Below are 66,204 nucleotides of genomic sequence, written 5' to 3'. Positions count from 1 at the left end.
TGACACATTCTGCAGTGAGAGTGAAAAGTCTCTTCACTGCTTCACATTTATTAATTGTTTGGTTCGAGATGAATAATGAGTCAGAGAGTAATGACAGGATCTGAAGCTTCTCTCACACCAGCCCTTGAATAACTCAGTGTGAAGTGTCCAATGTGTGAAGCTACTGCCAGGGTTTGTCAATCTGAACAGTTTCAGCTCAGTTACTGGGGGCCTGGAATCCCCGCAGTTTGACTCTGTCTCTGATTGGTCATCCTCTTCTCAATCCAATTCTTAACCAATAGGAGAATCACATATAAGTAAATAGAAGTACTCATTGGCTCAGATTTTCCAATTGGAAAAAGCCTGGCAATTCCAGAGCAGGAAGGAATTGAAGTGATGGAAAATTTCAATTTTCAGGCAACAATTTTAAAACCTCTCATTTTATGTTCTGTTTTACTGTATTTACCGTCACAAAATCCTGACGCGATTTTAGGAATCGTTTTCATTTGTCAATCTGTTAACTGTAAGTGGCGGGAGGAAGGTCCGGTTCAGCAATTTAAAACGGGACAAATATCAGCTTCCACTCTGTAAAAGGAACAAATTAGCGACTAACCGCTTCTCACAGGCTTCTCGGGGACTGACAGAAACGAGCGGTTTCTGATCTTTTCTCCTGAAAGAGGCGGATAATGCTGCAGGGAGCAATGAACTGCCCTTCACTTTCTGGCTGCTAATACATCCCTGACTTTAAACAGTTCAAACAGCGACTGATGCTTCTGCCGGAAAATTAGCAGATTCACCAGAATGATCCCGGTCCATCATGGCCAAAGACATCCAGCTGGCCCACCGCATCCGCGGGGAACGCACCTAAAACCCAGCTTCAGTAACAAGTGTAACAAGGGCTCTTTTCAGAGCCACCAAATCAGCAAAGGAAAGAGCTGCCATCTCTGTTCATCATCAAACCCATTAGATTGGAGGGGCGGCCACATGGTTTCTGTTTTGTCACATCACTTTCCCGAAAGGCCTGTCGGACTGAGAGCTGATCTGGAATTTAGAAAGCAGCATTACCGGAGACTCATTGCTGCTCAGCACAATCTCAACCCCGCTCCTGGGATCCGTTAGCTGGCATTTGGGGAAAAGAAATGGATCCCAGTTTTATTTGGAAGGCATTAATGGAGCCGGGTCCGTTCACATGAGGGTTATTTACAAACATTACCCAATGAGTACACTAATATTTGAATCCATTGGAGATCAGTACACAGGATATGTAAGGCAGCTCGATCACTCTGACTGAAACCGCCAGTTCCCCGGGGTTGCAGACCCTGACACTGCGGGGAGAGAATCCCCGACTCTATCCCGCCGCCGGGGGAAACAGACAGCTCTGTGTCCGCAGAATAGGGAGGGCCGGGGGGAAGGCACACCTGAAAGCGCTGCAATTGACTCAGCTCCTGTGTGTGCACAACTCTCACTGATTCCGTCCTCTGGGAACAGTGCGGTCTAAACAGATCAGGTTAGGAGAGAAACACACAGCCCGAGAATGGCCTCTTCCTTCCTGCATTTACTCTGTTCCGGGAGCAGATTCTCATTGAGAAGCGGCGCTCAGATCACCGGAGAGAAAAAAAAAACACAATTCAAACTGTCCAAATGAAAAACAGAGAATTAACCCGGACACTTCCATTATTAAATTAATTCATCAGCTCCGAACCAGTTCCCGTTAATGTACCGGGATAATCTCGGGATTTATAAAATCGAAGGCAGCGGGATTTATTAAATTGTTGATTCTGACACCCTGTAGTTCACTTCTTCACTTAACTAGAGGGGGAGCTGTGTGAGCAGAGAAACAGAGCGAAATCCAGAGAGGGAACTGAAAACACACCTGGACAGATGTGAAACAGGTCAATCCACTGTTACAATAACTCCATCACTGACTCCCTCCTGACAGTAACCAGTCCTTTCACAGAGACTGTGGGTGGCTCTGAAAAGAGCCTTTGGTTTATTTGATGACATTTTGGCCGCTTTACTTTTTCTGGGAGCTCTGAGCGCTGGTTTTCTTGGGCTGCAGCACGGCCTGGATATTAGGCAGCACCCTGCCCTGAGCGATAGTCACTCCTCCCAGCAGCTTGTTGAGCTCCTCGTCGTTGCGGACGGCCAGCTGCAGGTGTCTGAGGATGTTGCGGGTCTTCTTGTTGTCCCGGGCTGCGTTCCCGGCCAGCTCGAGGATTTCAGCGGTCAGATACTCGAGCACAGCAGCCAGATAGACCGGGGCTCCGGCACCCACATGCTCAGCATAGTTACCCTTTCTCAGGAGCCTGTGAACACGGCCCACCGGGAACTGCAGTCCAGCCCGGGAGGAGCGAGACTTGGCCTTGGCTCGAGCTTTCCCGCTGGTCTTTCCTCTTCCAGACATTTCCACAATCTCACAAATACTTTCACAAAGAATGAATAATTTCCTTAGCATTGATAGCACGTCGCAGGTAGTCAGGATGGCCGAGCGGTCTAAGGCGCTGCGTTCAGGTCGCAGACTCCATTGGAGGCGTGGGTTCGAATCCCACTTCTGACACCTTGTATTTTGACTGCACTGGAGGCGTTTGGGAGCAGCGGTGAAAAGCAAAGAGAAAGCAGGAAAGAACATGGACAAACAAAGGAACAATGGACCCAAAGATGTTGCAACAAAACATGAGATTAAGAGGCAACTAAGCAAACAGCAGGGCACATAAAAGATCAGAAATGTAACCTTTGTATCGGGGTGGAAGATGTTGCCAATATCCTTAATGAATACTTTACTGTTTTCCCGAATGAGAGGGTGATGCAGATATTGTTATGAAGGAGGAGGAGTGTGAAGTATTGGACGTGATAACTTAAGGAGAGAGGAAGTATAAATGGGATGAGCATCCTTGAATGTGGAAAAATCACCAGGACCAGATGAAATGTACCCCAGGCTGTTGAAAGATGCCAGGGAAGAAATAGTGGAAGGTCTGACCATCATTTTCCAATCCCTCACTGGATACAGGTGTGGTGCCAGAGGATTGGAGGTCTTGTAACGTTGCAATAAAAGCAAAATACGAGGCAGATCAAGCATGGCTGATCCTTTCGAGTAGAGAAACAGGGCTGAATTCCCTGAACCAGTGCTACAGCTTTCAGAATAGAAGGAGCCTATACACACCTGATGGGTTCCACTTAAACAAAAGAGCTGGAGGTGTTGACGGTCAGAACAGATAAAATGTGGAGGAGTGTTTGAAGCAGATGCTGTGTGGTTACTGTAGTTGTACTATGGAGTTATTTCAAGGAGGTGATTCTGAATGTAATTGATCAACGTGGACCCGTCCAAGGCAAAGGTTCTAAACTTCCCTGTGGTCCAGCCTGGTTGAATGAAACTGAAGAAAACAAATCACCCAGAAGTGGAAAAGAAATATAAGGCCATGAAAGCACAGAATTCAGATGGATGCAATACCAGATGGTATGGCAAGAGTGTAAAACAGCAACAGACTTGTGAATAAAACTTTCCCATTGAATGAGACAAGAGAAAAGAAGGGTAATAATAGTGTCAGCTGAGTTGTGACACGATTCACATTCCACCTTGATCTGAATAGGACTGTTGAAGGGAGTGATTGAGAAGAATAGAGGAGAAATGAAAAGAAAGGAGAAATAAACAAAAGGTCTTTTGATTTTAGAATGCTTGTTTTTGGAAATGACAGACTGTAAAGTGTGTGTGTCAGAAGATATAGAGCGAAGTTGGGTATGACAAGATCACAGGAAAGTTGTGCCCTGAGACAAGGTGTGTGTTGACAGGAAAGCTGCTTTATTTTGCACAATATGTATTTTATTCATATAATTTGTGCAATTACATTGCAAAGCAGTTCAAATTTAATATTACATAAGGTACAATACAGATCAGTTTCCTTCAATAATGTACATGATGTATCGCACTATCCCTGCCTGCACAGGTTATATTTACAGTATTTACATTACACATCAAACATTCTCTGGTGCAAACAGCCCGAGGGGTTTTACACGGGTTCCAGCCCCTCACTGTACTGTGGCCTACTGGGGCCTTCGACTGCAGCCTTTCCCCATTGAGTCTCCATGGTGGCTTCCCCAAGCTTTAATGCCGTCCCACAGCACATTGTCTTGGACGTTGCAATGTGCCAGTCCGCAACACTCGGTCATGGACAGCTCTTTGCACTGGAATACCTGTCCCACGGCCGGGCTCGTTCTCAATAGAGATCATTTCAAATGAACATTTCCTAAATCCGTGCTGTCTCTCTCACAATAAAGAGAACAGGATGTCTGGCAGATTCAGTGTGAGACAATAACACTGCCGGGTAAAGGCCGCTTTCCAACTCCAATCGTAACACAGGAGATTCCCCAAACAGCTGCAGTAAGGTGCTGTAAACTGCTGGAAGCGGATGTGTGTGGAAATGGTGATGTTACTGAGGAGGTTTCTTAGTATAGAATGGACTATGTTTTGGTGGGAATATTACTGAGTGTTAATTGCATCGGGACCATATTTAAAAGCTCCGGCTTTCTGGAAAGCCTTGACTATGAAGGCCGAGTCTGGAAGGGTTTGTGTGGAGAGCTGGGTTTCGGTTCTACTGTTAATAAAGGGTTTGAAATTGGCAGCCCGGAGGAAACTGGAGGTGGAGCTGAAAGATGAGGGGCCATTCTCTCTCTGTCTGTCACTCTGGGTGTCTCCTCCATCGAGCTCTCTGTTTAATCTTCACTCTTGTCTCTTCCCCTCCCTGCTCTCACTCTGCCTTTCTCAGCCAGGTCCAGGTGGCCTGTATAAAAAGGAGCCTGACAGGATCAGTCTCTTTTATTGTGCACTGATTTGAGGAAAGAATCAACATGTCTGCCAGTAAACAAGAGTATGCACCAGGCTGGCAGCATGTTAGAATCCATGAGGAAAGGCATCATCACCCTCATTGACAAGCAGAAGGGGGAGAGGACAGAAATCAGAAATTGGTGGCCCAATTTCTGCTTAATGCTGACTACAAGATTCTGTCAAAAGACATAGCCAGTCGATTCAAGTCTGCTCTGGAGTTGGTGATTCACCCTGATCAGACCTATACTATACCAGGCAGGACAATCTCTGATATCTTTGCGCTACTCAGGGATATGATCACCTATGTACGGGACAGGAGGGTGGACACCTGCCTCATCAGCCTGGACCAGGAGAAGGCTTTTGACAGGATATCGCACACTTACATGATGGATGTGCATTCCAAAATGGGGTTTGGGGAGGGAATCTGCAATTGGATCAAACTAGTCTACACAAACATCAGTAGTGCAGTCTCAATCAATGGGTGGGAATCAGAAAGTTTCCCGATCCACTCTGGAGTCAGACAGGGCTGTCCTCTCTCCCCTGTCTTGTTTGTTTGCAGTATTGGACCCTTTGCTGAGTCTATTAGGAAGAATGCCAGCATCAGAGGGGTGACAATCCCAGGCAGCGGAGGCACTCAGGTTAAAACCTCCCTGTACATGGATGAGGTCGCCGTTTTATGCTCGGATCCACTGTCTGAGCGCAAAGTGATGAGCATCTGCGACCAGCTCGAAATGGCCTTGGGAGCCAATGTTAAACACGGCAAGAGCGAGGCCATGTTCTTTGGGAACTCGGCTGACCGATCCTTTGTCCCCTTCACCGTTAGGTCAGACTACCTGAAGGTGCTGGGAATATGGTTTGGTAGGGCTGGGACGTGCACCAAAACCTGGAAGGAGCGAGTAGCCAGGGTAAAACATAAGCTGAGCATGTGGGAGCAGCGATCTCTCTCCATTATGGGTAAGAACCTGGTCATCAGGTGCGAGGCGCTCACATTGCTGTCCGTGGTGCAGGTCTGGCCCATACCGCATTCCTGCGCTGTGGCGATCACCTGAGCCATTTTCCGCTTCATCTGGGGATCCAAAATGATCCGAGTCCGGAGGGACACGATGTTCAAACCTCTGGATAAGGGCGGGAAAAATGTACCCAACGTCGCCTTCATCCTTATGGCTACCTTTGTGTGCGGCTGCATCAAGCTGTGTGTAGATCCCCAGTTTGCAAACTTCAAGTGTCACTACGTGCTGAGGTTCTATCTGTCCCCAGTGTTGCAAAGGATGGGCCTGGTCATATTGCCGCGGAATGCTCCATCAAGTTGGACTGTGCCGTACTGCCTATCCTTCATGGAAAAGTTTCTGTGGAAAAACACCTTTGACCACCAATCCATCAGGCAGTGGTCTGCACGGAATATCCTCAAGGCCCTACGGGAAAAGGAGATGGTGGATCCTGTCGGATGGTCCCCTGAGCAGAAGTCCAAAGTCATTTGGCAGAATGACTCATCACCAGAACTTTCAAACAAGCACCAAGATGTAGCCTGGCTGATGGTGAGAAGAGCCCTCCCTGTCAGATCCTTCCTGCACACCCGAAGTCTCGCCCCCTCCGCACAGTGCCCCCGCATTGGCTGTGGTGGGGAAGAGACGGTCGCCCACCTCCTCCTGGAATGTGTCTTTGCAAAGCAGGTGTGGAAGAGATGCAGTGGTTTTTGTCGAGGTTCATCCCAAGCAGCTCTGTAGCACAGGGGTCTGTGCTCTTTGGGCTGTTCCCAGGGACGCACACCGAGATAAACATCAACTGCTGCTGGAGGACTATCAATTCATTGAAAGACGCTCTTTGGTCTGCCCGAAACTTGCTGGTCTTCCAGCGCAAAGAGTTGTCCATGACCGAATGTTGCAGACTGGCACATTCCAAGGTCCAGGACTACGTTCTGAGGGACTCACTAAAACTTGGCGCAGCCGCAGCAAAGGCTCAATGGGGAAAGACCACAGTGTAAGCTCCCCTCACCACGCTGAACTGAGGAGCTGGATCCATGGGAAACCACTCGAACTATAACCAGAAAATATTTGTTTGCTGTAAAATGTACATGGCATGACAATGAAATGGAAGGGTTGTGAGGCAACTCACTCCTGTATTGAAGGAAACTGATCTCCTTTGCACTCTTTGTATTGTTTGACTTGGTGCTTTTTGGAACTGTTTTGTAATGTATTTTTTTTTTACAGATTTTTATGAATAAAGTATATTTTGGAAATTAATAAAAGAAAGTCTGGCAGAGGTAAAGGAGGGAAAGGACGGGGCAAAGACGGAGCAAAGCGGCACCGCAAAGTGCTTCGTGATAATATCCAGGGCATCACCAAACCAGCAATCCGCCGCCTGGCTCGCCGTGGCGGGGTCAAGCGGATCTCGGGTTTGATCTATGAGGAGACTGGCGGGGTGTTGAAGGTTTTCCTGGAGAATGTGATCAGGGATGCGGTCACCTACACTGAACACGCCAAGCGCAAGACGGTCACTGCCATGGATGTGGTGTACGCTCTGAAACGGCAGGGCCGCACTCTCTACGGATTCAGCGCCTGAACAACTCGACCCTTTCCTGCAAACACAACAAAGGCTCTTCTAAGAGCCACCCACCGCCTCACAGAGAGAGCAGTGACCTAGAAACTGGAGCTGGGATAGGCTGTTTAGAACTGTCTGGAATAAATCTGTGCTGTGTTCGAGATACAAAACTAGAATCCCCAAATTTGACATTTCATTTGCAGCAAGGATGTGCAGTGGATTTGATTTTCTAAACGGGCTGTGTAAACAGTGCCCGAGGCTCTACAGTTAGTTATTTCCCCAGTCGACACATGCCCTCAGTGAAAAGCCACATCACTCCTCCAGAATCACTCATTGTTTTCCTAGAATTTCAAAATGATTTCGCTGCAATGAGGGAATCCGGGAGTTTTGCAGCAGCCGTTAAATCGGTCACTGTAACCAGACCCACTTGTGATGTTATTTTCCCCGAGACGGTGTTTCCTGCACTGAAACTGACAGGGTTTGTGAAACTGATCAGTTTCAGCTCATTCATTCAGGGACCTGGAATTCCCGCAGTTTGAGCCCGCGCTATCCAGAGCCCACTTCTGATTGGTCACCCTCTTCCCATTCGCATGTCTTAACCAATTGCCGAGCCTCGAATTAGAAAATACAGCAAATCATTGGCTTAAATTGTCGTCCTGGCAGAAAGGTTGAATTCAAAAAAGCCGCCAATTTCAGTGTTGGGCAGAATCGAATAACTCAACGAATCTCAATAACGAATTGGCAGCACATTCTCTACATTCCCCGATTTTCCTTTCCATCGATTGGGGTGCTAATTCACTCGGGTGCGTTTGCTAATACTAACTGTCATCCTCAGATCCATTTAACATTTCAGTAATCCTATTAAATACAAAAGGAATTTTATGATTGAATTTCCGTTGGAAGATAGTGAATTAGCACCCCGATCGATGGAAAGGAAAATCGGGCAGAGGATAAAATGTGCTGCCAATTCGTTATTGTGATTTGTTTATATAACTGACCAGGATTGACTTCACCCGAACGCAGCTACTAGCTCCCACCCCACTGACCGCACTCCCCCTCTCTGCAACTCGCTTTCTCCCCCTCCTCCCTACTGGTGAAATTCCGCACTCTGGCTGTTCGCTCTCCGCACCCCCACCCCCCACCCTGTCCCAGCCCAGCCCACAGCTGCTAGCTCTGGCCGTGACACTCGCTCCCACATTTCTTCACCAGGCGCCACCTGTAGAAGCAGGAGGGCCGCAAGGAGTGACAGGGCGACGTAGGAGTGAGTGGCTGAGAGGAGGGAAGCGGCACGGCCTGGAGCGAGTGGCCAGAGAGTGGGGTGGTGCGAAGCGAGGAACAACTGGCCAGGGGAGTGGGGGGGGGGGTGGGGGAGCAGCGAGGTCTGGAGCGAGCGGCTGAGGGGGGGAATCGTCGAGGCCTGGAGTGAGTTGCCGAGGGGGGAGAGCTACAGCTTCAAAATCTCCCATTCAGCCACTTCCTCCAGCCACGTGGTGGGTGGATGGGGTGGCTAGATACCCAATGATGCTTTATCACGCATGCACGAAGATGGATTTGTTGCGGAAATGTGATGATGTTGGCGCTGCAAAATGCTCGAGTATCTGACCGCTGAAATCCTCGAGCTGGCCGGTAACGCGGCCCGGGACAACATGAAGACCCGCATCATCCCCAGACACCTGCAGCTGGCCGTCCGCAGCAACGAGGAGCTCATCAAGCTGCTGGGAGACGTGACCATCGCTCAGGGCGGGGTGCTGCCTAATATCCAGGCCTTGCTGCTGCCCAAGAAAACCAGCGCTCAGAGCTCCCAGAAAAAGTAATGCGGCCAAAATGTCATCTAATAAACCAAAGGCTCTTTTCAGAGCCACCCACAGTCTCTGTGAAAGGGCTGGTTACTGTCAGGAGGGAGTCAGTGATGGAGTTATTGTAACAGTGGATTGACCTGTTGCACATCTGTCCAGCTGTGTTTTTTAATTTGCTCTGTTTTTCTGCTCACACATCTCCCCCTCTAGTTAAGTGAAGAACTGAACTACAGGGTGTAGAATCAACAATTCCCAGGATCGGGGGTGAGATTGTGCTGAGCAGCAATGAGCCTCCAGTAATGCTGCTTTCTAAATTCCAGATCAGCTCTCAGTCCAACAGGCCTTTCGTATTTTAAATATCACAACAGAGCTGAGCGGGAGTGAGCGCAGCCTCAGCTGCACCGAGTCTCAGGGGCTCTCACGACCCCAATCAGAGCCGCCAGGCCTGGCGGACGTGCAGCGAGGACCCCGGGGGAGGGAGGGTGCACCATTAAAGTGATGGTGCAGCACCTCCCCCATCCTCGCCGCCACTTCCCGGTTTCTTCTCCCGTTTATCTCAACATTAAGAAGACGCTTTTGCTCTGGACTACACTGGTTATAAAGTAAGACCCAACTTTGTCTCAGAAAGTGATGAATAGCAGCAACAACAGCAGAATCCAACCCCTGCAGTTACATGTGAACTTGCTGATGTTGCAGGAGATTGAATGACTGAGTGAATCCCTTCCCACACACATGGCAGGGGAACGGCCTCTCCCCAGAGTGAATGTGTTGGTGTTTCAGCAGATCATTACTGCTTTTCAAGCTCTTCTCACAGTCAGGACATTGAAAAGGTCTCTGATCAGTGTGAACAAGTTGATGTTCAGTGAGGTTGGATGACTGAGTGAACCCCTTCCCACACACGGAGCAGGTGAATGATCTCTCCCCAGTGTGAACTCACTGGTGTTTCAGCAGGTTGACTCTGGCTGGGTTCAGTTCTACACTCACTGGTTCCTCTCTCTCTCCTACCCTGAAGGTGCTGATTCTGACTGTATGTACATGCTCTCTCCCCCTCCGACCCTCCCTGTCCAATGTAGTATCCCCCAGTTTTGGTGATGTGCTCTCCCTGACCTGTCTCCATTGCTCCTTCTTATACAGACTTGCCCTGACTGTCACTATTTCATAGAATCATACAGCACAGAAGGAGGCCAATCGGTCTTTTGTGCCAGTGCTGAATCTGTGAAAAAAATGATGCATTTAGTCCAACCCCCTGCCTATTTCCCCATAGTCCTGGAGAAATTCACTTTGAAATATTTGTCCAATTCCTTTATGAAAGTTATAATTGAATCTGTTTCCACCACCCTGTCAGACAATTCATTCCAAATCCGAATCAGTTACTGGGTAAAAAGATCTCTCCTCACCTCCCCTTGACATTTTTGGCCAACAATCCCAGCTTCACCACCCTGTCCAGAGAACTGAAACCCCTCATCTCTGGTATCATTCTCGTAAATCTCCTCCGAACTGTCTCAAAAGCTTTGATGTCCTTTCTGAAACCTGGTGCCCAGAACTGGACACATTACTGTAGCTGAGATCGAGCCAGCGACGCCCACATCCCACGAACGGATAAAAAAACGCTCCCTGCCAAATCCCCAATTCTTATCCATTTACAGACGCTCCTTGCCCAGTCCCCAAATCTTATTCATTTAGAGACGCTCCCTGCTCAATCCCCAATTCCTATCCATTTGCAGACGCTCTCTGACCAGTTGACCTTGCTGGCGGGCAGTTTCGGGAAGCCTCACAGGGAAAAGCTTCACCGCCATCCGCAGGGACACAAACGGGATTGTTCCATCCTATTGTGGCCTTGACGCCCTGCTCCAGCTGTGTGCACCCGCTACGGGCGCGGTCTCCCTGCACTTTGTGAATATTCCGCTCCAGCTGCAGATGGAGCTCAGCCACTACCGCGCCTGCTCCTTATCAGAGACAAGGCAAATTCTGGAGTGCAGAGCATTCTGCGTACCACAACTGTCATTAATGCCAATCTCTGACATGATAATCAGGTTTTATTTCCTACATTTCATTTCCTGGTATGTTAGTGCGTGTTTTCTTTTGTACCTGTCAGTGCCTGGGAGGAGAGAGTCAGCTTCACTTTGTAGCCGTGAATTTCTGGTGTGAGAATGTGGGTTTTTACTCTGTATGTTTCAGTTTTTGGTTTGTGACTGTTTCTGCTATTGCTATGTGAGTTAACTTTGTGGAAAGAGATGCAGTGGTTTTTGTTGATCTTCATCCCAAGCAGCTCGGGAACACAGGAGTCTGTGCTCTACGGGCTATTCACAGGGACGCACACCGAGACAAACATCAACTGCTGCTGGAGGACTATCAATTCGGTGAAAGACGCCCTTTGGTCTGCCTGAAACTTGCTGGTCTTCCAGCGAAAAGAGTTGTCCACCACCGAATGTTGCAGACTGGCACATTCCAAGGTCCAGGACTACGTGCTGAGGGACGCACCAAGGCTTGGGGCAGCCGCAGCAAAGGCTCAATGGGGAAAGACCACAGTGTAAGGTCCCCCCACCAAGCTGAACTGAGGGGCTGGATCCATGGGAAATCCCTCGAACTGTATCGGAGAAATTTTGTGCGCTGTAAATGTAAAAATGTATATGGCACTGTTTGTATTTTTTGACTTGATGCTGTTTTAAACTGTTTGGGAATGTAATTTTTACAGATTTTAATGAATAAAGTATATTTTGGAAATAAAAAAAAAATGTGAGTTTCACCACATATCTTTCAACAACTTGTATGTGAACATCAGCTTTTGTCCAGATCTATCAGTTTCTGATATAGAGTCATAGAGTTATACAGTACAGAAACAGGCCCTTCAGCCCACTGTGTCTGTGCTGGCCATCAAGCACCTAACTATTCTAATCCCATTTTCCAGTATTTGGCCCGTAGCCTTGTATGCTATAGCATTTCAAGTGCTCATGTAAATACTTCTTAAATGTTGTGAGGGTTCCGGCTTCTACCACCTCTTCAGGGAGTGCGTTCCAGATTCCAACCACCCTCTGGGTAAAATTTTTTTCCTCAAATCCCATCTAAACCTCCTGCCCCTTACCTTAAATCTATGCCACCTGGTTATTGACCCCTCCGCTAAGGTAAAATGTTTCTTCCTATCTAACCCATCAATGCCCCTCATAATTTTGTAAACCTCAATCTTATCTCCCCTCAGCCTTCTCTGCTCTAAGGAAAACAATGCTAGCCTTTTCAGTCTCTCTTCATAGCTGAAATGCTCCAGCCCAGGCAACATCCTGGTGACTCTCTTCTGTACCCTCTCCAGTGCAATCACATCCTTCCTATAGTGTGGTGCCCAGAACAGTACACAGTACTCCAGCTGTGGCCTAACTAGCATTTTATACAGCTCCGTCATAACCTCCCTGCTCTTATATTCTCTGCCTCGGACGATCTATATTGGCCTGTAATCTAAGGCTTTCCTCCTCACTATTTACGACACCACCAATTTTCGTGTCATGTGTGAGAAAGGGTTTGATTCTATCCCTATCAGTATCCGTTACATGCATGTGTTTTTAATCTGCACCCCCTCTATTTTATTCTCTGTACTTGTCAGCCTCTTGTAGGTGAGTCTGTGTTTTGCTCTTTATCTCTCAGTCTTCGAATTATGAGCCTGGGTTTGTACCTAATTTTCTTTGTACCTTGCAGGATGGATATTGAAGAGAGGTTTTTACACATTAACTGCCAAATCCTGATAAGTGATTTTTGGGTTTCACACAGTATCTGTCAGTTTCTTGTCTAGGACTGTTGGTTTTACTCTGTCCCTGGCATTTGCTGGTTTGTTAGTGTGGGGTTTACACTGTACCTGTCAGTTTCTCATATGTGAGTGTTGGTTTCACTTTGTATAGAATCATAGATCACAGAATACTTACAGCACAAAAGGAGGGATTCAGCTCATCGTGCTTGTGCTGCCTCTCTGCACAAGCAACTCAGCTCATGCCACATCCTCATGTATTCCATGAAAAGCTGATTTTTTTTCCCTTCAGATAATTATCATATATCCTTTTGAAAGCTATGGTTGAATCTTCCTCCGTCACACGCTCAGGCAGTACATATCAGATCTTAACCATTTGCTGCATAAAAAAGGTTTTTCCTCATGTTGCCTTTGGTTCTTTTCCCATTCACCTTAAATCGGTGTCCTCTGCTTACTCAGCCATGAGTAATATTTCCCATTGCTTTCTCAGCACTGATGGATTGTGAGGTGGGAGACAGCCAGAAGTCCCACTGAGCCGCACTGACTCCCAGCTGAAAAAGAAATGAGATAAAGTTCAATCTTTCACAGCGAGATGCTGCAGAGAGTTAAGAGTCCCGAATGAAAGAGAGCGTTTCTCATACTGTTGTTGAATTTCATTTCAAACACTCCTTGTACTCTCTGCTAATGAAGCCTAAAAAATGGAAAAACTAAATGGCGCTCAAACTCACAACCCTGAGATTGAAAGCCCCATGATCGACAGACTGAACTGAATATGTCACTTCTACTGTACCTCTGTTTGGATGGATGCAACTGTATGCTCCAATGCAAGGGCAGCTTTCAAATCCTCCCATGGGTCCACACGTCAGACTAAGTTCCATGTTGTAAACTCAAGCAAAGGAAATCTGCTCACTTCCAAAACTATCAGCAAATTGAAGCTGATTACGATCAACATCATCAGAGGTCAGAACTACCTGGTGAAAGAAGACTCCCTGAAGAAGGATCCACAATTATTCAAAGGCATCGACAAAGTGAAAAACAAGAAAATCGATGAGTCAATCCAAGCTAAACAGAAACACTGAAGAATTCCATTCCAGACCAGAACACAATTAGAGGCATTTTTTGTATTCAAAGCTGGGCATTAGTATTTAATAGTTGATATATAATTTTGAATAAATTTGAATTTCTTTATTCATTTGGCACTGCTGAACATGAAGCAGTCTTAAATCATTTAATTTTTTTTGTAAAATCTGACTTACCAGATTAAAATATTAGATCATGGAGAAATTTCAAAGATTACTGGACCAGTAATCCAGAGGCCTGGACTCAAGATCCAGTGACAGCCAGGACGTCAAGGCGGGAAACAATCCGCACTAGTCTGCAGTGAGCGATTCCATCGAAGGTAGAGCACAATCTCTTTAATATAAGAATGTATATTTTATAATAATTAATCACTCAAGACCTTCCTGGTCTCTGCATCTCAGCTGCTCTCTGGATAAACTTGCAGAAAGTATTTCAACCTGTAAAGCAGGAGTCTAGGGAATGTATAATGATATTTTCTAGCCTTCGGGCAATATTTTAATCAATACAGTGTGGGACAACCTGTCTGGGCACAACTCCATGACTTTCTCTTTAACTAGTGACCTCACAATCACTAACTTCTATGGTAACAATCTTCAGCTCATCACCTCCGGTACGTAGCTCTAATCTTAATGCACATTTAAACAACCTTTCAAGTCCAGTTACATTTTTTGTTGCCTTACCTGCACAAGCTTAAAAAGTGAAAAACGGAAGCAAGTTTAACTGAACATTCTGGTGGTCAGTTCGGGCACGGGAAAAAAATGAAAGGACTCGGACCAGGTCGGATGTGGTGCTGTCAGGCTTGGGTCGGGTTTCATTTGCTGACCAAGGCAGGCCTTTAGTTGCTGTTGCAACCTTATATTCCCACTTGACAATCTGTATATTTTGTTCATTTCAATTTTGTCGACAAGCTCTTTGAATCCAGTTCCCCGGTCCTCAAGCAGGCTCAGTTTGGAAATCGATTCCGCTTTCTGGGAGGCTGAAAGCAATCGATGACCTTAAACTAAAAATGGCAACAGAGAAGGGATCGTCTGGGATTTGAACCTAGGACCTCTCACATAATAATCACTTATACACCCAAAGCGAGAATCATACCCCAAGATCAACGAGCCACCGTTGGCATGGTTTTTATTCGCTCCTGTGGAATTTCACTGGCACCCACAGCCGATCATGCATTTTTTTCAGATCAAAACAATATCCTACAAAGCTGAAATAAAAACAGAAAGTGCTGGAAATACTCAGCACCTCTGACAGCATCTGTGGAGAGAGAAACAGAGTTAACATTTCAGGGTTTTCACCTTTTGTTTGAGCCATCTTTTCAGACTGCTTCTGTCCATCCAATCTCACTTTTTACTCTATCCACATTCTAAGGGTGGTGCTGTGGTGAGCACTGTAGCTTCACAACTTCAATGACCCCGATTCAGTTCTGTATACTGTCTGTGTGGAGTTTGCAAGTTGTTTATGTGGGCTTCCACAAGGTACTCTGGTTTCCTCCCACAACGAAAGACTTGTGGGTTGATAGATAAATTGACTGTTGTAAATTGGCCCCAGGGTAGGTGATAGGAGAAATGTGGGGATGTGGTAGGGAATTCTGGGTTAACATAGGATTAGTATAAATGGGTGGTTGATGGTCAGTGCAGACGCAGTGGGCCAAAGGGCCTATATCAGTGCTGTATATCTCGAAAACCATTCTCTAAGCAAATGCATTTTTCATGAAGTCCTCATTTCTTTTATTAATGACAATTTTATATTTCTGGCCCTTGCTTCATACGATACCACAAGTGGAATCATGTTTCCATCAACCCGATCAAACCCCTTCACTATTTCCTCATATTGCAATGTTTCTTTAACCCTGACAGACTGTGGAGTTTCTGCTGCTTGATTGCAGTTCTTGCTTCCCGCCAGTAGATGTCACCTCACTCCAATATCGTGAAGTTTACAAATGTGAGAGAGACACAACAGGAAATAATTGTTGACATTATAGTGAATGTGTGGGATTTAGAAATACTAGGTGTGGAGACGAGTTATTATTGAATTTGTCAAACCAAACATATGTTATAATGTTGTGTTAAATCTGTCACTCTGTTGTCTTGATTCTGAGAGTGACATAGACTCATCGAGTCATTGGGTCATTTGTGGTATAGAAGGAGGCCATTCGCCCCATCAAGTACAGGCCAGCTCTCCATGGAGCGATCCAGTCAGTCCCACTCGTCTGCTCGATCCCCCCAGCCCTGTAAATTTATTTCCTTCAAATGCCCATCGAAATTCCTTTTGTAACCAACGATTGTCTCCACTTCCTCCGCCCTCGGGGGCAGCGAGTTACAGATCATTACCAATCACTGTGTAAAAAAGCTCTTCCGCACATTCCCCCTGCGTCTCTTGTCCAAAACCTTCAATCTGAATCCCCTAGTCCTTGTACCAATAGTTAATGGGAACAATTTTTCCTTTCCAACTTATCTAAAACTGTCATAGCCTTCGACACCTCTATCAATTCTCCCCTCAATCTTCTTTGATACAGGCAGAAAAAACCCTGTTTTTCTAACCTAACCTTGAAACTAAAACCCTCCATCCCTGGAACTATTCTGGTAAATCTCCTCTGCGCCCTCTCAAGAATCCGCACATCCTTTCTAAAGATTGGTGAGCAGATCTGGATGCAACACTACAATTGGGGCCTAACCAGAGTTCAGCATAACAACCCTGCTTTTGTACTCAATGTCTCTACTTATAAAGCCCAAGATCCCACATGCTTTGCTAACCACTCTCGCAATATGTATTGCCAACTTCAAAGAATGATGGACATGTACTCCAGGTCCCTCTATTCCAGCACACTCTTCAGAACTGTAGCATTGAGTATATATTGCCTCTCCCTATTTCTTCTGCTAAAATGCATCACCTCACACTTGTCACTATTAAATTCCATCTGCCACCTGTCTGCCCATCCTACTAGCCGATAACTATCCTGTTTCAGGCAGTTCATATCATCCTCACTGTTTGCCACTCCTCCAAGTTTGGTGTCATCGGCATATTTTGAGACTCTACTCGATATTCCAAGATCCAAGTCATTAATCTGTAGCAAAAAAAAGCAATGGTTCTAGCACTGACCCTTGGGGGACACCACTGTCGACTATCCTCCGGTCTGACCAAGAACCATTTCATATGACCCGCTGTTTTCTGTCCTTAAACCAATTTCCTATCCAAATGGACACTGACCCTCCTAATCCATGAACCTCAATTTTGTTAACCACCCTTTTATGTGGTACTTTATAAAATGCTTTTGTAAAATCCATATAAACAACATCCACTGCATTCCCTTCATCAAATGTCTCAGATAGTTTATCAAAAAATGCAGTTAGATTCATCAAGCATGAACTTCCATTTATCAATCCATGCCCACTCTCCTTAATTAACTCAAACCTCTCCAAATGACTTGATTTTTTCCCTGACCTGTTGGTCTTGTGCTTATAGCAAGCTCACCACAGAGCATGTATTTGGCAATGTGACTGTCATTCATTTGGCCCAGTCAAAAGAGCCGCCTCTGACTCAAAAGGGCAAACATGCTGCGGATCCCTGCACGCTGGTGTACTTCCTCATTCGGCACTCTGTCCTGCCAGGAGATGCCCAATATCCATCTGAGGCAGTGGAGGTGGAAGCTGCTCAGCTGCTTTTCTCGGCTTGTATAAGTTGTTGATGCTTCTCTACTATAAAGGAGGGTGCTGAGAACACAAGCCTGGTACACATGGAGTTTTGTATTTTCGGTCAGTTTGCTGTCGGTTCACACCCGTCTTCTCAACTTTGACATGACAGCTGCAGCATTGGCAATCCTGGTGCTGATTTCAGCATCAAGGGACAGATTGCTGGTGATTGTTGATCCAAGGTATGTGAACTGTTGACAACCTCCAAAGTGAGGTTGTCAATGTTGATGGAAAGTGGAGTCTCTACGTCCAAGTCTCTACGTCCAAGTGGAGTCTTGCCAAGATGAACAGCTTGTCGTCAGCTCTGATATACAGGTGAACACCCCCATCTGTGTACAATAGCAGCATGGAGAAGAATACACCAATTATAAAGGATGTGATAACTGGACAGTTAGAAAATAATGATATGATTGGGCAGAGTCAACATAGATTTATGAAAAGGAAAACAGGCTTGAAAAAACCCGTTGAGTTTTTTGAGGATGTTACCTGTAGAACAGATAAAGGAGAACCAGTGGATGCTTTGGTAATGTCCCACACAGGCGGTGAGTAAACAAAATTAGAGCACATAGGATTGGGGATAATATACTGGTGTGGATTGAGAATTGGTTAACAGACCGAAAACAGAGAGCAGGAATAACGGGTCCTCCTCAGGATGGCAGGCTGTTACTATTGGGGTACTGCAAGGATCAGTGTTGGAGCCACAGCTGTTAACAACCGAAATAAATGATTTGGATGTGGGGATTAAATGTAATATTTCCAAGTTTGCAGATGACATAAAGCTAGGTGAAGTGTGAGCTGTGAGAAGGATGCAGCTCCGCACCTTTAAGGAAAATACCTACCCAGGAGTCCTCGCTGCCGACCAGCTTCCGGTTCCTCCGGCGCCAAAAGAAACTCAAAGACAAGGAAAACAGTAAGTAAAACAGTAAGTACTTACTTTTAAAACACAGCTCCTGATGCCTTCACTCACCCACCGAAGAGTCGCTACCTTCTCCTGCTGCTCCGCCGGGAAATGAGGCCGAGTCCACGGAGCTCCACACCTTTAAGGAAAATACCTACCCTGGAGTCCTCGCTGCCGACCAGCTTCCGGTTCCTCCGGCGCCAAAAGAAACTCAAAGACAAGGAAAACAGTAAGTAAAACAGTAAGTACTTACTTTTAAAACACAGCTCCTGATGCCTTCACTCACCCACCGAAGAGTCGCTACCTTCTCCTGCTGCTCCGCCGGGAAATGAGCCGCCGGGAGATGATCAGCCATGATCGAATTGAATGGCAGAACAGGCTCGACGGGCTGAATGGCCTACTCCTATGTTCCTCTGTTCCTAAGAGAGTTGGCGCCAGCGCACAGCCCTGCTTTACCCCACTGCTGATCTTGAAAGTGTCTGATGTTGCTCCATTGTAACTGATGGAACTGTGCATGTTCTCGTGGAAAGAAGAGATGATGCCCAAGAGTTCAGGAGGGCAGCCTGTGTTCCATCGCAGTTTCAAGAGTCCGTCTCTGCTGACAAGATCAAAGGCCTTGGTGATGTCATTCAGAATAAGTGCGGCTCTGTGGCGCAATGGATAGCGTGTTGGACTTCTAAATAATGATAAAGAAGGCATTTAAAGGTTGTGGGTTCAAATCCCACTAGAGTCAGATTTTGGACCAGAGACAGAAGAGCACAACGGAACAGCGAGTTAACAAGTGTGTCAAAAGCACCGACTCAGAGACAGAGCGAGAGAGAGAGGAGCACGGCAGGAGCTGAGCAGGGGTAAAAAAATCAAGGAGTGACATCACAATGGAGAGTGAGAGCAGGGAAACAGAGAGCCGCTGGGGTAAGTTTACAGGATTTGGTTCTTGCTTCGGTGCAGTGGAAGGAGCTGTTTGGTGAGGATCTGGTAAGCTGTGACATCACAGGCAAGCAGGTAGCTGATTGGTTTGGAAAAAGCTGCATGTTTGATGAGTATCTGGGAAGTGATTAAGGTCCATTTTAGTCCTAATGTTTAAAATAGTAAACAAACTAGTAGTAAGCTTAATAAAATATACAATAAAATAAACAATTGAATAAAATAATTAAGTAGTTAATTGAAACACGTTAAGGATGACAGGACAGGTGATGTGTCGCAGCTGCAGCATGTGGGAGCTCCTGGATGCCAGTGTGATCCAGAGCAAACACATCTGCAGCAAGTGTAGTATCTGTTCTTATCAGTGCTTATTTGATTGAGAAGAGACCATGATCATTGCCTTTTGATCCTGGGGGAACTTTGAGTAAAATGGCTATAACCAATTTTCGCGTTTCGGGCCAGGGAGTGCGCAACACTGTTCGGGTGGTCGTGAAGGACAAGGAAGGAGATGCACCGGTCGATCGCACCTTCTTCATCAAGAAAATTCTCTTCGATTGCTGCGGATTTCAAGCGATGGACGTCTTCTGCCTGCAGGAATTCCCCAGCAGTGGATACTTCGACGTGACGTTCCGGAACGTGGCGGGATGCATCAAGTTTCTGAAGGCGTTCAAGGAGAAAGGGGACCGGGCGCCACTGTCGATCCTCACAGCGGAGCCGCTCTTCACGCTTCCGTCGCAACGGGACCGGGTGGTGACGATTCACCTCTACAACCCCCATGTTCCGGTGGTGGATGTACTCACCTTTCTCGCCAGGTACGTCGAGGTGGCCGGCAGCAGCACTGATGTCAAGGACCCCTTTGGGATCTGGACCAGCAAGCGGCAGGTCAAGGTGACCTTGAAGGTAGATCCCAGTGGAGCCATCATCCACCCTCCCTCCAGCTTCGCTATCGGGGGAAGTCGAGGCTTCTTGGTCTACGCTGGGCAGCCCAGAGTTTGCCGCACCTGTGGCAAATCTGGTCACATGGCAGCCAACTGCAGCACGGTTGTTTGCAAGAACTGCAAGGAGGAAGGCCACCAGACCAAGGACTGTAAGCAGACTAAGTGTTGCAACTTGTGCGGTGCGGCAGGCCATCTCTACAAGACCTGCCCCAAACGTTGCCTCAGCTATGCTCAGGCGGCAAGGTCCAAGGAAAGGCCGGGAGAAGGTTCGACGAATGCGTCCGCTGTTCGAAAGGAGACCAGCAACCTTCTCCGCAGCGAGGAACTTCAACTTGAGAAGGAAGGGGAGGCAGCTGAAACCAACGACCCAGTACCTATCCAGCGCCCGGAAACCCCTCCTCCACAGACAGAATCAATGTAGGAGGAGGCAGCAGATGGACAAACAGGTCAGTGGCAAGTGGTCCAGAGGAAAACCACAAAGAAAAAACATCCCAAAGCCACCACCCAAACCAGTGGCAAGAGGAGGCTCTCTTCTGAATCAGACTGCAACAACTCCTCTTCACTGGACGGGGAAATGCTGGAGCGACAGCCCCTTCAAAAGAGGCGGCAGAACTCCGAGATGGATGATGGAGCATCCCAGCCCCCGGGCACTGGAAGCTGTGATGCGCCCGGCGTGCCCCAACCCCAATGCCCCACACGTAACGACGTGGCCAACGCATCTCAGCTCCGGGACACCGGGAGCAAAGACACGTCTGGCGCACCTGAGCTCCTGCAGACCGGGAGCTGTGATGTTTTCGAGGAGGAACAGATGGAAGCAGCTGAGGACAACCCAATCCTCTCTGCCTACAAGACCCCCCCGATGTCACCCGAGCGGCACAAACCCTGCATGAAAAATCAGGAGGGGTTTCTGAGCCCAACCAACGTGAAACTGCTTGCGCACACGATGGGTATGCAGGAACATCCCGAAGGGGAAGGACTGGGACTAGCGAGGACAAATGGTATGGGAAGCAACAACTAATTTTTAGTAAAAAATGGGTGTAAGAATTGCTTCCATTAATGTGCGTAGCATTAAATCTACTACGCGATGTGTTTCAACCTTGGATTACCTTGCCAAGGTCAAAGCTGACCTACTGTTTCTGCAGGAGTGTGGAATACCACACCTCATCACCTACAGGCAGTGGTCGCGATGGTGGTCCCACGGGCCATCGATCTGGTCGGGGGGTAATGACTGCCGTTCCTCCGGCCTGGGTATTCTGCTGCGGGGAGGTAACTTCACCATCTCCGAAGTTAAGGAGTTGGTGGGCGGCCGCCTCCTCGTAGCAGACGTGATGTACAACAAAGCTCCGCTCCGGTTGATCAACGTGTACGCCCCGGTACAACGTAGCGAGCGGCTGACCGTCTTCCAGCATCTCCCACTGCTGCTGGCGACGTCCAGGCCGGTCATCCTAGGCGGTGACTTCAACTGCATCATCGATGCGGCTGGACGATCCGGCAGTGACGACAGCAAACTGGACGCTACGTCCAGATTCCTAATAGAAACAGTTAAAGATGCCAAACTGCACGACGTCTTCAGCAAACCTGCAGACGGAGCGCAGCGCAGATACACATGGTCAAGATCGGACGGGTCTGCCCGTTCCAGGATTGACTTCCTGTTTGTGTCCCGTGCTGTCACGGTCGGATCCACCGACGTCAAGCCGGTGTTCTTCTCCGACCACTGCCTCTTACTGGCCGACTGTCACTTACAGGACGACCAGCGGGTTGGCAGAGGGACGTGGAAGCTCAATGCGACACTGCTGACCCTAGAGAACGTTGAGGAACTCAAAAGGGATTACAATGGTTGGAGGACCGTGAAACCCCTCTTTGAGTCTCCAGTTCACTGGTGGGAAGCGATTAAGGAGAGCATCAAGAGGTTCTTCATCCACAAAGGTGTTCAGAAGGCGAGAGAGAGACAGAGGGAAGTGTCCCGACTCCAGAAAATTATGCAAAATCTACTCCGGTTGCAGTCAATGGGGGTCGAGGTCAAGGAGGACCTCCAAGAGGTGAAGAGCCAGCAGGCCTCGTTCTTTGCCAAGGAGGCCTCCAAGATCATCTTCCGGTCCAGAGTCCGCTCCATCGAGCAGGATGAGACGTGCTCGCGTTACTTCTTCCAAAAGGTACACAGAGAGAGCTCTGTTATCAGCAGCCTGAAGGAAGAAGATGGCTCGGTAACGTCTTCGCAGTCCAACATAGTAAGGATCAGCAAATCCTTTTATGCTGGGCTGTATGACGCGAAGCCCACAGACAGCAGAGCCTCCCAGTCCTTCCTGTCATCTATCACAGAGGTCTTAGATGACAGCAGGAGGGAGAGACTGGACAAGCCGCTAACTCTGGACGAGCTGACAAAGGCCGTCCAGTCTTTCGAGACGAGTAAAACTCAGGGAGCGACGGCTTACCGGTCGAGTTGTACTCGGCCCTGTGGGACTGGGTCGGCCCGGACCTGCTGGAAGCATACGAGAGTATGCTCCTGGCCGGCAGCATGTCAGAATCCATGAGAAAAGGCATCATCACCCTCATTTACAAGCAGAAGGGGGAGAGGGCAGAAATCCCAAATTGGCGGCCCATCTCACTGCATAATGTTGATTACAAGATTCTGTCCAAAGTCATAGCCAGTCGAGTCAAGTCTGCTCTGGAGTTGGTGATTCACCCCGATCAGACCTGTACTGTACCCGGCAGGAAGATCTCTGATAGTCTCGCGCTACTCAGGGATACGATCGCCTATGTACGGGACAGGAGGGTGGACACCTGCCTCATCAGCCTGGACCAGGAGAAGGCTTTTGACAGGATATCGCACACATGATGGACGTACTTTCCAAAATGGGGTTTGGGGAGGGAATCTGCAATTGGATCCAACTGCTCTTCACAAACATCAGTAGCGCAGTCTCAATCAACGGGTGGGAATCTGAAAGTTTCCCGATCAAATCTGGAGTCAGACAGGGCTGCCCTCTGTCCCCGGTCTTGTTTGTTTGCTGTATTGAACCCTTTGCTGAGTATATTAGGAAGGATGCGAGCATAAGAGGGGTGACAATCCCAGGCAGCGGAGGCACTCAGGTCAAAACCTCCCTGTACATGGATGACGTCGCCGTTTTCTGCTCGGATCCGCTGTCCGTGCGCAGACTGATGAGCATCTGCGACCAGTTCGAACTGGCCTCGGGAGCCAAAGTTAACCACGGCAAGAGCGAGGCCATGTTCTTTGGCAACTGGGCTGACCGATCCTTTGTCCCCTTCACCATCAGGTCAGACTACCTGAAGGTGCTGGGGATATGGTTCGGAAGGGCCGGGGCGTGCACCAAAACATGGGAGGAGCGAGTAGCCAAGGTGCGACAAAAGTTGGGCATGTGGGGGCAGCGATCTCTCTCCATTGTGGGTACGAACCTGGTTATCGGGTGCGAGGCGCTTATGTTGTTGCTCTACGTGGCGCAGGTCTGGCCCACACCCCACTCTTGCGCCGTGGCAGTCACCCGAGCCATTTTCCGCTTCGTCTGGGGATCTAAAATGGACCGGGTCCGGAGGGACACGATGTTCAAATCTCTGGACAGGGGCGGGAAAAATGTACCCAACGTGGCCCTCATCCTGATGACCACCTTCGTGTGCAGCTGCATCAAGCTATGTGTAGATCCCCAGTACGCAAACTCCAAGTGTCACTACGTGCTGAGGTTCTATCTGTCCCCGTGTTGCGAAGGATGGGCCTGGTCACATTGCCGCGGAACGCTCCATGCAGTTGGGCGGTGCCGGACCACCTATCCTTCGTGGAGCAGTTTCTGCGGGAAAACAACTTTGACCACCGGTCCATCAGGCAGTGGTCTGCACGGAATGTCCTCAAGGCCCTACGGGAAAAGGAAACGGTGGATCCTGTTGGATGGTTCCCCGAGCAGACCGTCAAAGTCATTTGGCGGAATGCCTCATCACCAGAACTTTCAAACAAGCACCAAGACATAGCTTGGCTGGTGGTGAGAAGGGCCCTCCCCGTCAGATCCTTCATGCACACCCGAAGTCTCGCCCCCTCCGCACAGTGCCCCCGCATTGGCTGTGGTGGGGAAGAGACGGTCGCCCACCTCCTCCTGGAATGTGCCTTTGCAAAGCAGGTGTGGAAAGAGATGCAGTGGTTTTTGTCAAGGTTCATCCCAAGCAGCTCTGTAACACAGGAGTCTGTGCTCTACGGGCTGTTCCCAGGGACGCACACCGAGACAAACATCAACTGCTGCTGGCGACTATCAATTCGGTGAAAGACGCCCTTTGGTCTGCCCGAAACTTGCTGGTCTTGCAGCGCAAAGAGTTGTCCACCACCGAATGTTGCAGACTGGCACATTCCAAGGTCCAGGACTACGTGCTGAGGGACGCACTAAAGCTTGGGGCAGCCGCAGCAAAGGCTCAATGGGGAAAGACCACAGTGTAATGTTCCCCCACCAAGCTGGACTGAGGGGCTGGATCCATGGGAAACCCCTCGAACTGTATCGTTAATATTCTCAATTGCTGTAAATGTAAAACTGCAATTGACATGACAATTGTGAAACGGAAGGGTTGGGAAGAAACTCATGACAGTATTGAAGGAAACTGATCTCCCTTGCAATGTTTGTATTTGTTGGTGCTGTTTGGAAACTGTTTGGCAATGTAACTTTTACAGATTTTTATGAATAAAGTATATTTTGGAAATAAAAAAAAGGTTTGCGGCTCACCAGAACTTTCAAACAAGCACCAAGACGTAGCTTGGCTGGTGGTGAGAAGGGCCCTCCCCGTCAGATCCTTCATGCACACCCGAAGTCTCGCCCCCTCCGCACAGTGCCCCCGCGTTGGCTGTGGAGGGGAAGAGACGGTCGCCCACCTCCTCCTGGAATGTGCCTTTGCAAAGCAGGTGTGGAAAGAGATGCAGTGGTTTTTGTCAAGGTTCATCCCAAGCAGCTCTGTAACACAGGAGTCTGTGCTCTACGGGCTGTTCCCAGGGACGCACACCGAGACAAACATCAACTGCTGCTGGAGGACTATCAATTCGGTGAAAGACGCCCTTTGGTCTGCCCGAAACTTGCTGGTCTTCCAGCGCAAAGAGTTGTCCACCACCGAATGTTGCAGACTGGCACATTCCAAGGTCCAGGACTACGTGCTGAGGGACGCACTAAAGCTTGGGGCAGCCGCAGCAAAGGCTCAATGGGGAAAGACCACAGTGTAATGTTCCCCCACCAAGCTGGACTGAGGGGCTGGATCCATGGGAAACCCCTCGAACTGTATCGTTAATATTCTCAATTGCTGTAAATGTAAAACTGCAATTGACATGACAATTGTGAAATGGAAGGGTTGGGAAGAAACTCATGACAGTATTGAAGGAAACTGATCTCCCTTGAAATGTTTGTATTTTTTGATGCTGTTTTAAACTGTTTGGCAATGTAATTTTTACAGGTTTTTATGAATAAAGTATATTTTGGAAATAAAAAAAAGGTTTGCGGCTCAAAGAGTGAGAAAAAAGGAATGTAGTGGTAGTAGGGGACAGTATAGTCAGGTGGATTGACTCTGTTCTCTGCAGCAAAGAGCAAGAGTCCAGACAGCTGTGTTGCCTGCCGGTGCCAGGATTCAGGACGTCTGCTCAGGGCTGGAGAGAAACATACAATGGGAGGGGGAGGATCCAGTCGTCGTGGTCCATGTCGGTACCAATGACATGGGCAGGACAAGGTTAGAGGTTCTGCAAAATCAGTATGAGGAACTAGGCAGCAAATTAAGTAGCAGAACCTCAAAGGTAATCATCTCTGGATTATTACCTGAGCCATGTGCAAATTGGCATAGGAGAAATAAGATTAGAGAAATTAGTGCGTGGCTCAAAGACTGGTGTGGTAGTAGTGGGTTCTGGTTCGTGGGACATTGGCACCAGTACTGGGGAAAGTGGTGGCTGTACCGTTGGGACGGTCTACACCTGAACCGTGCTGGTGCCGATGTTCTAGCGAGCCACATAACGAGGGAAGTAGAGACAGTTTTCAACTGAATAGTGGGGGCAAGGGATCAAATTTGGGAAGATATGGTGAATCAAGGAGGAGAGACAAGGCAAGAGAGAAAGGTATAAATATGGGAAATGATAAACAGACTGTGACAGGAAGGGACAGAGCAGACAAATCTAAGAGTAAATCAACAGGTAAGGCTAGAGGTTACAAAAATAATAAAAGGACAAAACTAAATGCTCTGTATCTGAATGCATGGAGCATTCGAAACAAAACAGATGAACTGAGAGCACAAATAGAATAAATAAGTACGATCTGATAGTCATGACAGAGATCTGGCTGCAGGGCGACATCGATTGGGATGTGAATATTGGAGGTTACATGGCATTTAGGAAGGACAGGAAGCTTGGAAAAGGTGGTGGGGTAGCTCTGTTAATTAATGATGGTATTAGCGCAATAGAGAGGGATGACCTAAGTTCAGGAGATCACGATGTTGAAGCAGTTTGAGTTGAGATGAGAAATAATACAGGCAAGAAGTCACTTGTGGGAGTGGTGTACAGGCCACCTAACATTAACCACACTGCAGGATGGGGTATAAAAAAAGAAATAATGGCAGCTTGTCTGAAAGGTACAGCAATAATTATGGTGGATTTTGATATCCATATAGACTGGAAAATTCTGATGGGCAGAGGTAGCCTAGATGAGGAGTCCACAGAATATTTTTGGGATAATTTCTTGGAAAAATAAGTTCTGGAGCCAACCTGAGAGCAGGCTATACTAGACCTGGCATTGTGCAATGAGATAGGATTAATTAATGACCTCATAGTTAAGGTGCCCCTAGGTAGTAGCGATCATAATATGATTGAATTTTACATTCAGTTTGAGGGAGAGAAGAGTGGGTCCCAGACTAGTATTTTAAACTTAAATAAGGGCAATTATAAGGGCATGAAAGCAGAGCTAGCTAAAGTGAACTGGCAAATTAGGTTAAGGGATAAGTCAATAGCAATGCAGTGGCAGACATTTAAGGAAAATTTCAGAGTACACAGAACAGATACATTTCAACGAGAAAGAAAAATTCCAAAGGTGGGACTCACCATCCATATTCAATGAAAACAGTTAAAGATACTATCAAACTTAAAGGAAAAACCTATAATTGTGCAAAGGTGGGAGGCAGGTCAGAAAATTGGACAGAATATAAAGAAAACAGCAAAGAATTACTAAAAGATTGATAAGGAAGGTAAAATTAGAGTACGAGAGAAAGCTAGCAAGAAATATAAAGACAACTAGTAAGAATTTGGATAGATATTTTAAAAAGAAAAGAGTTAACAAAGTGAGTGTTGGTCCTATGGAAAGTGTGTCTGGGGAATTAATAATGGATAATTAAGAATTGGCAGATGAATTGAACAGATACTTTGGATTGGTCTTCACTATTGAGGATACAAATAACATCCCAGTATTAGCTGTAAGTCAGGAAATGGAAGAGAGGGAGGAACTCAAGAAAATTACAATCACCAGGGAAGTGGTACTAAACAAATTGTTGGAGCTGCGGGCTGACAAGTCGCCAGGTCCTGAAGTGGCTAGTGAGATAGTTGATGCGCTGGTTTTAATTTTCCAAAATTCCCTCGCTTCGGGAAGGTTCTGTTAGATTGGAAAGTAGCGAATGTAATTCATTTATTCAAAAAGGGAGGGAGACAGAAAGCAGGAAACGACAGGCCGGTTAGCTTAACATCTGTCTTAGGGAAAATGTTAGGAGCGATTACTGAAGATGTTATAGCAGGGCATTTAGAAAACATTAAGGTAACCAGGCAGAGTCAAAATGGTTTTGTGAAAGGGAAATCATGTTTAACCAATTGATTGGAGTTCTTTGAGGGAGTTACATGTGCTGTGGATAAAGGGGAACCGGTGGATGTATTGTACTTCGATTTCCAGAAGGATAAGGTGACATATCAAAGGTTATTGCAGAAAATAAAAGCTCATGGTGTCAGGGGTAACATATTGGCATGGATAGAAGATTGGCTAGCGAACAGGAAACAGAGAGTCAGCGTAAATGGGTCATTTTCTGGTTGGCAAGAAGTAACGAGTGGTCCACAGGGATCTGTGCTGGGGCCTCAACCTTCTACAATTCTCGAAATGACTTTGATGAAGGGACCAAAAGTATGGTTGCTAAATTTGCTGATGACAAAGATAGGTCGGAAAGTAGGTTGTGAAGAGGACATAAGGGGGCTACAAAGGGATATAGATAGGTTATGTGACTGGGCAAAGACCTGGCAAATGGAGTATAATGTGGGAAAGTGGGAAATTGTCCACTTTGGCAGGAAGAATAAAAAAGCATATTATCTAAATGGTGAGAGATTGCAGAGATCTGAGATGCAGAGGGATCTGGGTGTCCTAGTGCACGAATCGCAAAAGGTTAGTCTGCAGGTACAGCACGTAATTAGGAAAGCTAATAGAATGTTATCATTTATCGCCAGGGGAATTGAATACAATAGTCGGGAGGTTATGCTTCAGCTATATAGGGCATTGGTGAGACCTCTTCTGCAATACTGAGTACAGTACTGGTCTCCTTATTTATGGAAGGATGTAAATACATTGGAGGTAGTACAAAGAAGGTTTACTCGACTAATACATGGAATGGGTGGGCTGTCTTATGAGGAAAGATTGGACAGGCTAGGTTCGTATCCACTAGAGTTTAGAAGAGAAAGAGGCGACATGATTGAAACATACAAGATCCTGAGGGGTTTTGACAGGGTGGATGTGGAAAGGTTGTTTCCCCTTGTGGGAGAATCTAGAGCTAGGGGTCACTGTTTAAAAATAAGGGGTCACCCATTTAAGACAGAGATGAGGAGCAATTTTCCCCCTCAGAGGGTCGTGAGTCTTTGGAATTTTCTTCCTCAAAAGGCGGTGGAAGCAGAGTCTTTGAATATTTTTATGGGAGAGATGGATGGATTCTTTATCTGCAAGGGGGTGAAAGGTTATCGGAGGTAGATGGAAATGTGGAGTAATCAGTTCAGCCATGAGCTTATTGAATGGTGAAGCAGGCTCGAAGGGACGAGTGGCCCACTCCTGCTCCTAATTCGTATGTTCATATGTAAAGACAATGTAGAGTGGTCTGTACTGTTCACAGTACTTCTCCTGCAACTGCCGAAGTGAGACAATCATGTCGACTGTCGATCTACCAGCTCTGAAGCTGCACTGAGACTCAGGATAGATGTCTGATGCCAGGGTCTGCAATCTGGTGAGAGCAATTCGAGCAAAGACATTCCCCACAATACTTAGCAAGGAGATGCCTCGCTAATTGCTGCAGTCACTGCGATTCCCCTTTATTGTTGTACAAGGTGACAATGTTTGCATCACGCATGTTTTGAGGTGCAGATCTTTCCTTCCAACAGAGACACAGAAGTTCATGGAGATGCTGCAGTAGAGCCGCTTTTCCACTTTTGATGATTCCAGGTGGAATACCATCATTTCCCGGGGCTTTACCACTGGCAAGATGGTCAATGGCTTTGTTGAGCTCCACTATGGTGGGGTCACTGTCCAGCTCCTCCATGACAGTGAAGTCTGGAATGGCACTGAGAGCCACTTCAATGACAATATTCTCCGTTATGTAGAGTTTAAGGTAATGCTCCACTCACCTTTCCATCTGCTTGTTAACAGATGATTCCACTTTGACACCGCACTGAGACCTTGAGCATTGTTGTCTGAAAGAGCCTGATAGAGGATGTTGAGGAACTCCTGGGTCCTTTCTGGATCAGTGGTTCGTCAAGTGTTGATCTGAGGACGACGTTCTTCTTGGATGGATGAAGCTTCCTTGGCTGAAGCCTGACCTTGTTACACACCAGGGAGTGCTCAGTGTCACAGTCAGCGCTGTGATAGCTGTGAGTGATGAGGACACTGCTGAGGGTGGTATGTCTGGTGATGATAAGGTCTAGCTGGTGCCAGTGGTGTGATCTCAGATGTCTCCAGGACACCCTGTGGCACAGCTTGACCTGGAAGTAGCTGTTCATCACACAGAATCCATGGTGACAGCATAGCTCCAGCAACCTCTGTCCATTTTCATTCATCTTGCCAATCCCCTGGTGCTCTATGCTCGTTGGCCAAGCTGTAGTCAGTACCCAAGCTTGCGTTGAAGTCTCCTAGAAGGTACAGTCCCTCAGTGCTGGGAATTCTACTGATGGCAGTATCAAGTGTCACATAGAATTGATCCTTGACATCTGGGGTGGAGGTGAGTGTCGGGACATAGATGCACATGAGATTAACTGGGCCCACGCTTGTTGACAAGTGAAGAGTAAGAAGTCTCTCTGAGCCTACTGTGGCTGGTTCACTCATCTCAAGTGGCGTGTTTTTTACTGTGAAAACCACTCCATGCTCACGAGTTGCCTCTTGGGCTTTCCCCTGCCAGAAGAAGGTGTCGTGTTTCTCTTTGAGGGATCCACTTTGGACGAGTCTAGTTTCTTGCAGCACAGCAATGTCCACATTGAGCCTTGTGAGTTCTTTGTCCATCAAAGCTGTCTTGTGTGTGTCATCAACCTGCAGAAGGGTGTCAGTAAGGCCAGGACACATGGTCCTCACATTCCAGCTTGTGATGCGAAGGACTGGTGTCTTCTTTGTTGAGCTTGTTTTTCTTGGTGCAGTGATTATCGATCCGCCTGTTGAGAGATGACTCCCTAAGCTTCAAGCACCCATTGAAGCAAGCAGGTCGTGGCAGGACAGCACCTAACTGATTGGGGGCTGCCCAGCTTGGAGTGGGTGGCAGCTATCCAATGAGATGCGATGATCTCTTCAACTGTCAGAAGTAACCCCTGGCGCTCATACTCTGCACCAATTGAGTGAGAGCTTATAATCGGTAACCGTTTCTTCCCGTGTTGTGCTAATGTTTAAGCACAAATAGTGTCCTCTGCACGGCACGTTAGTACTGAACACAAAATGGCTCCTTTGGTCATGTGTTAATTATAAAATGGCTTTCTTGACCTTGTTAGTTATTACAATGGATACATAATAAAAATGGTCAAATTAAACTAAGATCGAACTACCCAAGCTTACCTGCATCCTCCAGTCCTCTGGCAACATTCCCATATTTCAGGAGGATTGAAAGATTGTGGTTCGAGTCTCTGATATTTCCACCCTTACTTCCCTCAGCAACCCAGGATGCAGCCCATTCAAACTGGGTGACTTTTCCACTGTGAGAGCTGCCAACCTTGTAATTGTCTCCACTTTATCTATTTTCATCCTGTCCAATTTCTTCACTTCCTCCTCCTTTACTGTGACATTTGCAGCATCCGCTTATTTTGTGATACTTAATTAGTGCCTCAGCCACACCCTCTGCCACCACAGGATCTCCTAATTGACCCACCCTTTCATTGACTATCCATATGTTGGTAAAAGACTTCAGTGTTCCCAGTTATGTGACCTGCTAATCTTTTCTCATACATTCTCTTGCTGATCTCATTTCCTTTTTCAGCTCTCCTCTGTACTTTCTATATTCTGCTTGTTTCTCCTGCATATAAATCCTCACATGATTTCGATATGAATGATTTTTGAACTATTTTGTTGAAGGATTGAGTTTTGTAAATTTCTCCCTAGCTCCCCTCATGATCAGGCAGAAAGTTTAACTGCTGTGTTTTCAAACAGCAACAGCTTTATTTGAAAAGCCATTGGGACAGGATTCCGGGTTTTAATCCAGTCACAAATCTGGTTCTGATGTCTTGTGGCTCCAGCTGTCACATGACCTGTCAGAGGATGACCTCATAATTGACCCAGTCATGGAGCTGTGGGTTGACGTTTAAATTGTTTCAAAATAATTTTCCAGAAGGACAATCAAAATGAATCGATATATAAAAGGTAGATTTTGTGAATTTGTGCTCCCAGTGGAAATCCCTGCAGAGTCTGCTGGTTTTCATATCCCCAATTCCCCACAGGAAGCTCTGTGTCGGAATCTGTATTCATTATATCAATATTATACAGAATCATTTCATGGGAGACGCCAGTGTGAATTGTAGACAGGTGGTTCAGTTTTAACTTTCAAAGTAACACAGAAGCAAAATACTGCAGATGCTGGAAATCTGAAATAAAAACAGAAAATGCTGGAAATACTCAGCAGGTCTGGCAGCACCTGTGGAGAGAGAAACAGAGTTAACGTTTCAGATCTGTGACCTTTCATCAGAACTGGGCTGAAATTGTCTGAGGGCCAAGTGGCCTCTTTCTGTGCCTTAAACTTTCTATGAGTCTAAGATTCTATGAGATTCTGGAATCAATCTCAGGGTCGATGACATTGCACTCTGAAAGGACAGGAAGATGGAGATTATTAAGTACAGTGCAAGAATATAGATGCTTTTACATTATTTTAATCAAAATTGATTTAAACTTTGTGTTCACGAATCCTATCTTTTGATCACAATGACACTGATAACAATGGAAAAAGCAAGACTTGCATTTCACGACCACAGGACGTTGCAAAGCCTTTTACAGCCAATGAAGGACTTTCCAAGTGTAGTCACTGTAGTCATGTAGGAAACATGGTGGCCAATGTGCGCACAGCAAGCTCCCAGAAACAACAACGTGATAAAAACGAGATAATCTGTTTTGAAGTGATGTTGATTCAGGGTTAAACAATGACCAGCATCCCAGAAATAATTCCCCTTCTATTCTCCGAAATAGTGCCATGGTACCTTTAACATCCACCTGAGAGGGCAGAGGGATCCTCAGTTTTCTGTCTCACCTGAAAAACAGCATTTCTGATAGTGCAGCACTGCCTTAGTACTGTACTGGAGTGTCAGCCATTTTTAAAGGACTGTTAGTCCTACTGGAAAATATTTAAAGGAAGATTAAATGAAATGAAATAAATACATTGCTTTTGCCTCTCTCCCATCCCCCCAATAACAGTTAAATTAATTATTTGCCCTTCCCTCCCAAAACCTACCTTTACCATCTGACCTTCCGCCCAAAACTGCACAAACTGTCAACTATAACCCTTCCCACCATCCCCTACACCCATGACATTAATTTGACTCCGTCCCCCCACCCCCACACTCAGAAACATACCTTCTCCCCCCTCCCCACCAGTGTTGCACCTCATTTGCCCGGGTGGGGCTCCGAAGGCACGGCAGTGCCGGCCACTGGGCTGAAGATCGCAGCGGAACATCAGGAAGTGATGGGATAATAATTAATGCAGGTTTGTGGTCCCGTTGCCGAGCGGTGGAGGTCCCCCACAAGGCCTCGCCGTCGCCGGCAATATCGAGCCAGGCCCTGCCGGCGTTGAGGTCCGTGGCGGGTCTCATCCGGGGCCATCTTCAGGCGGCCCCCACCCCACCACCACCACAGATCTCGACGTCGAGGGCTCTATAGAATCCAGCCCATTGTTTCTGTCAATCTCAACTCCACAAGGATTTGCCTGTTAATTGTAGAAAAATTAAAGCTCTATAACCTTTTGATAAAAGGGTTCAAATCCATTTCCAAACAAATGATAGTTCTCATTGTATCTAGAACATGTTTTCTTACATACAAACATACCAATTAGGAGCAGGAGTAGACCACTCGGCCCCTCGAGCCTGCTCCACCATTCAATAAGATCATGGCTGATCTGATTGCAACCTCAACTCCACATTCCCACTGCCCCTGATAACCTTTCACCCCCTTGTTTATCAAGAATCTATCTACCTCTGTCTTAAAATATTTCAGAATTTCTGTCGTCCAGCAACTCTCACTTTATTTCCTGGATTACACCTAAAAAATGTATTTCCACACTTTGGATATCCTGTACTTCATTCATGTTTTTGCTCTCTGGGGATTTCCCTTTAATTATATTCAGTGCTGGTATTTTACTGCCACACACTGACTGAAAGTGTCCCAACTTTCTGCAGGAAAAACACTCAGCTTCTTTGGCGAGGCAGTTTTCCCACTTGTGTCTCTCTCGGAATTGGTTGCAGCTACCACTAGATGCTCTTCCCGTCTTTCTTGTCTTTTACCACTAATTTTTCCTTTTGTTTTCTTGACAAATTCAATTGAGTCTGCAACTCTCGAGATCAGACTCTCCCTGTCCCCTCGAACAATGGATTGGTTAAACTTTCTAAGCTCTGCTTGGCTGCTCAATTGATACTCTTTCGTTAATGTGAGATCAGCCCTGGACTGTAGATGATCTGAAAGGGTGTTGTCTAATACCCCGAACACAATCCTGTCTCCATTCAGCTCTTCCCTTAAGTTGCCGTATTCACAAACCTCCGTGAGATTGTACAAGTCATTGATAAATGAATGAATACTCTCCCCTTTCTGTTTTGTACACTTATTAAATTCAAAGTGATTCCTGACAATGCAGCAGCCAGCCGACGTCATCAGAGCGCTCCAAGCTCGCACATGCACGAACAGTCTCCTGCGCTCTGAGATACTGCGCATGCTCAGCCTACGTCTTCCAGGACGAAGTGGCGCATGCGCGGGAAAACTCTCTATTCCCTCTCAGCCACTCACTCCAGGCCGCTCACTGCCCGCTCCTCGCTACCCCGCTCCCCCGCCCTCCGTCCGCTTGCTACCCCCCCCACCCCCGCACTGCCCTCTCTCCGTCCACTCACGCCCCGCTTCCCCCCCACGTCCCTCCAGACACTAGCTCTAAGCCATGCTGCTTCCCTCCTCTCGGCCTCTCGCTCCAATATTCGATCATTCTTCACCGCACCACCCGATAAAGCAAGGCGAGCCTCGAGGGGTGATGGGGCAATGTTGGAGCGAGTGGCCGAGAGGAGGGAAGCGGCAGAGCCCATGGCCTGGAGTGTGAGCAGCCAGAGAGCAGGATGGGGGTGGTGGTGGGTGAAGCGGGGAGTGAGCAGTCAGAGAGTGGGATGGGGGGAAGCGGGGAATGATCGTCCGGAGAATGGGATGGCACTGTTTAAAGGAGATTTGAGGAAAAAATGTTTCACCTCGAGGGTGGTTGGAATCTGGAACACATTGCCTGAAGGAGTGGTAGAGGCAGGAACCCTCATAACATTTAAGAAGTATTTAGATGAGAACTCAAAACGCCACAGAATACAAGGCTACGGCCACGTGCTGGAAAAAGGGATTAGAATAGATAGGTACTTGATGGCCGGCACGGACACGATGGCCGAAGGGCCTGTTTCTGTGCTGAAAAACTCTATGACTCTATGAAACCTCACTGAATTACAGAGGGTGTGCAGCACTGTCAGAGGTCCTGTCCTTCTGATGAGACTTCAAACAGCGCAACGTTCTCCGAGTATCAACCAAAACATGTCCATTGTGTAGATATGTGCCATATTTGCTTATGAAATGACAGTCACTGCTCCGAAAGTAATTCACTTTAGGTGAATTAAGATGACTTGGTACTATATAATGCACAAGAAGGAGCGGGGGACTGTTGGGGGTGGGACGGAGGCGGCGATGGCAACCTTTGAGGGGATTTTTGGGTCGAAGTTGTTTTCTGTGATAAATTGAGGAGCTCCATCTTTAAGCCTGGCAGCTGCCTGAATGTCACAGACAGTGACGTTTCAGTGGAAGAGGCTGCATTTGCGCATGTGCTAGTACAGCGTCACCTGGTGGTTGCGTTGTCAGCAAATGCAGCGTTTTAACTTTGGCTCCACGATGACATTTTTTTCCTCAATTAAAATAGGTTGAGTGCCTGAATAACTTCTTCACATGTTGCCTTCTGTTCTTCATGAGGATGTTGCCTGCACACTCCCTTCATTGCAGACAATAGCGTACTGACCTGTTCCATGTCTGGCTTCTGCACGAGACCCGATGCAGTACGATGCCTTGCAAACCTCTGGAACCATCTCGGCCAGTCCTCGGCTTGGTTCAGTCCAGTGACCTTTTCAAAGGTACAGGCAAAGATTTCTCCATCTTCGCTTTGGTTTACTGTGGCCCCCATATAATATTCTGATATCTGTCAAGGCTTAGTACAGAATTTATAAGAATCTGACGGTTAAAATAACCTGAGTTTACTCTGCACATCTTGCATTGAAGGTTTCATCTACAACTCTCCATGAGGTGCCGTACAGATTATATTACAGCACTTCCTGTGATGATGCACATAGTCTATTTATATAATCTGCCCAGTAACAACCCAATGTCCACTCATATTATTGTACAGATGTGAGAAAAGCTGAGGATGGGAATGGAATGTCTGAATGAAGATTTCATGATGCTGATGATGGAAATGAGGCTGATCTGTTCCCCATTCCACAATCCCTCTTCATTTCTGTGCATGTTTCTCGATGCTGTTTCAACCAAATTGAAAAAGAATCACAAATCCTCCTCTGGAGCCTCAGGTGCCCATTCAGGAAAGGCATGGTGGCCAAGTGGTAAGGCGTCAGTCTCGTAAACTGAAGATAACGGGTTCAATCCCCGTCCGTTCCTTATGATTAGTTTATCACTTTTAATGTGATGTTTCCAGAAAAGATGTCCGTTGCATTTGTGTCGGCCATCTGGAAATCAGTGTCATGTTGCACTTCATCCTGAACACTGGGAAGAACATGACGAGAAGCCACATGGTTCCTCGAGCCTTCTCTGCCATTGATAGAGTGAAAATAACTGAGGTCCAAGCACAGAACCTTATTACTGTGCATTTGCTTGATATTTAACAGAGCTATTCTATTAATCCCACATCCCGCACTCCTGTCCTTTCCCCCATTGCCCTGTTATATTTTCCATGTCAGGTATATATCCAATTCCATTTAGAGTTAACATTGAATCTGCTTCCACTGACCTTTCAGGATTGCATTCCAGACCAGAACAACACACTGCTGAAAAAACAATCTCCTCATCACAACTCGAATTCTTTTGTCGATTACTTTAAATGTGTTTCCTCTGGTTACTGACCTTTCTGTCACTGGCAACACTTTCTCCTTCTTTACTCTATCAAAACTCTTCAGGATTTGCATTTCCTGCTGCCTTTGCTGATATAACAAGGCTGAGCACACATCACCAAAAGGAATATGATTGGCTCTGAATCACATTTATCCTTCCTGTCAATCTGATGTGGACCTTGTATTTTCCCGGAACCAAACAACCTGAGCAACAAGTGTGGGTTTCAGTGATTCCCACCGCTCTGAGAGAGAGAGGATGTGATAATGAGCCAGATAGAAGAAAGGAGTGAGATAGAGAGTAAAATAGCCCTGGTCTGTTTCTACTAACCCCCGGCCCCCTACTTAAAATGGCATCATTTTCTCCTGCCTCTCCACATTATAATCCATTGATTAATGCAATCCTTTCATCTGGAACATAGAACATAGAACAGTACAGCACAGTACAGGCCCGTCGGCCCACGATGTTGTGCCGAACCTTTAACCTACTCGAAGATCAAACTACCTACATACCCTTCATTCTACTATCATCCATGTACCTATCCAAGAGTCGCTTAAATGTCCCTAATGTATCTGCTTCTACTGCCACCGCTGGCAGTGCATTCCACGCACCCACCACTCTCTGTGTAAAGAACCTACCTCTGACATCTCCCCGAAACCTTCCTCCATCACCTTAATATTATGCCCCCTGGTGATAGCCCTTTATGCCCTGGGAAAAAGTCTCTGGCTATCCACTCTATCTATGCCTCTCATCATCTTGTACCCCTCTATCAAGTCACCTCTCATCCTTCTTCGTTCCAATGAGAAAAGCCCTAGCACCCTCAACCTTTCTTCGTAAAACATACCCTCCAGTCCAGGCAGCATCCTGGTAAATCTCCTCTGCACCCTCTCTAAAGCTTCCACATCCTTCCTATAATGAGGCGACCAGAACTGAACACAATATTCCAAGTGTGGTCTAACCAGGGCTTTATAGAGCTGCAGCATAACCTCGCGGCTCTTAAACTCAATCCCCCTGTTAATGAAAGCCAACACACCATACGCCTTCTGAACAACCCTATCAACTTGGGTGGCAACTTTGAGCGATCTATGGACATGGACCCCAAGATCCCTCTGTTCCTCCACACTACCAAGCATCCTGTCTTTAAGCCTATATTCTGCATTCAAATTCGACCTTCCAAAATGAATCACTTCACACTTTTCCAGGTTGAACTTCATCTGTCCCTTTAATTCCTGTTTCCTAATCCATTGATGTTTCACAATGTACTGAACTGTCCCAATCCATTGAAATAACTCAGTCTATAGAATTTCCCAATCCACTGATATTTTCCAGTCCATTGACTTTCCCAATCCATTAATGGTTCCTGACCATTGACATTCCCAATCCATTTATATTGCCTGTGATTTCAAAGCAACTGTGGAATACAAATAGTATCAGTATTATCAGATACATCGAGACGAGGTGCAATAGCCAAGTGGACAGATGTCAGGTTTATAAAGAAAAAAGCACTGGCTCGATATTTGTCCAGTCTATCACTGGATCTGAACTCTCAACCTACTGTTTTTCTGTGGGTCTGTTGACTTGTAGATGTGAAGAACCATTGGATGTTTCTCAATCCTCTGACTTTTCTCATTCTTGTGCCATATTTGTTCCTTTGGGTTCACCAGTGAAGAAAATTATTCCCTATTACATTTGGTGAAGACTTGAATAACCTCACATCCTTGTGTCTCACCATCTCAGGTCAAACTCCCAACAGAAACTTTAAACATTTAACTATTCTGCTGGAAACATTTTCAAGGGCACAGACATTTCTTCATTACGCTTCCTTCTTTGACATGTGATTGACAAATATGTGTGTAGTGGAGAGAGAGAGAGAGTGAAAAAAAAAGAGAGAGAGAGTGCAATAGAAAGTTAGAGGACCAGCTAAAGACAGATAGAGAGAGAGAGGCAGAGAGAGGTAAAGCGATAGACAGAAAGAGTGAGAGAAAGAGAGAGAAGGAGAGAGAGTCATTGAGTCCTGGAGTCACTGCAGCACAGGAAGTCATTTTGCCCATCAAGCCCATGTAAATCAATCCATTCAGTCCCATTCCCCCGCTCTATCCCCATCGCCCTGTAAGTTATCTAAACCTGTCATATTTATTATAATCTTTTACATGTCTATCAAATCTCCGCTCAATCTCCTTTGCTGCAAGGAGTACAGCCCCAGCTTCTCCAACCTAACCTTACAGCTAAAATCCCTCATGTCTGGAACCATTCTGTTAAATCTCCTCCACCCTCTCAAGGACACTCACATCCCTCCAAAAGTGTGTTGACTAGAACTGGATGCAATTCTCTGGTTGTGGCCCAACTAGAAATTTATACAGGTTCAGCATAACTTCCCTACTTTTGGACTCAGTACCTCTATTTATGAAGCCCAAGATCCCATATGCTTTGCTAACTACTTTCTCAATGTGTCCTGCCACCTTCAAAGAACTATGCATATGAATCCCCAGGTTTTTATTCCTAAAATATGCTTTCTTCATATAAATCTGTAAAAAATGCATTATACAACAGTTCAAAACAGCACCAAGTTGACATTCCAAAAAGTGCAAAGGAAATCAGTTTTCTTCAATACAGGAGTGAGTTGCCTCACAACCCTTCCATTCCATTTTACCTGACATGGACATTTTACAGCAAACCCATACCTGGTGTATACAGCACAAGTGTTTCCAATGGGTCCAGCTGCCCAGTTCACTATGGCGGGGGGACCTTACACAGTGGTCTTTCCCCATTGAGCCTTTGCAGTGGCTACCCCAAGCTTTAGTGCGTCCCTCAGCACGTAGTCCTGGACCTTGGAATGTGCCAGTCTGCAAAACTCGGTCGTGGACAACTCTTTGCGCTGCAAGACCAGCAGGTTTCGGGCAGACCAAAGAGTGTCTATCACCAAATTGATGGTCCTCCAGCAGCAGTTAATGTTTATCTCGGTGTGCATCCCTGGGAACAGCCCGTAGAGCACAGACTCCTGTGTTACAGAGCTGCTTGGGATGAACCTCAACAAAAACCACTGCATCTCTTTCCACACCTGCTTTGCAAAGACACATTCCAGAAGGAGGTGGGCAACTGCCTCTTCCCCACCGCAGCCACCTCGAGGGCCGCGTGTGGAGGGGGTGAGACTTCGGGCATGCAGGAAGGATCTGACAGGAAGGGCTCTTCTTAGCACCAACCAAGCTACATCTTGGTGCTTGTTTGAAAGTTCTGGTGATGAGGCATTCTGCCAAATGACTTTGGCAGTCTGCTCGGGGAACCATCCGACCGGATCCACCATCTCCTTTTCCCGTAGGGCCTTGAGGACATTCCGTGCAGACCACTGCCTGATGGATTGGTGGTCAAAGCTGTTTTCCGCAGAAACATTCCGACGAAGGATAGCTGGTACGGCACAGTCCAACTGGATGAAGCGATCCGCGGCAATGTGACCAGACCCATCCTTCGCAACACCAGGGACAGATAAAACCTCAGCACATAGTGACACTTGGTGTTTGTGTACTGGGGCTCTACACACAGCTTGGTGCAGCTGCACACGAAGGTGGTCAACAGGATGAGGGCGACGTTGGGTACATTTTTCCCGCCCTTGTCCAGAGGTTTGAACATCGTGTCTCTCCCGCCCTGGTCCATTTTAGATCTCCAGATAAAGCGGCAAATGGCTCGGGTGACTGCCACAGTGCAGGAGTGGGGTATGGTCCAGACCTGCGCCACGTACAGCAACAACGAGAGTGCCTCGCACCTGATGACCATTTTCTTACCCACAATGGAGAGAGATCGCTGCTCGCACACACTCAGTTTATTGTGCACCCTGGCCACTCGCTCCTTCCAGGTTTTGGAGCAGGCCCCGGCCCTTCCGAACCATATCCCCAGCGCCTTCAGGTAGTCTGACCTGATGGTGAAGGGGACAAAGGATCGGTCGGCCCGGTTCCCAAAGAACATGGCCTCACTCTTGCCATAGTTGGCTTTGGTTCGAACTGGTCGCAGATGCTCAGCTGTCTGCGAGGGGATGGTGGATCCGAGCAGAAGACAGCAACATTGGCCATGTGCAGGGAGGCTTTTACCTGAGTGCGTCCACTGACTGGGATTGTCACCCCTCTTATGCCTGCATCCTTCCTAATGGACTCTGCAAAAGGTTCGATACAGCAATCAGACAAGACAGGGGAGAGAGGACAGCCCTGTCTGACTCCAGATTGGATCAGGACACTTTATGATTCCCACCCATTGATTGAGACTGCACTACTGATGTTTGTGTAAAGCAGTTTGAACCAATTGCAGATTCCCTCCCCAAACCCCATTTTGGAGAGCAGGTCCATCATGAATGTGTGCAATATCCCGTCAAAAATCTTCTCCTGGTCCAAGCTGATGAGGCAGATGTCCATATCCCTGAGTAGTGTGAGACTATCAGAGAGCTTCCTGCTGAGTACAGTGCAGGCCTGGTCAGGGTGAATCACCAACTCCAGAGCAGACTTGACTCGACTGGCGATGACTTTGGACAGAATCTTGTAATCTGCATTAAGCAGTGAGATGGGCCGCCAATTTCTGATTTCCGCCCTCACCCCCTTCCGCTTGTAGATGAGGGTGATGATGCCTTTCCTCATGGATTCTGACATGCTGCTGGCCAGGAGCATACTGTCGTATACTTCCAGCAGGTCTGGGCCGACCCAGTCCCACAGGGCCGAATACAACTCAACCGGTAAGCCGTCGCTTCCGGGAGATGTACTCGTCTCGATGGACCTGATGGCCTTTGTCAGCTCGTCCAGAGTTAGCGGCTTGTCCAGTCTCTCCCTCATGCTGTCTTCCAAGACCTCTGTGATAGATGACAGGAAGAACTGGGAAGCCGTGCTGTCTGTGGGCTTCGCGTCTTGCAGCCCAGCATTAAAGGATTTGCTGATCCTTAATATTTTTTTAGAGATACAGCACTTAAACAGGCCCTTCGGCCCACCGAGTCTGTGCCGACCATCAACCACCCATTTATACTAATCCCATATTCTTACCATATCCTCACCTTTACCTATATTTCCCTACCACCGACCTATACTAGTGGCAATTTATAATGGCCAATTTATCTACCAACCTGCAAGTCTTTTGGCAGGAAACCGGAGCACCCGGAGAAAACCCACGCAGACACAGGGAGAACTTGCAAACTCCACACAGGCAGTCTCCAGAATTGAACCCGGGTCACTGGAGTTGTGAGGTTGAGGTGCTAACCACTGCACCACTGTGCCGCTGTGTTGGATTGCAAAGACGTTACTGAGCCATCCTGTTCCTTCAAGCTGCTGATACCAGAGCTCTCTCTGTGTACATTTTGGAAGAAGAAACGTGAGCACGTCTCATCCTGCTCAATGGAGAGGACTCTGGACCGGAAGATGATCTTGGAGGCCTCCGTGGCAAAGAGCGAGGCCTGCTGGTTCTTCACCTCTTGGAAGTCCTCCTTGACCTCGACTCCCATCGACTGCAGCCAGAGCAGATTTTGCATTCTTTTCTGGAGTCGGGACATTTCCCTCTGTCTCTCTCTCGCCCTCTGATCACCTTTGAAGAGAAAGAATCTTTATCTTAACAACCTTAATAAAAGTGCGTCCCTCAGCATGTAGTCCTGGACCTTGGAATGTGCCAGTCTGCAAAACTCGGTCGTGGACAACTTTTTGCGCTGCAAGACCAGCAGATTTCGTGCAGACCAAAGAGTGTCTATCACCAAATTGATGGTCCTCCAGCAGCAGGGAAACGGACCGGGTCCGGAGGGACACGATGTTCAAATCTCTGGACAAGGGCGGGAAAAATGTACCCAACGTGGCCCTCATCCTGATGACCGCCTTCGTGTGCGGCTGCATCAAGCTGTGTGTAGATCCCCAGTACGCAAACTCCAAGTGTCACTACGTGCTGAGGTTCTATCTGTCCCCGGTGTTGCGAAGGATGGGCCTGGTCACATTGCCGCGGAACGCTCCATGCAGTTGGGCGGTGCCGTACCACCTATCCTTCGTGGAGCAGTTTCTGCGGGAAAACACTTTTGACCACCGATCCATCAGGCAGTGGTCTGCACGGAATGTCCTCAAGGCCCTACGGGAAAAGGAAACGGTGGATCATGTCGGATGGTTCCCCGAGCAGACCGTCAAAGTCATTTCGCGGAATGCCACATCACCAGAACTTTCAAACAAGCACCAAGACGTAGCTTGGCTGGTGGTGAGAAGGGCCCTCCCCGTCAGATCCTTCATGCACACCCGAAGTCTCGCCCCTCCGCACAATGCCCCCGCGTTGGCTGTGGTGGGGAAGAGACGGTCGCGCACCTCCTCCTGGAATGTGCCTTTGCAAAGCAGGTGTGGAAAGAGATGCAGTGGTTTTTGTCAAGGTTCATCCCAAGCAGCTCTGTAACACAGGAGTCTGTGCTCTACGGGCTGTTCCCAGGGACGCACACCGAGACAAACATCAACTGCTGCTCGAGGACTATCAATTCGGTGAAAGACGCCCTTTGGTCTGCCCGAAACTTGCTGGTCTTCCAGTGCAAAGAGTTGTCCACCACCGAATGTTGCAGACTGGCACATTCCAAGGTCCAGGACTACGTGCTGAGGGACGCACTAATGCTTGGGGCAGCCGCAGCAAAGGCTCAATGGGGAAAGACCACAGTGTAAGGTTCCCCCACCAAGCTGGACTGAGGGGCTGGATCCATGGGAATCCCCTCGAACTGTATCGTTAATATTCTCAATTGCTGTAAATGTAAAACTGTAATTGACATGACAATTGTGAAACAGAAGGGTTGGGAAGAAACTCATGACAGTATTGAAGGAAACTGATCTCCCTTGCAATGTTTGTATTTTTTGGTGCTGTTTGGAAACAGTTTGGCAATGTAAGTTTTACAGATTTTTATGAATAAAGTATATTTTGGAAATAAAAAAAAAGTAAGGTTCCTCCCACCAAGCTGAACTGAGGGGTTGGATCCATGGGAAACTCCTCGAACTGTTTTGTTGATATTTTCTTTTGCTGTAAATGTGAAACTGTAATTGGCATAACAATAGTGAAATGGAAGGGTTGTGAAGAAACTCATGATAGTATAGAAGGAAACTGATCTCCCTTGCAATGTTTGTATTTTTTGGTGCTGTTTGAAACTGTTTGGCAATGTAATTTTTGCAGATTTTTATGAATAAAGTATATTTTGGAAATAAAAAAAAAGTTCAAAGCAATACAGTGGTTTTTGTCATGGTTTATTCCAAGCAGCTTGATAACACAGGAGTCTGTGCTCTATAGACTGTTCCCAGGGACGCACACTGATACAAACATCAACTGCTTGGAGGACTATCAATTCAGCGGGAGATGCCTTTTGGTTTGCCAGAAACTTGCTGCTCTTCCAGTGCAAAGAGTTGTCTGTGACGGAATGTTGCAGACTGGCACGTTTCAAGGTCCAGGACTACGTGCTGAGGGGTGCACTTAAGCTTGGGGCAGCCGCAGCAAAGGCTCAATGGGGAAAGGCCACAGTGTAAGGTCCCCCCACCAAGCTGAACTGAGGGGCTGGATCCATGGGAAACCCCTCGAACTGTATCGGGAAAATTCTGTGTGCTGTAAATGTAAAATGACAATGAAATGGAAGAGTTGTGAGGCAACTCATGATTGCATAGAAGGAAACTGATCACCTTTGCACTGTTTGTATTTTTTGACTTGATGCTGTTTTAAACTGTTTGGGAATGTAATTTTTACAGATTTTTATGAATATATTTTGGAAATAAAGAAAAAAGTTCTCCCAGGATGAGGCTAACCTATTGTACTGTGGGTTTGCTGATGCCTGTGATGTCTTCAAATGTGGGATACTCAACTGCAGAATTTGTGATAGTTGGGGGTCAGCTTTTGCGCTCACCCCTGATTATATGAATCAAAAATAGAATTTACTAGCTGTTGCTGGACAGTGTTTCAGCTCCCAATTATTGTTTGCTATAAACACTCGTTCTCGTTTCTTCGCAGCTCCAAGTACGCACTTCTCCACCTCAATGCGTGGACTTAGCTGGCAGGGGAGAGACCGTGATCAGTGGCGTTTGATAATACAGGTGCTGTTTTTGCGTTTTATTGGGGGTGGGAGGTGGTTTCAGCACCGTATTTAGGGCATTTCGCCCTTTGGGATTGGAGATCTACCGTGGTGGTGGTTTCCCTGTCAGTTGAGGATTTAGTACTTGTCCCGGGAAAACGTCAAGTAAAAATGGCTGCAACCAACACCAGAGCTCCAGGCCAGGGGGTGTGTAACACCGTTAGGGTGGCGGTGAAAGATAGTGAAGGAGGTGCACCCATCGACTGCGCCTACTTCATTAAGAATTTTGTTTTTCCAAAATATACTTTATTCATAAAAATCTGGAAAAAAACACTGCAGCCTCACAGCTCCAGCGACCCGGGTTCAGTTCTGGGTACTGCCTGTGTGGAGTTTGCAAGTTCTCCCTGTGACCGCGTGGGTTTCCGCCGGGTGCTCTGGTTTCCTCCCACAGCCAAAGACTTGCAGGTTGATAGGTAAATTGGCCATTGTACATTGCCCCGAGTGTAGGTAGGTGGTAGGAGAATTGAGGGAAGGTGGGGATGTGGTAGGGAATATGGGATTAATGTAGGATTAGTGTAAATGGGTGGTTGGTGGTCAGCACAGACTCGGTGGGCCAAAGGGCCTGTTTTAGTGCTGTATCTCTCCATGACTCGATGACATTCCAAAAAGTGTGAAAGAAATCAGTTTTCTTTAATAGAGGAGTGAGTTGCCTCACAACCCTTCCATTCCATTTTACCTGCCATGTACATTTTACAGCAAAACCATATTTGGTGTATACAGCCCGAGGGGTTTCCCATGGGTCCAGTTCCTTAGTTCACTATAGCGGGAGGACCTTACACAGTGGTCTTTCCCCATTGAGCCTTTGCAGCGGCTACCCCAAGCTTTAGTGCGTCCCTCAGCACGTAGTCCTGGACCTTGGAATGTGCCAGTCTGCAACACTCGGTCGTGGACAACTTTTTGCGCTGGAAGACCAGCAAGGTTCGGGCAGACCAAAGAGTGTCTATCACCGAATTGATGGTCCTCCAGCAGCAGTTGATGTTTATCTCGGTGTGCATCCCTGGGAACAGCCCGCAGAGCACAGACCCCTGTGTTACAGAGCTTCTTGGGATGAACCTCGACAAAAACCACTGCATCTCTTTCCACACCTGCTTTGCAAAGACACATTCCAGAAGTAGGTGGGCAACTGTCTCTTCCCCACCTACTCAGCAGAGATGACATCTGTTATTGAAGCAAAAAGCAGAACCGACCTGATGCACAACATGAAACCAGCAGCCAGAACATTATATGACTTGAAATTAGCCAAGGCGGTTGTGCAAAAGACAGTGAGACACTGCGCAAATAAACACTGGACAAAATCACAAATGTAACAAGGGTTGGGAAGAAACTCATGACAGTATTGAAGGAAACTGATCCCCCTTGCAATGTTTGTATTTTTTGGTGCTGTTTGGAAACTGTTTGGCAATGTAATTTTTACAGATTTTTATGAATAAAGTATATTTTGGAAATTAAAAAAAATGTGGGAGCAGCGTTCTCTCTCTATTACGGGTAAGAACCTGGTCATCAGGTGCAAGGTGCTCACGTTGTTGCTGTAAGTGGCACAGGTCTGGCCCATACCCCACTCCTGCGCTGTGGCGGTCACCCGAGCCATTTCCCGCTTTATCTGAAGATGCAAAATGGACAGGGTCCAGAGGGGCACGATGTTCAAACCTCTGGATAAAGGCGAAAAAATGTACTCAACGTCGCCCTCAACCTGATGGCCGCCTTAGTATGTGGCTGCATCAATCTGTGCGTAGAGCCCCAGTATGCAAACACCAAGTGTCACTACGTGCTGAGGTTCAATCTGACCCCGGTGTTGCGAAGGATGGATCTGGTCACAGTGTCACGGAACGCTCCATCCAGTTGGACTGTGCGTTCGTGGAAATGTTTGTGTGGAAAAACACCTTTGACCACTAATCCATCAGGCAGTGGTCTGCACGGAATGTCCTCAAGTATATTTTTGGAAAAGAAAAGTCTGGAAGAGGAAAGACCGGCGGGAAAGCTCGGTCCAAGGCCAAGTCTCCCTCCTCCCGGGCTGGACTGCAGTTCCCGGTGGGCCGTGTACACAGGCTCCTGAGAAAGGGCAACTATGCTGAGCATGTGGGTGCCGGAGCCCCGGTCTATCTGGCTGCTGTGCTCGAGTATCTGACCGCTGAATTCCTCGAGTTGGCCAGTAACGCAGCCCAGGACAACAAGAAGACCCGCAACATCCTCAGACACCTACAGCTGGCTGTCCAGAATGACAAGGAGCTCACCAAGCTGCTGGGAGGGGTGACCATCACTCATGGCTGGGTGCTGCCTAATATCTAGGCCATGGTGCTGCCCAAGAAAACCAGCGCTCCGGGCACCAAAACCAAGTCAATCTGCCAGGATTTTATCAAATACCCAAAGGTTCTTTTCAGAGCCACCCACAGTATCATTCTTGTAAATCTCCTCTGTACTCTCTACACAGAAATTATGTCCTTTCTGTGATGTGATGACCAGAACTGTACGCAATACTCCAGCTGTGGCCAAACCACCGTTTTAAACAGTTCTCGCATTACATCCCTGCTTTTGTCGACCAAGAAAGGAAAGCATTCCATATGCCTTCTTCACCACTCTATCTACCTATCCTGTCACTTTCAGGGACCTGTGGACATGCACTCCAAAGTCTCTCACTTCGTCTACCCCTCTCAATATCTTCCCGTTTATTGTGTATTCCCTTACTTTGTTTGCCCTCCCAAAATGCATTACCTCACACTTCTCCAGATTGAATTCCATTTGCCACTTTTCCGCCCACTCAACTAATCCATTCATATCATTCTTAAGTCGACAGCTATCCTCCTCACCATCAATTACACGGCCAATTTTTGTGTCATCAGCAAATTTCCCAATCATACCTCCCACATTTAATTCCAAATAATTAAAATATACCACAAACAGCAAGGGACCCAACACTGAGCCCTGTGGAACGCCACTAAAAACTGCTTTCCATTCGCAAAAACATCGTTGACTACTATCCTTTGTTTCCTGCCACTGAATCAATTTTGGATCCAACCTGCCACATTCCCCTGTATCCCATGGGCTTTCATTTTACTGACCAGTCTGCCATGTGGGACCTTATCAAATGCCTTACTAAAATCCATGTAAACTACATCCACCGCACGATCCTGATCAGTGCTCCTTGTTACTTCCTCAATAAACTCAATCAAGTTAGTCAGACATGACCTTCCCTTAACAAATCCATGCTGACTATCCCTGATTAATCCATGTCTTTCTAAGTGGTAGTTTATCCTGTCCCTCAGAATTGATTCTAATAATTTACCCACCACCGAGGTCAGACTGACCGGTCTATAACTATTTGGCCTATCCCTCACATCCTTTTAAAATAATAGTACAACGTTCGCAGACCTCCAATCCTCCGGCACCTCCCCCATATCCAGTGAGGATTTGAAGATGATCCTCAGCGCATCCACTATTTCCTCCCTGGCTTCCTTTAACAACCTCAGATGCAAACCATCTGGCCCTGGTGATTTATTCATTTTCAAGGATGTCAGACGCTCTAGTACTTCCACTCTCATTATGCTTATTGTATCTAATATTTCACACTCCTCTTCTTTTACTACAATGTCTGCATCATCCCTCTCCTTTGTGAAGGCAGAGACAAAAAACTCATTAAGAACCCAGCCCACATCTTCTGGATCCACACAGAAGTTCCCTTGTACATCTCTGATAGGTCATACCCTTTCCTTAGTTATCCTCTTGCTCTTAATGGACTGAGAAAACATCCTTGGGGTTTCCTTCAAGTAGTTGTATCCAGTCCACATCCACCAAATCACCTCTCAGTTTTGTAAAATTTGCCTTCCCCCAATTTCGAACTTTTACTTTTCGAGCTGCCCTGCCATTACTTAGCTTTACAAACTCATTATTGCTCGTGTAATAAGTGTAATAAGTAGAATAATTTACCAGTTACTCACCGATCAGCTTCTTCCCCTGTACCATGGAGGCTGAAAAGGCAGAAAAGAAAAGAGAGACCAAAGAGCACCTCTTTCCCCGAGTCAGTGAAGTCCTTCACACATCAACTCACAGCTTTACACTCTGTCCAAACAGCACTTTCTAATTAGTAATTATTAATAAATTACACTAACTAAAACATTAGTAAGCTGACCAATTACAAGGTCGCTATTTGAGGGTTTTTAAACAAAGAGCTTTTTTCCCTATCCCAAAGGCTCTTTTCAGATCCACCCACAGTATCTAAAAGGGCTGATTACTGTCTGAAGTCTGCTGTACCCACACCTCTGTCTATCCCTCTTCATCTGGAACAACCAGCGTCATCTTCCATTCCTTTCACCATCATGTGTTTAACTCGCTTCTCCTTATAGACAGTCAGATATCAATGTAATAATGAAATGATCTGTGTCAGTGCTGGCCATTTCCCTGTCCTGATTTCAGACCCCACTCTGGACACTTGTTTCTCATTCCAGGACCTTCTTGTATTAATATTCAGCACCACCTGTCAGTCAGAAACTTGTCTCAATGAACCGATCCTTTTACTGAACTTCCAACTGCTGCTGTCTATTTCTCGAGGGAAAGAGCAGCTCACTGTGTAAGGATGTGAGGGGAATGTAACCCGGCTGCTGGTGAGAAGGTCCCATAATCTCAATCAAAAGCCTTTTATTTTACTACAGTGATTCCTAGATTCCCAGCTGGTCTGTTGAGGATTTTGTTTTCACAGAAATAACTTGTTAAATACAAATCTGATTCCAACACGTCAGTAACAGGACAGAATGGGAACCTTTTAAAAGAATGAAGCAACTATTTCAGTGGCTTCTCACTGTCCCCCTGAAGCCTGTGTGAAGGGGAATTACCAATAGTCTGTAATTTATTACTTCCACACCGAATTTGAGTTATTTGTCGCGTGAAAGATTGCTGAACGGAGTCTATTACTGTCAGTTACGGATGAGAAGTTGACAAAAATTTGCAAAATAAAGCTGTTCATAAAATAGCACCAGCAATTTGAGTCGGTAAAAGCAAAATTGTGTTTTAAAAGTTTATTTAAACCGCTACGGGAAAATAGATTTTTATGTACTTTTCCAGTCGATCACTTCTTTTCCACAGTGAAATTGGCGGCTTTCACAAATTCAAATATTCTGCCAGGTTGACAGGCTCAACCAATGATTTTTTGCATTTTGTGCTTCGAGGTTCTCTGATTGAATCATTCATGTAAGCTAATGGCTGTGTGGCCCAATGGATAAGGCGTCTGACATCTGTAAATTCTATGATGTTATCAGAAGATTGCAGGTTCGAGTCCTTCCACGGTCATTTTGACCCGCAGGGATTTGGGGATTGAGTCGGGGACTGAACAGATTGGAAACCCGACATGGATTTAATGGGGCGAATGGCCTCCTCATGTGCTGTCACTGACTTTATGAGAAGAGGGTGACCAATCAGAAGTGGGCTGGGGTGACAGCGGGCTCAAACTGCAGTAATTCCAGGTCCCTGAATGACTGAGCTGAAACTGATCAGTTTCACTGCAGGAAACACCGTCTCGGGGGAAATAACATCACAAATAATTCCATTTGACTAATTATTCAATTATAAAACAATGGGCAGATGTGAAGGTGTGATGTTACTTTTCACTGTGAGGGGAGAATTCGCCATCTGGATAAATCAGTAACTTTATAACATCGTCTGTACGTTTGGTAAAGAAACGATGAAAACTCTCCCCATACCCCTGGTGTGGTGGAAAGGCTCAATTCAGAGATTGGAATATAACGAGAGCACAACATAAATCATTAACTGATATTTCCGGCATAAAACACACCCCAGCTCCCGTTCCCAGGTCACTGCTGTCCCTATGAGGCGGTGTGTGACTCTGAAAAGATACTTTGTTTTGTGTTTCTGCAGGAAAACCACAAAGATCCTCCCAGGCAGTGAAACTCATCTTCCCAGAATCTCCATACCAGATTGAAACAGAAAACACAAAGACAGTGAGAAAGTTCCAGAGAGTTACTGAGCATTAAAACCAATGAAATAAACCAATTCTAGAGAGATGTTGGTGCAGCTTTTTTCAGAGAGATTGTGGGTGGCTCTGAAAAGAGCCGTTGTGTTTCGAGTGTTTTCACTACATGGTGGAGTTTTCCTTGGAGTTGATGTACTTGGTCACTCACTTTGTCCCTTCTCATATTCCGAGCGCTTTGTTGGGTGGAAATATTTATTCAGGCAGTTTCAACTGCTCAGAGCCGACATTGAGTCAGAAACCAGAAATGGGAGTCCGGGACACAGACAAGGAATTTACGCTGGACCTTTATAAATCTCACTGGTTATAGGCCTCAGTTAGAGCGTTGTGTCTAATTCCATGCTCCACACTTTAGCAGGAATGTCAAGGCCTTAGAGAGGGTGCAGAGGAGATTTACTAGAATGTATCAGAGATGCAGGAATTCAGCTAATGTGGAAAGAATAGGGGTCTGGGGTGCGTGAAGCTGGGGTCCTTCTTCTTAGAGCAGAATGGCAGTTAATAGTTGTGTTCAACATTGTGAAGTGTTTTTAGAAGAATAAAGAAGTTTGACTGCAATTAGACAGAGCCTTGGTGAAATCACACATTATGGGCGGCACAGTGGCGCAGTGGTTAGCACCGCAGCCTCACAGATCCAGCAACCCGGGTTCAATTCTGGGTATTGCCTAGGTGGAGTTTGCAACTTCTTCCTGTGTCTGTGTGGGTTTTCTCCAGGTGCTCCGGTTTCTTCCCACAAGCCAAAAGACTTGTTGGTAGGTAAATTGGCCATGATAAATTGTCCCTGGTTTAGGTAGGTGGGAGGGAAAAATAGGGTCGGTGGGGATGTGTTAGGAATATAGGTTTAGTATAAATGGGTAATTGTTGGTCGGCACAGACTCGGTGGGCCGAAGGGCCTTTTTCAGTGCTGTATCTCTCTGTGACTCGAGAGATGTGGATGCTCAATCATTGGGTATATCCAAGAGAGAGATCGATTGGTTTTTGGATACTAAGGGAATCAAGGGATCTGTGCTAGTGTGGTAAGATGGAGTTGATGTAGGAGATCAGCTGTGATCTTATTGAATGGCAGAGCTATTTCGATGGGCCGAATGGCCCACTCCTATTTTTTATGTAAAGTTCCATTCCTCTCAGGGAATATTTTATTTTCAAAAAGAGAAATACTGCACACACTGGAAATCTGAATAATAACAGAAGATTCTGGAAACACTCAGCAGTTCCAGCAGTATCTGTGGAGAGAGGAAGGTGGGAGCAATGTTTCAGGTATATAGAAGGGTCACAGAACTGGACCATTAACCCGAGCTTCTCTTCTCCACAGTTGTTTCCGGACTGGCTGAGTGTTTTCAGTATTTTAGGCTTTTTCTTTCTGTATTTCATCCATTTCCCATTTGACTATTTGCTGTGAAACTTTCAGCGTTGTGCTCAATTCTTTGTGTCGTTGTGTTTCCTTTATTTGAAGTAATGTAAATAGTATCCTGAAATGAATTTGCCAAATGGTTGGGCAAATTGTTACAACCAGTTTTTGAGCAAGTTCTCCACATGCACAGTGAAGGATTCCTTCACATTTGCGAAGACCATACAGGACTTGCCTATCGATAGCAATGCCGTGTCCATGTGTCATTTGACATTGCTAGCCTATTCACCAATGTACCACTTCAGGAAGCCATAGATATTTGCACTGCAGTGCTATATCATGGCGATCTAGACCCGTCACCATTGTGTGAATCAGTATTCATTGAACTTATGAACTCGGCAACTTGCACAGTTGGGTTCAGTTTTTTTGACACCATGTATCGCTGGTGTTGCCATGGGATCCCCTCTAGGCCCAGCTCTCACAAACATCTTTGTTGGATTCCATGACAAACCTGTTTTTAAGGGAATGACACCTAACCTCCTACCTCTTGCATATTTCCAATATGTAGATGATACGTTTGCTATATTTGAATCCGCAGCTGCATGAAATAATTTCCTTGCACGTCTTCATGGGCTCCATCCTACACTCAAATTCACCTTTGGAATGGAGCTGTCAAATGAGCTCCCTTTCCTTGATGTACTAGTTGAGAAATCTGCTAAGGGGTTTTCTACCACGGTCTACCGCAAACATACCTTCACTGGTCAATACACGCGTTGGAATTATTACAGTTCCACGCGCTATAAGATTGGTCTTATCGACAACCTCATAAATAGGGCTGAGCCATTTGCTCACCATGCAAGCTTGATGCTGAAATAGGGCGAATCAAAGACATCCTGCATTACAATGGCTACACTGATCAGATCATTTCTCACTGTATATCACACAAACTTATAAATGGGCTGAAGGACGTCATTTTGAGCCCTGAAAAGTGCCCAGTCTCCCTCAAATTACCCTGGAAGGGTAATATAAACCCAGTATTTGAGTAACAGGTGAAGCGAGCTGTTTCCTACTGTTCCTATGCAGGAGCAACAAGTGTGGTGTTCACCACTAACAGGATGCTGCTGTCAAGCAAAAGAGACGTCCTGCCTATCACACAAATAAGTAACGTGATATATGAATTTCAATACCAGTGTGATGCTAGGTTTCTAGACCGTACATCCCAAAACTGGTGGATTGTATCAAATAACATGTCCCTTCCGCTCTTCGCAATGGGCCCTACCCAACCAACCCGTGCTTGCAAAACTCAAAACACAGTATCCAACATGAGATGTGATTCCACAATAGGACAACATTTGCTAAATAATTCTCAGTGTGCTAAGAATTACACTGACAACCGATTTAAGACTGTCAGTGGGGCTCGCAGAGTGGTGCACTGGTGTGTACTGTAAGCTACATATATTAATACACAGGGCCCTGTTCTTTGCTGACAGAAAGAACATGCACACACATTGTGCCAGTTTCAGAAAAACAAAATAAGTGACAGCCATTCACTGGCTCATTCCAAAGGGCAATGCCTTGACCAATCAGAGTCAAGCTGCCTGGTTTAAATTTCAAACAAAGCTGGGCAGTTATCTGTCAGTTACCATAAACTGATGCATTCTGAATGGCAATGCCTCGACCAATCAGAGCTCACTTGCCAACCAATCAGCACTCTCTTCTCATACAGAAGAATGTTGTTGTTTTCCTTTAAATTGGTATTCTTGTGGATTGCCCTGCTGAGTGCAAGACGAAAACAACTGGCTACCAAAGTCTGGACAACATGTCACTATTTTCTCGAAATGATTACTTTTATTTTCAATATAAAAATATAAAGCAATATGAGTGTAACATTTACAGACAAATTCTATTACCTCAAATTGCCTGATTCTTTCACACTGACAGACTATGTGAACTACTGTCCCGATTTTGCAGTTCTCACTTCCAGTTAGCAAATGTCAGCAATCTGTGATACAGTGCAGTTTACAGACCAGACCGTCAATCACAACATGCAATAATTGTTCAGCTTCTGTTGGACTGGTGGGATTTAGAAATACTAGGAATTGAGATGAGCTGTTATTGTATTTAATTATTTATTTCATGGGATGTGGACGTCGCCAGCCAGGCCAGCATTTATTGTCCATCCCTAATTGCCCATGAGAAGGTGGTGGTGAGCTTCCTTCTTGAACCACTGCAGTCCATGTGGGGTAGGTACACCCACAGTGCTATTAGGAAGGGAGTTCCAGGATTTTGACCCAGCGACAGTGAAGGAATGGCGATCTAGTTCCAAGTCAGGATGATGTGCAGCTTGGAGGAGAACTTTCAGGTGGTGGTGTTCCCATGCATCTGCTGACCTTGTCCTTCTAGGCAATAGAGGATGCAGGTTTGGAAGGTGCTGCCTGAGTAGCCTTGGTGCATTGTTGCAGTGCATCTTGTCGATGGTACACACTGCTGCCACTGTACGTCAGTGGTGAAGGGAGTGAATGTTGTGGACGGGGTGCCAATCAAGCGTGTTGCTTTGTCCTGAATGGTGTCGTGCTTCTTGAATGTTGTTGGAGCTGCACCCATCCGGGCAAGTGGATAGTATTCCATCACACTCCAGACTTGTGCCTTGTAAATGGTGGGCAGGCTTGGGGAGTCAGGAGGTGAGTTACTCACCGCATGATTCCTACCCTCTGACCAGCTCATGTAGTCACACTATTTATAAGGCTACTCCAGTTCAGTTTCTGGTGAATGGGAACCCCCAGGAAGTGGGGGATTCAGCGATCGTAATGCCGTTGAATGTCAATGGGAGATCGTTAGATTCTCTCTTGTTCGAGATGGTCATTGCCTGGCACTTGTGTGGCGCGAATGTTACTTGCCACTTATCAGCCCAAGCCTGGATATTGTCCAGGTCTTGCTGCATTTCTACATGGACTGCTTCAGTATCTGAGGAGTCGCGAATGGTGCTAAATTTTGCAATCATCAGTGAACATCCCCATTTCTGACCTTATGATTGAAGGAAGGTCACTGATGAAGTAGTGAAGAAGGTTGGGCCGAGGATACTACCCTGAGGAACTCCAGCAGTAATGTCCTGGAGCTGAGATGATTGACCTCCAACAATCACAACCATTTTCCTTTGTGCTAGGTGCAATTCCAACCAGTGGAGAGTTTTCCTCTTGATTCCCATTGACTCCAGTTTTACTCTGGCTCCTTGATGCCATACTCAGTCAAATGCTACCTTGATGTCAAGGGCAGACACTCTCATCTCACCTCTTGAGTTCAGCTCTTTTGTCCTTGTTTGAACCAAGGCTGTAATGAGGTCAGGAGCTGAATGGCCCTGGCGGAACCCAACTGAGCATCACTGAACAGGTTATTGTGAAGCAAGTGCCCCGTCGATGACATCTTCCATCACTATACTGATGATTGAGAGTAGACTGATGAGGCAGCAATTGGCTGGGTTGGATTTGTCCCGCGATTTGTGTTCAGGACACACCTGGGCAATTTTCCACATTGCCGGGTCGATGCCAGTGTTGTAGCTGTACTGGAACAGCTTGGCTAGGGGCGCGGCAAGTTCTGGAGCACAGGTCTTCAGTACTATTTCCGGAATATTGTCAGGGCCCGTAGCCTTTGCTGTATCCAGTGCCTTCAGTCGTTTCTTGATATCACGTGGAGTGAATCGAATTGGCTGAAGACTGGCATCTGTGATGCTGGGGACTTCAGAAGGAGGCCGAGATGGATCATCAACCCGGCACTTCTGGCTGCAGATTGTTCCAAATTCTTCATCCTTGTCTTTTGCACTGATGTGCTGGGCTCCCCCATCATTGAGGTTGGGGATATTTGTGGAGCCACCTCCTCCTGTTGGTTGTTTAATTGTCCACCACCATTCATCATTGGATGTGGCAGGGTGTAGATCTGATCCGTTGGTTGTGGGATCACTTAGCCCTGTCTATTACATGCTGCTTCTGCTGTTTGGCATGAAAGTAGTCCTGGGCTGTAGCTTCATCAGGCTGATGCCTCATTTCAAGGTATGCCTGGTGCTGCTCCTGGCATGCCCTCCTGCACTCTTCATTGAATAAGGGTTGGTCCCCAGCTTGTTGGTAATGTTAGAGTGGGGGAATATGCCGGGCCATGAGGTTATAGAATGTGGTTGACTACAATTCTGCTGCTGCTAATGGTCCACAGCACCTCATGGATGCCCAGTTATACATTGCTAGATCTGTTCAAAATCTATCCCATTTAGCACAGTGGTAGTGGCACACAACACGATAGAGGGTATCCTCAATGTGAAGACGGGACATCATCTCCACAAGGACTGTGCAGTGGTCACTCCTACCAATACTGTCATGGACTGATGCATCTGCAGCAGGCAGATTGGTGAGGATGAGGTCAAGTATGTTTTTCCCTCTTGTTAGTTCCCTCACCACCTACTGCAGACCCAATCGAGCAGCTATGTCCGTTAGGACTCGGCCAGCATGGTCAGTAGTGGTGCTACCGAGCCACTCATGGTGATGGACATTGAAACCCCCCAGCCAGACTACATTCTGGACCCTTGCCACCCTCAGTGCTCCCTCCAAGTGGTGTTCATCAGTCTCTCGCTGTCTCTTATAATAAAAACAAGAAATGCTGGAACCACTCAGCAGGTCTGGCAGCATCTGTGGAAAGAGGAACAGAGTTAACGTTTCGGGTCAGTGACCCTTCATCGTTCCGATGAAGGGTCACTGACCCGAAACGTTAACTCTTCGTTCCGATGAAGGGTCACTGACCCGAAACGTTAACTCTGCTTCTCTTTCCACAGATGCTGCCAGACCTGCTGAGTGGTTCCAGCATTTCTTGTTTTTATTTCAGATTTCTAGCATCCGCAGTATTTTGCTTTTATCTCGCTGTCTCTTGCTGGTTTGCTCAGTACCTTTCTCTGTCTGTTCCTTTCTGGGTCCTGATAATATCTTCCTGGTTTTCTGTGTGTCTTTCTCTGCCTGCCTCATTGTCGGTGCTGTTACTCAGTGTGCTTGTGTCATTGTGCAGTGAGGGTGAGTCCGTCAGCACGTGTGTTGCTGAGCCTGGGATTCTTGAGAAATCCGACTCCAATCCTATTTTGATAAAAACATTGGGGAAATGAACATATTTCACTAACGGGCAGCTGAAATTGAAAGCAGCAGTTAGCAGAGTGGCGCAGCAGAAGCGTGCTGGGCCCAATACCCAAAGGTCGATGGATCGAAACCATTCTCCGCTATTTATGCTTAGTAATAATACAAACAGTTCACTTTCAAAACATCAAGTGTTTCCCCATAATAACAAGATGTTTCCAAAGGCACTTTATTGCAATCAGCTTTTTCCTTCCAGTGAACACATCAATCAGTAACAAATCACTTTTGCTCACACGAACACAAACTGCAAACACGGACCAGCCGATTCTCTCCCACTTTGTCAACCCCTTCCTGCAGAGCCACCTCTCCACCACCAGATGGTGATGTTGGCCACAATAAAACCAGGACAAATGGTCACAGTGAGGAGACGGTCAGCAACAGAAAATAAAACAATAACAGGGAAAACCTTTACACAACAACAGGGTACATCTTTACACAACAGAAAACATATTTACACAACAGGAAATACCTTTAGATAACAGGGAGAAAACAATCATACAAATGCCTTGTTTCTCCATCTCAGTCTCGTTGTCTCTCTCTCTGTTCCTCACTTTTGCTTCCTCACAGTCTATTGGTTTTCTGTGTGTTTTTCTCTCTGTCCCGTTGTCAATGGTGTTACTCAGCATCCTTGTAACATTGTGTAGCCAGGCTGAGCCTCCCAACACCTGTGTTGCTGTAATAAAAACAGAAAATGCTGGAAATGCTCAGTTGGTCTGGCAGCATCTGTGCAGAGAGAAACAGTTAACAGTTCAGGTCTGTTTCCTTAGCTCACATTAACTTTGTTCTCTCTCCACAGATGCTGCCAGACCTGCTGAGTATTTCCAGCATTTCTTGTTTTCATTATGGCACAGAGTTCCCTTTTCAAACTGACAGAATTAACCACAATAATGTACTCTGAGATTCAAGTTAAATATCAGCCCAATATTTATACACATTATGAGTTTATAAGTTTCAGTATTAATTCCCATAGTGCATCCTGACATATACATTAGATATAACATAACATAAGAACAAAAGAAATAGGAGCAGGAGTAGGCCATTCGGCCCCTCAAGCCTGCCCTGCCATTCAGTAAGATCATGGCTGATCTGCCCCAGACCTCAACTCCTCTTTCATGCCAGCTCTTCATAGCCCTCAACTCTCCAATATTTCAAAAATCTATTTACATCCTCTTTAAATACTTTCAGTGATTTAGCCTCCAATACTGTCTGGGGTAGAGAATTCCAGACATTCACTCCCCTCTGAGAAAAGAAATTCCTTTGCATCTCAGTTTAAATGAGTGTCCCCTTATTCTGTAACTATGTCGCCTAGTTTGAGATTCCCCACTAGTGGAAACATTTTCTCAACATCTACCCTGTTAATAAAAACAAGAAATGCTGGAAATTCTCAGCAGGTCTGGCAGCATCTGTAAAGAGAGAAGCAGAGTTAATGTTTCAGGTCAGAGACCCTTCTTCACCCTGTTAAGCCCCCTCAGAATCTTGTACGTTTCAAAAAGATCACCCCTCATTCTTCTAAACACGAATGAATAACCTGTTTAGCCGTTCTTGATAAGTCAACCCCTTCATCTCAGGAATCAGCTGAGTGAATCGCTTTTGAACTCCTCCAATGCCAGTACATCCTTTCTTAAGTCCAAATCTCAAGTGTGATATCAGATTGAGAGAATCTGAAAGATAGTATAACCTGAGATACAAACTGAGAATTCAGTTTAAAACTCCCCCGGATTGTGAAACTAAAAGATACAATAGCAATTTAATTTGTATAGACTGTGCGTTGGATCATATTCCAGCCCTCATACAGTATCAGACTGGATGATACTGTAGCAATTCCATTAGTGCAGACTCAGCTCTACATTACAGAGCAGGGAACATATTTAAACAACCGGGAACACTTTTACACAAGATGGATCATATTTACACAACTGAGAAGACCTTTACCCAACAGGGAACCATTTTACACAATAACAGAGAACATCTTTACACAACAGAGAACACAATTACATAAATCATGAGTCTTTCGCTGTCTCTTGCTGGTTTGCTCAGTTCCTTTCTCTGTCTGTTCCCTTCTGGGTCCTGATAATCTCTTCCTGGTTTTCTGTGTGTCTTTCTCTGTCTGTTCCCTTCTGGGTCCTGATAATCTCTTCCTGGTTTTCTGTGTGTCTTTCTCTGTCTGTTCCTTTCTGGGTCCTGATAATCTCTTCCTGGTTTTCTGTGTGTCTTTCTCTGCCTGCCTCATTGTCGGTGCTGTTACTCAGTGTCCTTGTGTCATTGTGCAGTGAGGGTGAGTCTGTCAGCACGTGTGTTGCTGAGTCCGGGATTCTTGAGAAATCCGACCACAATCCTATTTTGATAAAAACATTGGGGAAATGAACATATTTCACTAACAGGCAGCTATAATTTAAAACAGCAGTTAGCAGAGTGGCGCAGCGGAAGCGTGCTGGGCCCATAACCCAGAGGTCGATGGATCGAAACCATTCTCTGCTATTTATGTTTGGTAGGAAGACAAACAGTTCACTTTCAAAACATCAAGTGTTTCCCCATAATAACAAGATGCGCTCGATTGCAATCAGCTTTTTCCTTCTAGTGAACACATCAATCAGTAACAAATCACATTTGCTCACACGAACACAAACTGCAAACACGGACCAGCCGAGTCTCTCCCACTTTGTCAACCCCTTCCTGCAGAGCCTCCTCTCCACCACCAGATGGTGATGTTGGCCACAATAAAACCAGGGCAAATGGTCACAGTGAGGAGACGGTCAGTAACAGTAAATAAAACAATAACAGGGAAAACATTTACACAACAACAGGGTACATATTTACACAACAGAAAACATATTTACACAACAGGAAATACCTTTAGACAACAGGGAGAGCACAATCATACAAATGCCTTGTTTCTCCATCTCAGTTTCGTTGTCTGTCTCTCTCTCTACGTTCCACACTTTTGCTTCCTCACAGTCTATTAGTTTTCTGTGTGTTTTTCTCTCTGTCCCGTTGTCGATGGTGTCACTCAGCGTCCTTGTAACATTGTGTAGCCAGGCTGAGCCTCCCAACACCTGTGTTACAGAACATAGAACATAGAACAGTACAGCACAGTACAGGCCCATCGGCCAACGATGATGTGCCGAACCTTTAACCTACTCTAAGATCAAAACTACCTACATACCCTTCATTCTACTATCATCCATGTACCTATCCAAGAGACGCTTAAATGTCCCTAGTGTATCTGCTTCTACTACCACCGCTGGCAGTGCATTCCATGCACCCACCACTCTCTTGTGTGAAGAACCTGCCTCTGACATCTCCCCGAAACCTTCCTCCATCACCTTAAAATTATGCCCCCTGGTGATAGCCCTTTCCACCCTGGGAAAAAGTCTCTGGCTATCCACTCTATCTGTGCCTCTCATCATCTTGTACCCCTCTATCAAGTCACCTCTCATCCTTCTTCGTTCCAATGAGAAAAGTCCCAGCTCCCTCAATCTTTCTTTGTAAGACATGCCCTCCAGTCCAGGCAGCATCCTGATAAATCTCCTCTGCACCCGCTCTAAAGCTTCCACATCCTTCCTCTAATGAGACGACCAGAACTGAACACAATATTCCAAGTGTGGTCTAACCAGGGCTTTATAGAGCTGCAGCATAACCTCGCGGCTCTTAAACTCAATCCCCCTGTTAATGAAAGCCAACACACCATACGCCTTCTTAACAACCCTATCAACTTGGGTGGCAACTTTGAGCGATCTATGGACATGGGCCCCAAGATCCCTCTGTTCCTCCACACTACCAAGAATCCTGCCTTTTCGCCTGTATTCTGCATTCAAATTCAACCCTCCAAAATGAATCACTTCACACTTTTCCAGGTTGAACTCCATCTGCCACTTCTCAGCCCAGCTCTGCATCCTGTCAATGTCCTGTTGCAACCTACAACAGCCTTCCACACTATCCACAACTCCAGCAACCTTCGTGTCACCGGCAAACTTGCTAACCCAGACTTCCACTTCCTCATCCAAGTCATTTATAAAAATCACAAAGAGCAGAGGTCCCAGAACAGATCACTGCGGAACACCACTGGTCACCGAGCTCCAGGCTGAATACTTTCCATCTACTACCACCCTCTGTCTTCTTTGGGCCAGCCAATTCTGTATCCAGACAGCCAACTTTCCCTGTATCCCATGCCTCCTTACTTTCTGAATGAGCATACCATGGGGAACCTTATCAAACGCCTTGCTGAAATCCATATACACCACATCCACTGCTCTTCCTTCATCAATGTGTTTTGTCACATCGTCAAAGAATGTAATAAGGCTTGTGAGGGATGACCTGCCCCTCACAAAGCCATGCTGACTGTCTCTAATCAAACTATGCTTTTCCAACTAATCATAAATCCTGTCTCTCAGAATCCTCTCCAATAATTTGCCCACTACCGTCGTAAGACTGACTGGTCTATAATTCCCAGGGTTATCCCTATTCCCTTTCTTGAACAAGGGAATAACATTTGCCACCCTCCAATCATCTGGTACTACTCCAGTGGACAGTGAGGACGCAAAGATCATCGCCAAAGGCGCGGCAATCTCTTCCCTCGCTTCCCGTAATATCCTTGGGTATATCCCGTCTGGCCCCAGGGACTTATCTGTCCTCATGTCTTTCAAAATTTCCAGCACATCCTCCCTCTTAACATCAACCTGTTCGAGCATATCAGCCTGTTTCACACTGTCCTCACAAACGACCAGGTCCCTCTCACTAGTGAATACTGAAGCAAAGTATTCATTTAGGACCTCCCCTACCTCCTCCGACTCCAGGCACAAGTTCCCTCCACTATCCTTGATCGGCCCTACCCTCACTCTGGCCATCCTCTTGTTCCTCACATAAGTGTAGAACGCATTGGGATTCTCCTTAATCCTACCCGCCAAGACTTTTTCATGTCCCCTTCTAGCTCTCCTAAGTCCATTCTTCAGTTCCTTCCTGGCTACCTTGTAACCCTCTAGAGCCCTGTCTGACCCTTGCTTCCTCAACCTTAAGTAAGCTTCCTTCTTCCTCTTGACTAGCTGTTCCACATTTCTTGTCATCCAAGGTTCCTTCACCCTACCATCCCTTCCTTGCCTCATCGGGACAAACCTATCCAGCAGTCGCAGCAAGTGCTCCCTAAACAACCTCCACATTTCTGTCGTGCATTTCCCTGAGAACATCTGTTCCCAATTTATGCACCCCAGTTCCTGCCTAATAGCATTGTAATTCCCCCTCCCCCAATTAAATATTTTCCCATCCCGTCTGCTCCTGTCCCTCTCCATGACGATAGTAAAGGTCAGGGAGTTGTGATCACTATCACCGAAATGCTCTCCCACCGAGAGATCTGCCACCTGGCCTTGTTCGTTGCCAATCACCAAATCCAACATAGCTTCCCCTCTAGTCAGCCTATCTACATATTGAGTCAGGAAACCTTCCTGGACACACCTGACAAAAACTGCTCCATCCAAACTATTTGCACTGAGGAGGTTCCAATCAATATTAGGGAAGTTGAAGTCACCCATGACAACAATCCTGTTACTTCTGCACCTTTCCAAAATCTGCCTCCCAATCTGTTCCTCCGTGTCTCTGTTGCTATTGAGGGGTCTATAGAAAACTCCCAATAAAGTGACTGCTCCTTTCCTGTTTCTGACTTCCACCCATAATGACTCAGTCGACAAACCCTCCTCGATGACCTCCCTTTCTGCAGCTGTGATACTATCCCTGATTAACAATGCCACTCCCCCACTTCTTTTACCTCCCTCCCTATTCCTTTTGAAACATCTAAACCCCGGAACATCCAACATCCATTCCTGCCTCTGTGATCTCCAAGTGTCCGTAATGGCCACAACATCGTAGCTCGAAGTACTGATCCATGCTCTAAGTTCATCACCCTTATTCCTGACACTTCTTGCATTAAAATAGACACACTTCAACCCATCATACTGGCTGAAACTTTGCCCTGTCAACTGTCTAACCTTCCTCACAGACTCTCTGCACTCGGTATCTGCCTGTTCAACAGCTACCCCATCCACTGATCCATAGCTCCGGTTCCCATCCCCCTGCCAAACTGGTTTAAACCCTCCCGAAGAGCTCTAGCAAACCTCCCGCCCAGGATATTGGTGCCCCTCCAGTTCAGATGCAACCCGTCCTTCGTGTACAGGTCCCACCTTCCCCAGAAGGTATCCCAATGATCCACATAACTGAAGCCCTCCCTGCTACACCAGCTCTGTAGCCACGTGTTCAGCTGCACTCGCTCTCTGTTTCTAGCCTCACGAGCACGTGGCACCGGTATCAATCCTGAGATTACTACTCTGCTCATCCTGCCTTTTAGCTTCCAACCTAACTCCTATATTCGCTTTTCAGGTCCTCATCCCTTTTCCTAGCTATGTCATTGGTACCGATATGGACCACGATTTCTGGCTGCTCCCCCTCCATCTTAAGAATCCTGTAGTCTCGATCTGAGACATCCCTGACCCTGGCACCCAGGAGGCAACATGCCATCCGGGAGTCTCGTTCGCGTCCACAGTATCTCCTGTCTGTTCCTCTAACCATTGAATCTCCTATTACTATCGCTCTCCTATTCTACACCCTTCCCTTCTGAACCGCAGAGCCAGGCTCAGTGGGAGAGACCTGGCCGCTGTGGCTTTCCCCTGGTAGGTTCCCCCCCCACCCGACCGTATCCAAAACGGTATACTTATTATTGAGGGGAACGGCCACAGGGGCTCCCTGCACTGTGCGCCTATTCCCTTTCCCTCCCCTGATGGTCACCCAGCTATCTTTATCCTGTGACTTAGGTGTCAGTACTTCCCTATAACTGCTCTCTATTATCCCCTCTGCCTCCCGCATGATCCGAAGTTCATCCAGCTCCAGCTCCAGTTCCCTAACGCGCTCTGTGAGGAGCTGGAGTTGGGTGCACTTCTCACAGGTGAAGTCAGCAGGGACACAAGTGGTGACCCTTACCTCCCACATCCTGCAAGAGGAGCATGCAACTGCCCTAGCTTCCATCCCCTCTGCTCTAAATTGACAACAGAGAATAAAAAAATATAAAGGAAAACCTTACCTTACCAAACCCTCCACACAAGAGTCCTTTTTTTTGTTTGGAGGAGGAGGATGGGTGGGAGACACTACACGTGTAGTGTTTCGGGTTTAGCCACTGCCCGAATATATAAGTTCACTTACCCAGCAGTCCCCGTGTCCGCGTCCGCCGAATCGCCAGGTAAGTACTTTATAGTGAAACTTACCTTCCCAGCTGCCCCCTGGCTCGCACTGTCACCGCTACTGCTGATCAAAGGTGTTGCTGTAATAAAAACAGAAAATGCTGGAAATCCTCAGTAGGTCTGGCAGCATCTGTGCAGAGAGAAACAGTTAACAGTTCAGGTCTGTTTCCTTAGCTCACATTAACTTTGTTTCTTTCTCCACAGATGCTGCCAGACCTGCTGACTATTTCAAGCATTTTCTGTTTATGTTTCAGATTTCCAGCATCTGCAGTATTTTGCTTTTGTACGTGTGTTGCTATGTCTGGGACTGTTTGAGTGCAATGCTATTGCTTTATAAACAGCGTTGAAACAAACATTTATCTAGTTAACACACAGCACTAATACACAGCTGGATATAAACAGCAGCCTGCAGCAGAGGGTGCAGTGGATGTTTATTAACACAAATAATTCACCAACACTATATTTACTGCTATCCACAATCACACCACGCTTCATTTAACACGTTTTATTCTTCATTGACATCAACTTCTTGCTTCCAATAAACACTTCAATTTGGAACACAGCTTCCAAATCACCTTTATTCACAAACCCGAACACAAGCTGCAAATGCTGCAAACACACACCAGCCCAGACTTTCCCCTTTCTGTCAACCCATTCCTGCATCACTGCCTCTCCACCAACAGTTGTCGCTAGAATCATACAATCAGAGAATGGCTACAGCACAGAAGGAGGTCGTTCGGCCTGACGAACCCATGTTGGCTCTCTGCTAAAGCAACTCACCACGTCTCACTCCCCAGTCAGTTCAATTTCGGTGGTGGGAAAACTTCTCGAAAGAATAATTCGGGACAAAATTAATAGTCCCATGGACAAATGTGGGTTAATTCAGGAAAGACAGCATGGATTTCTTAAGGGAAAGTCATGTTTAACTGTCCTGCTGGAGTTTTTTGATGAGGTAACAGAGTGGGATGATGAGGGCAATGCTGTTGATGTGGTGTACATGGACTTTCAAAAGGTCTGACAGCATCTGAAAGGTCACTGACCTGAAACGTTAACTCTGCTTCTCTCTCCACAGATGCTGCCAGACCTGCTGAGTATTTCCAGCACTTTTTGTTTACATTTCAGATTTCTAGCATCTGCAGTATTTTGCTTTTATTGACTTTCAAAAGGAGTTTGATACAGTGCAACACAACAGACTTGTGAACAAAGTTATAACTCATGGAATAAAAGGGACAGTAGTAACATGGATATGGAATTGGCTGAGTGACAGGAAACAAAGAGTAG

At 46.5% G+C, this 66,204-nt stretch overlaps 4 non-coding genes and 1 pseudogene across 4 annotated transcripts; all 5 read left to right on the top strand.

Annotated features, from left to right (window-relative positions):
• Nucleotides 1-2,453: 2,453 nt before the first annotated feature.
• Nucleotides 2,454-2,536, top strand: trnal-cag (transfer RNA leucine (anticodon CAG)). The gene has a single exon. It is a non-coding gene; the product is annotated as a tRNA-Leu (tRNA).
• Nucleotides 2,537-19,171: 16,635 nt separating this feature from the next.
• trnar-ucu (transfer RNA arginine (anticodon UCU)) lies at nucleotides 19,172-19,262 on the top strand. Its single transcript is given in 2 exon segments — nucleotides 19,172-19,208; nucleotides 19,227-19,262. It is a non-coding gene; the product is annotated as a tRNA-Arg (tRNA).
• Nucleotides 19,263-36,623: 17,361 nt separating this feature from the next.
• Nucleotides 36,624-36,695, top strand: trnat-cgu (transfer RNA threonine (anticodon CGU)). The gene has a single exon. It is a non-coding gene; the product is annotated as a tRNA-Thr (tRNA).
• An 8,162-nt stretch (nucleotides 36,696-44,857) lies between these two features.
• LOC137366439 (U1 spliceosomal RNA) lies at nucleotides 44,858-45,005 on the top strand (annotated as a pseudogene).
• A 15,107-nt stretch (nucleotides 45,006-60,112) lies between these two features.
• On the top strand, nucleotides 60,113-60,184 carry trnam-cau (transfer RNA methionine (anticodon CAU)). Its single transcript has one exon. It is a non-coding gene; the product is annotated as a tRNA-Met (tRNA).
• Nucleotides 60,185-66,204: the final 6,020 nt, after the last annotated feature.

The sequence above is a fragment of the Heterodontus francisci genome, unplaced genomic scaffold (genome assembly GCF_036365525.1).
Source record: "Heterodontus francisci isolate sHetFra1 unplaced genomic scaffold, sHetFra1.hap1 HAP1_SCAFFOLD_88, whole genome shotgun sequence".
Taxonomy (NCBI): Eukaryota; Metazoa; Chordata; class Chondrichthyes; order Heterodontiformes; family Heterodontidae; genus Heterodontus; species Heterodontus francisci.
Note: the sequence above shows the minus strand (reverse complement) of the source record. Positions and strands in the feature narration are given on the sequence as shown.